The following is a 71,819-nucleotide window of genomic DNA, read 5'->3' as shown; positions in this document are numbered from 1 at the left end:
CAGTATTGCGGGTTTCATTTCCACGTCCACGCCAGTATCGCACTAGGCGTGAACTGGAGGATCACAGCGAGTTCGAGGTGATACAAAATTATCGCTTATCGACTCGCGACATATATTCGCTGTACGCTCTGTTGGAGGCCGACTTGGAACCTCGGGCACGGTCAAATCGTGCAATCAGCGGTTTTCAGAAACTGCTGGGGACGTTACATTTTTTGGCGTCAGGCACATTCCAGCCTACACTGTCTCAAACATGCGGTTTTTCTCAGTCGACTCTGTCGCGCTGTATAACCCAAGTCATTAGGGCTTTCCGCAAATTGACGATCCAGTACATCACATTTCCAGAGACGGACAGCGAATGTCGTGAGATCAAATTAGGCTTTTACAACAAATACAAATTTCCCAATGTGCTGGGCGCGATTGACTGTACCCACGTGCAGATCAGACCGCCACGTAATTCAGAGGAATGTTTTCGGAACCGAAAACAGTTCCATTCCCTGAACGTGCAGGCGGTCTGTGATGTAAATATGAGATTTTTGAATATTTTTGTGGGATTTCCTGGATCATCTCACGACTCCTTCATCCTAAGCCAGTCATCGCTGTTTGACAAGTTCGAAACAGGAAACATGCCTGGTGGCTGGCTGTTAGGTATGTATTTTCATTTTTTTATTATTTTATTATATTTTTTTTTATTATTTTTTACAAGTACCTAACATTTTTTTTATATTTTCTATAGGCGATGCGGGTTATCCAAACAAACCGTGGCTGTTGACCCCATTGTCTAATCCTGTTGGTAGAGCAGAAAAACGTTACCAAGAGAAACACATTGCATCGAGGGGAATAATTGAGCGTGCCTTCGGTGTACTTAAAAGCCGGTTTCGATGTTTAGACACTTCCGGCGGTGCTCTTTTGTACTCACCGTCGAAGGTTTGCGGCATGGTAAATGCATGTTGTATTTTACACAACATATGTGTCGCAAACCGTTTGCCGGTGACTCTTCGTCGTAGTGCTTTCCTACGCGGGAACCGGTCTTCTGCTCTACCGGTGGGTATGGACGAAGGAGAGGATTCCCGGCGGACAGTGATACAAAATTTTTTTGCAGTTACCTGTGAGTATACTGACAACATTTGTATTATCGTGTAAACTGACATTGGTTTTTTTTTAAAAAAACCTCTTCATTTATCTATTACAGAGTTTTACATCCTGTTGATGTGTATCCCCAGGCCGTGTTTATACAGTTTGTTCCCCCCTGTTTTATCCTGTTTGGTTACCGCAAATATTTGACCCTTTTATCCAACTCTACCATGGGCGACCTAATGGTGATGTGGACCTGACCCTCTGCCATGTAGCAGACAACCCCCTCAGGTGAGATGGATTGCCCAGAACTCCCTTTGTCCAAAATCACCCCGGCATGTCCAAAGTGCAGCACTCCGGCATTTGCAAGACTGCACATCCAAACATTCCCTCCTGATGCACCAATGCTGGTCAGGGAATGTTTGGATGTGTAGTGATGCAAGTGCCGGAGGGTTGCATTTGGGCCGCTGTAACCCGCTTGTGTTGTGTGGACTGTTGTATGTACCTCTTTTTTCAGCCCCAGGGTGACACTATCACCCATACCTGGAAGCTTAAACTGTTCTCTTCCACCGGTCCTGCGGTGTATCTTCCCAAGTGGCGTGGATGTGAGGAGACACGACATTTCACCTGATGTTCCATGGGTGACCCTACTGGTGATGTGGACCTGACCCTCCGCCATGTAGCAGACAACCCCCTCAGGTGAGATGCAATTGACCAACAAAACTCCCTTGTCCAAAATCACCCTGGCATGTCCAAAGTGCAGCCCTCCGGCATTTGCAAGACTGCACATCCAAACATTCCCTGAAACAGCAATGCTGGAGCGGGGAATGTTTGGATGTGTAGTGATGCAAGTGCAGGAGGGTTGCATTTGGACCCACTGTTCCCCGCTTGTGTTGTGTGGACTGTTGTATGTACCTCTTTTTTCAGCCCCAGGGTGACACTATTACCCACATCTGGTAGCTCATACTGTTCTCTTCCACAGGTCCTGCGGTGTATCTTCCCAAGTGGCGTGGATGTGAGGAGACACGACATTTCACCTGATGTTCCATGGGTGACCCTACTGGTGATGTGGACCTGACCCTCCGCCATGTAGCAGACAACCCCCTCAGGTGAGATGCAATTGACCAGCAAAACTCCCTTGTCCAAAATCACCCTGGCATGTCCAAAGTGCAGCCCTCCGGCATTTGCAAGACTGCACATCCAAACATTCCCTGAAACAGCAATGCTGGAGCGGGGAATGTTTGGATGTGTAGTGATGCAAGTGCAGGAGGGTTGCATTTGGACCCACTGTTCCCCGCTTGTGTTGTGTGGACTGTTGTATGTACCTCTTTTTTCAGCCCCAGGGTGACACTATCACCCATACCTGGAAGCTCAAACTGTTCTCTTCCACAGGTCCTGCGGTGTATCTTCCCAAGTGGCGTGGATGTGAGGAGACACGACATTTCACCTGATGTTCCATGGGTGACCCTACTGGTGATGTGGACCTGACCCTCCGCCATGTAGCAGACAACCCCCTCAGGTGAGATGCAATTGACCAACAAAACTCCCTTGTCCAAAATCACCCTGGCATGTCCAAAGTGCAGCCCTCCGGCATTTGCAAGACTGCACATCCAAACATTCCCTGAAACAGCAATGCTGGAGCGGGGAATGTTTGGATGTGTAGTGATGCAAGTGCAGGAGGGTTGCATTTGGACCCACTGTTCCCCGCTTGTGTTGTGTGGACTGTTGTATGTACCTCTTTTTTCAGCCCCAGGGTGACACTATTACCCACATCTGGTAGCTCATACTGTTCTCTTCCACAGGTCCTGCGGTGTATCTTCCCAAGTGGCGTGGATGTGAGGAGACACGACATTTCACCTGATGTTCCATGGGTGACCCTACTGGTGATGTGGACCTGACCCTCCGCCATGTAGCAGACAACCCCCTCAGGTGAGATGCAATTGACCAACAAAACTCCCTTGTCCAAAATCACCCTGGCATGTCCAAAGTGCAGCCCTCCGGCATTTGCAAGACTGCACATCCAAACATTCCCTGAAACAGCAATGCTGGAGCGGGGAATGTTTGGATGTGTAGTGATGCAAGTGCAGGAGGGTTGCATTTGGACCCACTGTTCCCCGCTTGTGTTGTGTGGACTGTTGTATGTACCTCTTTTTTCAGCCCCAGGGTGACACTATTACCCACATCTGGTAGCTCATACTGTTCTCTTCCACAGGTCCTGCGGTGTATCTTCCCAAGTGGCGTGGATGTGAGGAGACACGACATTTCACCTGATGTTCCATGGGTGACCCTACTGGTGATGTGGACCTGACCCTCCGCCATGTAGCAGACAACCCCCTCAGGTGAGATGCAATTGACCAACAAAACTCCCTTGTCCAAAATCACCCTGGCATGTCCAAAGTGCAGCCCTCCGGCATTTGCAAGACTGCACATCCAAACATTCCCTGAAACAGCAATGCTGGAGCGGGGAATGTTTGGATGTGTAGTGATGCAAGTGCAGGAGGGTTGCATTTGGACCCACTGTTCCCCGCTTGTGTTGTGTGGACTGTTGTATGTACCTCTTTTTTCAGCCCCAGGGTGACACTATTACCCACATCTGGTAGCTCATACTGTTCTCTTCCACAGGTCTTCCGGTGTATCCTTCCTAAGTGGCGTGGATGTGAAGAGACAGTTCCCCTGATGTTCCCTGGGCAATCTACTTACGTACAATTCAACTGCATTACAAATTTTAATAAAAACCACAGGAAACTTCTATTTTTAAAAGTTTATTGAAGAAAAATTTTTTTTAATAAAGTTTGAAAGTTAATTAAAACAAAAAAGTAGTTTGTTCTTCTTTACATTCTTTTCTTGTGTATATAGATATCTGTGGGGAAAAGAAAAAAAAAGTATATTAAAGTAAAGACACACTAAATTCATGTTCATTTTTTTTCAATGAAAATTTGTGGAACAACACAGCCCAGCATGACCCATTGCTGGGCGGTGTTGTTCTACAAAGGCATGCGGTTCAAAGTGAAAGAGTGGCGTCAGTGGTCAGCACTTTGACACGCTAACATTTGTGGAACAACACAGCCCAGCATGACCCATTGCTGGGCGGTGTTGTTCTACAAAGGCATGCGGTTCAAAGTGAAAGAGTGGCGTCAGTGGTCAGCACTTTGACACGCTAACATTTGTGGAACAACACAGCCCAGCATGACCCATTGCTGGGCGGTGTTGTTCTACAAAGGCATGCGGTTCAAAGTGAAAGAGTGGCGTCAGTGGTCAGCACTTTGACACGCTAACATTTGTGGAACAACACAGCCCAGCATGACCCATTGCTGGGCGGTGTTGTTCTACAAAGGCATGCGGTTCAAAGTGAAAGAGTGGCGTCAGTGGTCAGCACTTTGACACGCTAACATTTGTGGAACAACACAGCCCAGCATGACCCATTGCTGGGCGGTGTTGTTCTACAAAGGCATGCGGTTCAAAGTTTCTTGAATTAAACATGGTTCTACTCACCTTGGTACGCTCAACACAAACTTATGCCGTCCACTTCATTTTTCCTCATCAATCCTATGAATACGTAAAAAACACAGACTAGTGAATAGTAAATTCACACAATGAAAGTCTACTGTACATCATTACAAAAAGGATTTTTGGAAGAAAAAGGGGGTATCAGAATAGCTCTTTGGCCCATCATACATGTAGCCGCAAGGAGCTTTCATCCGTTACCACACGCGCCCGCATACATGCCCGCGCATGTATGCCTACACAAAGCTCCTTGGTAGTACCCGGTCACGGGTGGGGAAGGCCAACAAAGAAAAAACAATAGTAAGAAAAACAACAAACTAATGGGAGGGGAAGACAGGGATACATGAAAAACATTTTAAATAAAATAAAATAATACGACCGGGTTTATGGTGGAAGTCTGTCCGGATCCTCTTCTTCCCCCTGATAGGGCGTGGATGTCCTGGGAGGCTGGGGAGTATGTTGACTGGCCCTCGGTGCCCATGCTGCTGAAGATTGTGCGGCCGGTGGTGGAGGCATCTGGGGGGTGGGGTACATCCCTGTATATCCCTGGTACATCTGTGACTGACTGTACTGGGATGGGACTCGAGGAAGGGTACGATGCGTCCTTGTGGCTTGCGACGGCGGATATGGTGGATCACCAGCGTGTTGATGAGCTGGTACTGGGAGCTTTTCATAGATCATCTGCAGTGTGGTTGCCATGACCTGTTGGCTGGAAGCGGAGTGTCGATGACTATCCGACATGTTCTTATTACTTTCTGCCAAACATGTGGTGTTTTCTACAAGCTTGACCAAGGAATCGGACATAATGTTAAGTACGTTCCTATTCTCCCTATGATCTTCAAGTATGATCTGTAGTATTGTGGCCGTGCTGTCGGAAAGAGTCTTCTGCAGTTCATGTAGACTGTTGGACATTTTCTCCATTGTCCTCTCAATGTTGTCCAGTCTGCTTCCCACAACATTTGTGTATGTATCCTGGCGTGTCCCAATCTCTGATGCCAGGGTGTGAACCCTCTGAACATTTGAGGGATTCTGCCCTTCCTGGATGTCTGCCACCACATGCATTTGGGCAGCTGAAAAGAAAATTAGACAATATTATACACATTCATCATACATTTTTTTGAAGGCTCACAATTCAATTTACTCACGCAGGGATGTAGCAACTGGAGCGTCCTGCACTTCCACCTCGCCATCCTCTGACGACTCCTGTAGGAGGAGATCCGGCCTGAAGTACGAACCAATCCCCGAAGCTAGTCCGCTGCTGGTTCGTGGCACCACTGTTTGCAAAATAATTTTTTTGGAAAAGTTAATAAACTTTACACAACTGCTGCCCCCCCCCCACAAAAAAAAACAAAAAAACAAACCTTCTCCATCCTGTGATGCCGCTGCTCCAGGAGCTCCACTTGTCCTCGTTTCGGAAGACTTTTCAAGGGTCTGGCTGGATACATCTGCACGGCTGTCCTCAAACCCAAGAAAAGTTTCGTCAGTTAACCCTGTAGACTCAAACAGATCGGGTGATGGGTCCACAAGGGTTGTGTCTTGAGGCTCTTCAGTCACAGTCCCAGAGCTCCTGGAGAGAAGACGATCTGGTGATGGCCTGCGCGCAGGAGCTGTAGTTTGGCGCCCATCTTGTGGTGTGGTCGCCGACGGTGTCTGGCGCACAGGTGATAGTCTGTGCGCTGACGTCGTCTGGTGCACAGGTGACCAACTGCGCGATGACGAACTGTGGCGCACAGGTGACGATCTGTGTGCTCGCGATGCTTGCGGCGCAGTTGATGGTCCGCGCGCTGCTGCCGATGCCTGCTGCACAGGTGACGGTCCGTGCGCTGGCGATGTCCTGTGCGCAGGTGATGTCCTCTGGGCAGGTCTGTCTGAAAAAAAAAAAAGCACATTAGCACATACAAAAATTTTAAAGGGAACTACAGCTCATGTGAAAGTATTCTTACCATCAGACCTCCTTTTGGACGGCTGGTCTCCCGCCTTCCTCCGTCTTCTGGGCGGTTCTTCCTCCTCGGGAAAGCCAGCAGGACGGCTGGAGTCCACACCTCCGCGAACTCCTTCGACCATGGCAGGGTTCATGCGCCTTCTAATAACGTCCTCCCAGGGTAGCCACTTCAGATTGAGAGCCGGGCCACCTCCCGTAGCTGTCTCATGTCGGCGCTGAATCCCCATCTTCTTCTTGGTCTGTCTGCGGCAATCACTGTACCGCTTCAAGCAATTTCTGGTGCTCCGGCGGTTTCCAGAAATTGCAGTTACTTGACTGGCGATGGATTCCCAGATGTTCCGCTTTACCTTAAATGCTGTTTTCTGTGCCCTTGGTCCATACAAAACGTCGTAGGACCTGTCGACGCAATCCACTAGGACACAGTTTTCCGCCTCAGTGTATCTGGGTCCACGCGGCTTTTTCTGTCCTGCATCTTCACCAGAGGCTTCCTCCTCCGACTGCTCCTCTGGCTGGCTTCTTGCCTTTAGGGATTAAAAAAAAAAAAAAATTATTTTTAAATAAGATCGGTATGTACCTGTGAGTGTCAGTATCCCTGGCATTGCACACCTATTACAGTAGGTGTGCATGGCATTGCACAAACTACAGTGGGTAAAGTTTGATGCTATTTGTGTCTGCAGGTGTGGTTAAGTACCTTTTTACTAGGCTTTTTCTTGGACTTCTCATGGGCCCTTGACGACCGCGGCTGGTCACTAGATGCCTGGTCGGTCGCATCCGCCTCCTGGGTTGGCTCCCACTCCTCATTGCTATGCAGGGATAGATCCGAGGGGGTGGGGGAAGGGGCGGATCGGGTCTGATTGTCCCTTGACATCTCTGTTATAAAAAAAAAATACATACATGTATAAATGGCTGCCCCTCACAAAATGGCTGCCCCTCACAAAATGTTGACCAGGCTGTCGACTCAACTTGCTCCAAATCACCCCAAAATGGCCAGAAAGCATCCCAGCACACTCAGGAGGCACCCCACAGCAAAATTAGGCGGGAAAACACATGTTTGAAAAACAATCAGCAGCACATGTCAACCTGGCTGTCGACTCAACTTGCTCCAAATCACCCCAAAATGGCCAGAAAGCATCCCAGCACACTCAGGAGGCACCCCACAGCAAAATTAGGCGGGAAAACACATGTTTGAAAAACAATCAGCAGCACATGTCAACCTGGCTGTCGACTCAACTTGCTCCAAATCACCCCAAAATGGCCAGAAAGCATCCCAGCACACTCAGGAGGCACCCCACAGCAAAATTAGGCGGGAAAACACATGTTTGAAAAACAATCAGCAGCACATGTCAACCTGGCTGTCGACTCAACTTGCTCCAAATCACCCCAAAATGGCCAGAAAGCATCCCAGCACACTCAGGAGGCACCCCACAGCAAAATTAGGCGGGAAAACACATGTTTGAAAAACAATCAGCAGCACATGTCAACCTGGCTGTCGACTCAACTTGCTCCAAATCACCCCAAAATGGCCAGAAAGCATCCCAGCACACTCAGGAGGCACCCCACAGCAAAATTAGGCGGGAAAACACATGTTTGAAAAACAATCAGCAGCACATGTCAACCTGACTGTCGACTCAACTTGCTCCAAATCACCCCAAAATGGCCAGAAAGCATCCCAGCACACTCAGGAGGCACCCCACAGCAAAATTAGGTGGGAAAACACATGTTTGAAAAACAATCAGCAGCACATGTCAACCTGGCTGTCGACTCAACTTGCTCCAAATCACCCCAAAATGGCCAGAAAGCATCCCAGCACACTCAGGAGGCACCCCACAGCAAAATTAGGCAGGAAAACACATGTTTGAAAAACAATCAGCAGCACATGTCAACCAGGCTGTCGACTAAACTTGCTCCAAACCACCCCAAAATGGCCAGAAAGCATCCCAGCACCCTCAGGAGGTACACCAATGCTAATAGAAGACCCAAAAAAGTAATTTAAAGAATAAAAAAAAAACGTGAAAAACTACCCCAAAACACAAGTCTCCCCCAAAAAATGCAGCAACACAAGCAAGGGGCTATACACATACCTGCACACATGCACACATGCACAAACACCCCATGTACACCTCATGGCAACCCCCACTACACAAACACATACATGCAACACCAGACACACATGTGGTACTTACCTACAAATGTAGTAAAAGCTCCTAAAATGGCTCTGCTCCGGGGTAACAGGAATCCTCCTGACTGTCCTGGAATAAAGCCTGCTGGGGTGTCCAAACGATATCCACAGCAAACAACCAAATTGCTAGCTCTGCTCCTCCTCACACCTCTCTGCAGGTTCACAAAATGGCTGCAGAGCACATGCAGCAAACAAGCCCTAATAAAGGGCTGCTTTAGGCGGGAAGGCGAATTCAGTACGCCCACTACTCGCCGATTGGCCGTAATCCGCCTGCGGGAGGGGCGAATCAGTTTTTCATTGAATATTGAGAATTCAGGGTCCCGGCGACAGGGCTGCGGCTGGCGATAGCGGGCGAATTATACAGAGGCGGATCTAATGACGCGATTCGCCCGCTATTGCATATACCTATATGTGTACATTGTGCACTATTTGGATTAAATATGTAATGTGTTCTGATGGCCCTCCATGCGTACACAAACTCTGCCGTAAATACCCATACCACGCGCCGATGCGCAGGACCGCGGCAGCGACCATACGCAAATTGCGGATATGTGCACGCGCGGCAGAACAAGTGCACGCGCAGTGGGCATGTGTGTGCAGTTTATACGTGCTGTGTGTTCTTCAATATTTTTCTACTTTGACAGTCCACCCTTTGGCAGTCACCAATAACTGCCACTATCTAATCACTAAACAGAAAAATATCAATACAATATCTACAGACGATTGGATGGTCGGAGGAGAGTTGTAGGCGGGAAATGTATGACCTAGTGGGATAGTAAAAAGCATGTATGTATGAATCCATGTCTGAGGGGCATGTATCATTGTGCCGTATATGTTTTAGATAAGCTTCGAGGTATTGCGAAGTATACATTAAATCCTTCTTATCCCATATTAAGGGTCTGTAAGTGGGCCGACAAACACTACCGAGCTCTTTTCGGCTTCTTGTTCCAACAAATGGGGTGCACATTTAGTTGATGATACATGGAGGGGGAACATATGTGAGTGCTAGTATATGTGGGTATCACCTGTCGACTATGTGTGTCATTAACTGAAGGTTGTAGAGATGAAGATAAGACACATATCTAAAATACATTCACATAACATTTACATAAACATTCTTGGGTAGGGCTGATGCCTTTTCCGGATGGGTGTATCTGGGCAGAGGGGGAGACAAAGGAAAAACGGGTGAAAGAAACAGGCCATGGAATTCATTTGCAATCCTTATCATAACACTGTCTCTATGGATGTGTCGTAAATTAAATCTGCTGCTATGACAATGCCCTCGCTCCTTAAACTCATCAAATTTGTGCCGTGCTTGATCCGCGTCAGAATTCGAACACACCTAAATATCAAGCCAATAATTATGACGACTCCCAGGATACAAAGGAGAAACTTCCCTACACTCATAATAACATTTTGAGCCCACTCTCCTAATCCTGAGAACCAATTTTGTGAGTTCAACCATGAGACCCAGCCGGTCAGCTCATTACCCACAGCGGTCAGGGTAAGGTTGTGTCTCCTCCGGAACTCCCACTTCAACTGCAATATATCATCCATCTTTTGATCGATAATCTCTGTGGGGTCGTCAGTGCTGTTTGTAATATACATACAGCACTTCACACCATACTGAGTTGCCAAAGTGACACAGTACCCACCCGTCACGGCTGTGATATAATTAAGGGCCATCCTGTGCTGGATCAGTTCCGTCTTGTAAGCTTGTAACTCCCTTCCCGTATACCTGAAGGTGTCGTCATACATCTCAGTGATATTATCTATCAAGTTCGCTAGCGCATGGATATACCTATAATTTATAATTCCTCTGGCAGTACGGGTGATGTCTAATGCGAGAAGGAATTGAATCCCGGTGGATTCGTGGATCAAATCAGAGGCTACGTGCTCTGTCCTCTCTATGAGGTGTCTCTTGACGATGTGTTCATAGTGAGTATGAGTGTAAGGAGCCTGAGCACTGCGGTGAACATCTTTCATCTTATCATGGGTTATGGTCATGACCTCTGGCAACACTCTTCCAACATAACACAATCCCTCTGAGCTCTGGGCAAGCCACTTGTACGCCTTCCTCCCACATATGAAATAGGCATCATCGGGGAGAACATAGTGGACAGAATATGACATTACCATATTACAAACCTTCCAAGTGAAAAACCCAAACCCTAGTTCTCCCATCTGCTCAGTACAAGTATCAGGCTGGATGATATGAGCACAGTACCCTGGTGTTACTTCTCCAACCCACATGGTCTTGCTTCCTCGAGTATACCTATACCGGAAATACCTCCCACTGTTGGCTATTTGGCATACAAGTTCAGAGTCTATGGGTATCCTATCAGCTCTGTGAGAAAATGCCATTGTCTGGTTATTCCACGTCACTTCCCAATTTCCCGGTTTTCGGTAATTGGAAATATTGAAACATAATAAGGATCTATCTACATGATACTGGTGGAGCTTCAATCTAGGGGGCCTAGAAATATTGAATTTCTTGTCCACCGGTCTCCCACCCCGTAATTAGAGTACCTCGTCTATTGCTAAAGGGTACGGTACTAATCCTGAGTTGCTCTGACCTTTAGGTACTTGTGAGCACACCCAGCATTCTGTCTGGTTTAAGACCTTACCCACTAGTGAGTGGTAATCACTCAATGGATGACGGTGCATGTCGATATTAAGGCTGGACTGACATCTCTGGATGCACCCATCCTCGACTATGTTCTCACAATTCCTACAAATGCAATTTTCCTCAGACAATAACCCTTCACAGTGCCTCAGAGCTCCCTGACTACCAGAGCGCTTTCTGATACTCGCCTTTGCTCGAGTGATGTGTTGCTCTTGAGATTCTACAAATCCATCCTCGCCATCAGAACCCATTCCATATCCCTTCTCGACCCCTCTGGGACCCTCACCGAAACAGACTGTCCTGGTCAACATCAGGATTAACAGGAAAACCCGGAACGCAGTCTCTTGGGGTAAGTCCATCTTTTTAAGGGAAGAGAAGGGAAACAAGAAGGGGGAGAAAGAGAAGGAGAGTAGTGGGAGATGGAGAAAATAAAAAAATAAAAACTGGTGCGACAACCGCCTCTGGTCTTGTTGTTCTCTGCGCTCAGGTGCCGTCTCAACAGTCCTGCCTCTCAGCTTTCCCGGAACAGACACTCCAGTGATACGATGTTCTCTACACTCTGCTCTTTGTCACGAGTTCTCTCCGGGTCAGCGACCTTTCTGTTGGGAACATAAATCTTGCATTTCAATGTGTTTAACTGTTGTGTATTATCAGTTGTGTGAAGTAAACCATCTGTGGAAAGTGAAAAGAGAGGGGAAATAATAAAAAGAAAATTTGTCAGATTCGCGTTCACCATCAGGCTGTCACACCATCATGTTTCATAAAGAAGACTACAAAGAAGACAAGATAACCCTGGTAGGGAGCACTCTTATCTGAGGTAACAAAATTAATTACTGTGTATTAATTAAATAATCTTAAAATTACAAATTTTATTAGATATGCCCTAAAAAATTATGTCTACACAGTCCATGTGAATTCACTAATAAGTGTGTGATCATTTGCGAAAATATGTTGAGATATGGTCTTATCTAGATGACCTCAGTCAGAACAATTCTATATGTTCAAGTCCGTCTACGTAATAATACCCTTACCACTGGTGTGTGGCTAAGTAAGAATATGTGAAAATTATACAATGTGACCATCATCTTTATCAATTGTATAGCCCATATATAAATTCTCAGGGCAATAAGTTTGAATCATGGGTCACTGATAGATTATTTTTAGTTGGGTCACCTATACACCAGTATGAGGCCCAATTAACAAAGAGAAGTGTCTGTGAAGCCGTTTCTCAGAAATATAGGGAACAGTCAGCCATGTAATGGTGCCACCTGTGTGAAAAAATGATAATTAATTTATGTTAAATCACACGCATATACAAAATGAAGGGATGTGAGGCACCAGTACTTGAAAAACCCTATTTGTTCTATGTCAAATAGTCCGATATTAATCACCGAGAAGGAAATCAATTTACCTTTAATATGGATCGCAGTCGCTGCTATGTAGAGGTATGAAGTACATATGCCTCCATTTTCAGCAGTTGTCAACCATTCCGCTTACTGGGTTAAGGAAGGGGTGTGAGGTATCAGTGCTTGAAGACAGTTATCTGGATAGTCAGTTGCTTCGTATCAAACAGTCATGTTGTAATCGCACCAAGAAAGTTATGCCTCAGTTATCAACAGCTAGATACACCCATGTCCTGAAAGACAATTATTTTCTGAAAAAAACTCACGCCGTATCACTCCAAATCTCTTTGCCATAGTTTCTTCCACATACATCCCAGCAGTTTGAGCAGGAGAACTACAATTGATGTCAGTGCTTGATGACAGCTATCTGGAGAAACAGTTGTTTGATGTCAAATGGTCATGTGATGATTGCACCAGAGAGATTGTACCTCAATAATCAACAACTGGATCCACCCATATCTGAGAGGTAATCAACTTCTAAGGAACTCACAGCATACTCACTAAGAGACCTTTTTTAGAGTTGTTAATTACAATCGTGCTTTAACAGAGGTATGAGGCACATATATCTCAATTTTTCAGCAGTTACCAAGCAATTTCAGAATGCTGAATTCAAAAACAGGTGTTAATTACAATCATGTCTTGACAGAGGTATGAGGCACAAATACCTCAATTTTTCAGCAGCTACCAAGCGGTTTCAAAATGCTGAATTCTTCTAAGGAACTCACAGCTTACTCACTAAGAGACCTTTTTTAGAGTTGTTAATTACAATCGTGCTTTAACAGAGGTATGAGGCACATATACCTCAATTTTTCAGCAGTTACCAAGCAATTTCAGAATGCTGAATTCAAAAAATAAGAATTTACTTACCGATAATTCTATTTCTCGGAGTCCGTAGTGGATGCTGGGGTTCCTGAAAGGACCATGGGGAATAGCGGCTCCGCAGGAGACAGGGCACAAAAAGTAAAGCTTTAGGATCAGGTGGTGTGCACTGGCTCCTCCCCCTATGACCCTCCTCCAAGCCAGTTAGGTACTGTGCCCGGACGAGCGTACACAATAAGGGAGGAATTATGAATCCCGGGTAAGACTCATACCAGCCACACCAATCACACCGTACAACTTGTGATCTAAACCCAGTTAACAGTATGATAACAGCGGAGCCTCTGAAAAGATGGCTCACAACAATAATAACCCGATTTTTGTAACTATGTACAAGTATTGCAGATAATCCGCACTTGGGATGGGCGCCCAGCATCCACTACGGACTCCGAGAAATAGAATTATCGGTAAGTAAATTCTTATTTTCTCTATCGTCCTAGTGGATGCTGGGGTTCCTGAAAGGACCATGGGGATTATACCAAAGCTCCCAAACGGGCGGGAGAGTGCGGATGACTCTGCAGCACCGAATGAGAGAACTCCAGGTCCTCTTTTGCCAGGATATCAAATTTGTAGAATTTTACAAACGTGTTCTCCCCTGACCACGTAGCTGCTCGGCAGAGTTGTAATGCCGAGACCTCTCGGGCAGCCGCCCAAGATGAGCCCACCTTCCTTGTGGAATGGGCCTTAACCGATTTAGACTGTGGCAGGCCTGCCTCAGAATGTGCAAGTTGAATTGTGTTACAAATCCAACGAGCAATCGCCTGCTTAGAAGCAGGCGCACCCAACTTGTTGGGTGCATACAGTATAAACAGCGAGTCAGATTTTCTGACTCCAGCTGTCCTGGAACATATTTTCAGGGCCCTGACAACTCCTAGCAACTTGGAGTCCTCCAAGTCCCTAGTAGGTGCAAGGCACCACAATAAGCTGGTTCAGGTGAAACACTGACACCACCTTAGGGAGAGAACTGGGGACGAGTCCGCAGCTCTGCCCTGTCCGAATGGACAAACAGATATGGGCTTTTTTGAGAAAAAACCACCAATTTGACACTCGCCTGGTCCAGGCCAGGGCCAAGAGCATGGTCACTTTTTATGTGAGATGCTTCAAATCCACATATTTGACTGGTTTTAAACCAATGTGATTTGAGGAATCCCAGAACTACGTTGAGATCCCACAGTGCCACTGGAGGCACAAAAAAGGGGTTTGTATATGCAACACTCCCTTGACAAACTTCTGGACTTCAGGAACTGAAGCCAATTCTTTCTGGAAGAAAATTTACAGGGCCGAATTTGAACCTTAATGGACCCCAATTTGAGGCCCATAGACACTCCTGTTTGCAGGAAATGCAGGAAACGACCGAGTTGAAATTTCTTTGTGGGGCCTTCCTGGCCTCACACCACGCAACATATTTTCGCCACACGTGGTGATAATGTTGTGCGGTCACCTCCTTTCTGGCTTTGACCAGGGTAGGAATGACCTCTTCCGGAATGCCTTTTTTCCCTTAGGATCCGGCTTTCCATCGCCATGCCGACAAACGCAGCTGCGGTAAGTCTTGGAACAGACATGGTACTTGCTGAAGCAAGTCCCTTCTTAGCGGCAGAGGCCATAAGACCTCTGTAAGCATCTCTTGAAGTTCCGGGTACCAAGTCCTTCTTGGCCAATCCGGAGCCATGAGTATAGTTCTTACTCCTCTACGTCTTATAATTCTCAGCACCTTAGGTATGAGAAGCAGAGGAGGGAACACATACACCGACTGGTACACCCACGGTGTTACCAGAACGTCCACATCTATTGCCTGAGGGTCTCTTGACCTGGCGCAATACCTGTCCCGTTTTTTGTTCAGACGGGACGCCATCATGTCCACCTTTGGTATTTCCCAACGGTTTACAATCATGTGGAAAAAACTTCTCAATGAAGTTTCCACTCTCCCGGGTGGAGGTCGTGCTGAGGAAGTCTGCTTCCCAGTTTCCATTCCCGGGATGAAAAACTGCTGACAGTGTTATCACATGATTTTCCGCCCAGCGAAAAGTCCTTGCAGTTTCTGCCATTGCCCTCCTGCTTCTTGTGTCGCCCTGTCTGTTTACGTGGGCGACTGCCGTGATGTTTTTCCCACTGGATCAATACCGGCTGACCTTGAAGCAGAGGTCTTGCTAAGCTTAGAGCATTATAAATTTACCCTTAGCTCCAGTATATTTATGTGGAGAAAAGTCTCCATACTTGATCACACTCCCTGGAAATTTTTTCCTTGTGTGACTGCTCCCCAGCCTCTCAGGCTGGGCTCCGTGGTTACCAGCATCCAATCCTGAATGCCGAATCTGCTGCCCTCTAGAAGATGAGCACTCTATAACCACCACAGGAGAGACACCCTTGTCCTTGGATATTGGGTTATCCGCTGATGCATCTGAAGATGCGATCCGGACCATTTGTCCAGCAGATCCCACTGAAAAGTTCTTACGTGAAATCTGCCGAATGGAATTGCTTCGTAGGAAGCCACCATTTTTACCAGGACCCTTGTGCAATGATGCACTGTTTTTAGGAGGTTCCTGACTTGCTCGGATAACTCCCTGGCTTTCTCTTCCGGGAGAAACACCTTTTTCTGGACTGTGTCCAGAATCATCCCTAGGCACAGCAGACGTGTCGTCGGGATCAGCTGCGATTTTGGAATATTTAGAATCCACCCGTGCTGATTGTAGCAGTATCCGAGATAGTGCTACTCCGACCTCCAACTGTTCCCTGGACTATGCCCCTATCAGGAGATCGTCCAAGTAAGGGATAATTAAGACGCCTTTTCTTCGAAGAAGAATCATCAATTCGGCCATTACCTTGGTAAAGACCCCAGGGTGCCGTGGACAATCCAAACGGCAGCGTCTGAAACTGATAGTGACAGTTCTGCACCACGAACCTGAGGTACCCTTAGTGAGAAGGGCAAATTTTGGGACATAGAGGTAAGCATCCCTGATGTCCCGGGACACTATATAGTCCCCTTATTCCTGGTTCGTTATCACTGCTCTGAGTGACTTCATCTTAATTTGAACCTTTGTAAGTGTTCAAAAAAATTTTTTTTTTTTTTTTTTTTAGAATAAGTCTCACCTAGCCTTCTGGCTTCAGTACCACAATATAGTGTGGAATAATACCCCTTTTCTGTAGTAGGAGGGGTAATTTAATTATCACCTGCTGGGAATACAGCTTGTGAATTTTTTTCCCATACTACCTCCTTGTCGGAGGGAGACTTGGTAAAGCAGACTTCAGGAGCCTGCGAAGGGGAAACGTCTCGACATTCCCATCTGTACCCCCGGGATACTACTTGTAGGATCCAGGGGTCCTGTACGGTCTCAGCGCCATGCTGAGAACTTGTCAGACGCGGTGGAACGCTTCTGTTCCTGGGAATGGGCTGCCTGCTGCAGTCTTCTTCCCTTTCCTCTATCCCTGGGCAGATATGATCTTATAGGGACGAGAGGACTGAGGCTGAAAAGACGGTGTCTTTTTCTGCAGAGATGTGACTTAGGGTAAAAAACGGTGGATTTTCCAGCAGTTGCCGTGACCACCAGGTCCGATGGACCGACCCCAAACAAGTCCTCTTCCTGTATACGGCCATACTGTGCCGTTTGGAATCTGCATCACCTGACCACTGTCGTGTCCATAACATCTTCTGGCAGTTATGGACATCGCGTTTATTCATGATGCCAGAGTGCAAATATCCCTCTGTGCATCTCGCATATATAGAAATGCTCTATAGTCAATAAAATACTGTCCCTGTCAAGGGTATCAATATTTTTAGTCAGGGAATCCGACCAAGCCACCCTAGCTCTGCACATCCAGGCTGAGGCGATCGCTGGCCGCAGTATAACACCAGTATGTGTGTATATACTTTTTATTATATTTTCCAGCCTTGTCAGCTGGTCCTTGAGGACGGCCCTATCTATAGACGGTACCGCCACTTGTTTTGATAAGCGTGTGAGCGCCTTATCCACCTTAAAGGGTGTTTCCCAACGCGCCCTAACTTCTGGCGGGAAAGGGTATACCGCCCATAATTTTCTATCGGGGGGAACCCACGCATCATCACACACTTTATTTAATTTATCTGATTCAGGAAAAACTATGGTAGTTTTTTCACATCCCACATAATACCCTCTTTTGTGGTACTTGTAGTATCAGAAATACGTAACACCTCCTTCATTGCCTTTAACGTGTGGCCCTAATAAGGAATACGTTTGTTTATTCACCGTCGACACTGGATTCAGTGTCCCTGTCTGTGTCTGTGTCGACCGACTAAAGTAAACGGGCGTTTTAAAACCCTTGACGGTGTTTTTGAGACGTCTGGACCGTACTAATTGTTTGTCGGCCGTCTCATGTCGTCAACCGACCTTGCAGCGTGTTGACATTATCACGTAATTTCCTAAATAAGCCATCCATTCCGGTGTCGACTCCCTAGAGAGTGACATCACCATTACAGGCAATTGCTCCGCCTCCTCACCAACATCGTCCTCCTACCTGTCGACACACACGTACCGACACACAGCACACACACAGGGAATGCTCTGATAGAGGACAGGACCCACTAGCCCTTTGGAGAGACAGAGGGAGAGTTTGCCAGCACACACCAAAAACGCTATAATTATATAGGGACAACCTTATATAAGTGTTTTCCCTTATAGCATCTTAATATATATATAAGCATATCGCCAAATTAGTGCCCCCCCTCTCTGTTTTAACCCTGTTTCTGTAGTGCAGTGCAGGGGAGAGCCTGGGAGCCTTCCCTCCAGCCTTTCTGTGAGGGAAAATGGCGCTGTGTGCTGAGGAGATAGGCCCCGCCCCTTTTTCGGCGGCCTCGTCTCCCGCTCTTAACGGATTCTGGCAGGGGTTAAATATCTCCATATAGCCTCCGGAGGCTATATGTGAGGTATTTTTAGCCAAAATAGGTATTCATTTGCCTCCCAGGGCGCCCCCCTCCCAGCGCCCTGCACCCTCAGTGACTGCCGTGTGAAGTGTGCTGAGAGGAAAATGGCGCACAGCTGCAGTGCTGTGCGCTACCTTTAGAAGACTGAGGAGTCTTCTGCCGCCGATTCTGGACCTCTTCTTACTTCAGCATCTGCAAGGGGGCCGGCGGCAAGGCTCCGGTGACCATCCAGGCTGTACCTGTGATCGTCCCTCTGGAGCTGATGTCCAGTAGCCAAGAAGCCAATCCATCCTGCACGCAGGTGAGTTCACTTCTTCTCCCCTAAGTCCCTCGTTGCAGTGATCCTGTTGCCAGCAGGACTCACTGTAAAATAAAAAACCTAAGCTAAACTTTCCTAAGCAGCTCTTTAGGAGAGCCACCTAGATTGCACCCTTCTCGGCCGGGCACAAAAATCTAACTGGCTTGGAGGAGGGTCATAGGGGGAGGAGCCAGTGCACACCACCTGATCCTAAAGCTTTACTTTTTGTGCCCTGTCTCCTGCGGAGCCGCTATTCCCCATGGTCCTTTCAGGAACCCCAGCATCCACTAGGACGATAGAGAAACAGGTGTTAATTGCAATCATGTCTTGACAGAGGTATGAGGCACAAATACCTCAATTTTTCAGCAGCTACCAAGTGGTTTCAAAATGCTGAATTCATGTAATAGTGAAAATTGATTACAATCATACTTTGACAGAGGTGTAAGGCATATATATCTCAATTTCTCAACAACTGCCAGCCAGTTTAGAAATGCTGAATTCATAACATGGTAATTTGTTCTTTAAACACATAGAGGTGTGTGAAGTGGCCAAGATACAGATAGACCCCCCTTCTGCTGTTCTCCCGTCATGCCAGCAGGTATAGGACGAGGAATGAGAGAGGGTAGGTGCACCCAACTTGGCCAGAAGGAAGGAAGAGGAGGTATCAAGCAAGGAGACTATAGCAGGTACTCTCTGGTGCTTTGTAACAGGTAGTGCAGAAGTTTGAACCTGCACATAAGCCTCTAATGCGGTACACTCCCGAATGGTTACATTTTTAAGAGAGATAAGGGAGAAATGACCACTAATGGCTATTGCCAGTAATAAAACAAATTAATTTGTATTGTATATTACTCCATCTCTCTTTACCAAAATATCTTCCTACATACACCCCAATAGTTTAAACAAAAAAGAGATAGTAGAGATAATCACAGCCACTATTAGAGCTCACTGAATATCCTAATCAGCTATTCCCTCCTATGCAAATTATTACAGCCACTATTAGAGCTCACTGAATATAACAATCAGCTGTTCCCTACTATGTATTTTCAGCTACTGCCAGCAACCTAGTAACAAATTGTAATTGAATGTTGATCCTATATCAAAAAAATGATACATTGTCGACATGTTGCTGTTCTGAGGTTGCCCACTGAATCAATCTGCCACAATGCTGTGCCGCTGACGGAGCAGCGGCACAGCATTGTGGCATTAGGAACAGAGGGAGCGTTTGGTTGCCGCTGATCAGAGCGGCCACAGGCAGACGAGACCCCGTGCGGCTGATGAGCGGCGGGGATCATCCTTAACTAAAGACGCTTACATGTGGGACTCTGGGGCGGCATTCCCCTCTTCTCTCTGCAATCTATTTCAAGAGTGGTAACTATACAGACAAGGTGTTGGCCGGTAAATCCGTTAACGGCTCCATAGATTTCTTCCACAACGCTGAAAATACCCTGTTTCATTCCATTATATCAGGGTTATAGCCATGAGGACATAAATTGCTTATAAAAATTGATTCAGTGGGCAACCGCAGAACAGCAACATGTCTTTTGACAATGTATCATTTTTTTGAGATAGGATCAACATTCAATTACAATTTGTTACTAGGTTGCTGGCAGTAGCTGAAAATACATAGGGAACAGCTGATTGTTATATTCAGTGAGCTCTAATAGTGGCTGTAATAATCTGCATAGGAGGGAATAGCTGATTAGGATATTCAGTGAGCTCTAATAGTGGCTGTGATTATCTCTACTATCTCTTTTTTGTTTAAACTATTGGGGTGTATGTAGGAAGATATTTTGGTAAAGAGAGATGGAGTAATATACAATACAAATTAATTTGTTTTATTACTGGCAATAGCCATTAGTGGTCGTTTCTCCCTTATCTCTCTTAAAAATGTAACCATTCGGGAGTGTACCGCATTAGAGGCTTATGTGCAGGTTCAAACCTCTGCACTACCTGTTACAAGGCACCAGAGAGTACCTGCTATAGTCTCCTTGCTTGATACCTCCTCTTCCTTCCTTCTGGCCAAGTTGGGTGCACCTACCCTCTCATTCCTCGTCCTATACCTGCTGGCAAGACGGGAGAACAGCAGAAGGGGGGGTCTATCTGTATCTTGCCACTTCACACACCTCTACGTGTTTAAAGAACAAATTACCATGTTATGAATTCAGCATTTCTAAACTGGCTGGCAGTTGTTGAGAAATTGAGATATATATGCCTTACACCTCTGTCAAAGTATGATTGTAATCAATTTTCACTATTACATGAATTCAGTATTTTGAAACCACTTGGTAGCTGCTGAAAAATTGAGGTATTTGTGCCTCATACCTCTGTCAAGACATGATTGTAATTAACACCTGTTTTTGAATTCAGCATTCTGAAATTGCTTGGTAACTGCTGAAAAATTGAGGTATATGTGCCTCATACCTCTGTTAAAGCACGATTGTAATTAACAACTCTAAAAAAGGTCTCTTAGTGAGTTTGCTGTGAGTTCCTTAGAAGAATTCAGCATTTTGAAACCGCTTGGTAGCTGCTGAAAAAATTGAGCTATTTGTGCCTCATACCTCTGTCAAGACATGATTGTAATTAACACCTGTTTTTGAATTCAGCATTCTGAAATTGCTTGGTAACTGCTGAAAAATTGAGGTATATGTGCCTCATACCTCTGTTAAAGCACGATTGTAATTAACAACTCTAAAAAAGGTCTCTTAGTGAGTATGCTGTGAGTTCCTTAGAAGAATTCAGCATTTTGAAACCGCTTGGTAGCTGCTGAAAAATTGAGGTATTTGTGCCTCATACCTCTGTCAAGACATGATTGTAATTAACACCTGTTTTTGAATTCAGCATTCTGAAATTGCTTGGTAACTGCTGAAAAATTGAGATATATGTGCCTCATACCTCTGTTAAAGCACGATTGTAATTAACAACTCTAAAAAAGGTCTCTTAGTGAGTATGCTGTGAGTTCCTTAGAAGTGGATTACCTCTCAGATATGGGTGGATCCAGTTGTTGATTATTGAGGTACAATCTCTCTGGTGCAATCATCACATGACCATTTGACATCAAACAACTGTTTCTCCAGATAGCTGTCATCAAGCACTGACATCAATTGTAGTTCTCCTGCTCAAACTGCTGGGATGTATGTGGAAGAAACTATGGCAAAGAGATTTGGAGTGATACGGCGTGAGCTTTTTTCAGAAAATAATTGTCTTTCAGGACATGGGTGTATCTAGCTGTTGATAACTGAGGCATAACTTTCTTGGTGCGATTACTACATGACTGTTTGATACGAAGCAACTGACTATCCAGATAACTGTCTTCAACACTGATACCTCACACCCCTTCCTTAACCCAGTAAGCGGAATGGTTGACAACTGCTGAAAATGGAGGCATATGTACTTCATACCTCTACATAGCAGCGACTGCGATCCATATTAAAGGTAAATTGATTTCCTTCTGGGTGATTAATATCGGACTATTTGACATAGAACAAATAGGGTTTTTCAAGTACTGGTGCCTCACATCCCTTCATTTTGTATATGCGTGTGATTTAACATAAATTAATTATCATTTTTTCACACAGGTGGCACCATTACATGGCTGACTGTTCCCTATATTTCTGAGAAACGGCTTCACAGACACTTCTCTTTGTTAATTGGGCCTCATACTGGTGTATAGGTGACCCAACTAAAAATAATCTATCAGTGACCCATGATTCAAACTTATTGCCCTGAGAATTTATATATGGGCTATACAATTGATAAAGATGATGGTCACATTGTATAATTTTCACATATTCTTACTTAGCCACACACCAGTGGTAAGGGTATTATTACGTAGACGGACTTGAACATATAGAATTGTTCTGACTGAGGTCATCTAGATAAGACCATATCTCTCAACATATTTTCGCAAATGATCACATACTTATTAGTGAATTCACATGGACTGTGTAGACCTAAATTTTTAGGGCATATCTAATAAAATTTGTAATTTTAAGATTATTTCATTAATACACAGTAATTAATTTTGTTACCTCAGATAAGAGTGCTCCCTACCAGGGTTATCTTGTCTTCTTTGTAGTCTTCTTTATGATTTGTGCTTCTATACCCTTGGGAGCACCACTGACCGTCAAAATTCGTTGTTACCAACAATACCATTTTGGTTATAGGTATACAATTGATCAATTAAAGGGAAAAATATCCCAAGAGTGTCAGTTAATTCTGAGGTAGTTATATTTTGTCCAATTAGTAATCCTGTGCGGCCTTCCCCAAACCTCCCCCTCACTTCCCCTTTTTTGTAACACCATCATGTATATCGGTATCTATGCACAGTCTCCCTTCACCAGTATTCCCATTCTCCACCCTTTGTGCATGACCAGGCACACTGATACTGGTGTCCCTATGCTGGTGAGATATACTGGGTTTGGGCAGAGCTCTGGAAGATCGAGTAGGCATGTGGCGTTTGAACTATAATCCTGTCAGTGAACGTAAGAAATGAAGGGGGAGCTTTGATACCAAATCACATAGAGTTTAGTAACAGGTAAGTTTGTAAAGGCAAAGAAGATTTTACAAAGTTTGACATCTGGATTGGGCACTATGGGGAATGATTCCCTAATCGGTCTGTTCCCCTTAAAAAAAAAAATTCTTATGTGTGTTATATCTCTACTGGGACTATCCCAGCCATCAATCCAGCGTCCTGTCCATTCTAAGTTCATAGGGAACCCGGTATCTTTGAGATAATTTCCTCTACCTGTGATGGACATGCATCTAAAACAATGAAATACAACATTAGTCTTCGTGGGTATCTAACATATTTTGTGCTTCCTGGGTGGGAGCACTCTATATGTATACCATCTCTAACAAAACTCCTGTTAAGTTACTTAGAGGTCACTTCTGCTAGAGAGAGAAGCAGAAGTTTAGAGGCCTCCTCCTAACCCCAGTAAGTTCTGTCAAAAGGGTAAAGTTGCATTTATTCTGTTCTTCCCATTAACCGAATCTGTGTTTTTTATATGGCTCGTGATTCCTTACTATATGTCCCTTGATCTCGTCTATGTGTTTAATAACGTGGCTTGTTTTTTTCTGTCTAGGGGTCTATATTGACTATGTGTTCTACCAATCCTACAGTCTTTGGCAAAATGCCCTTCCTTCCTACAAATGTAGCATGTTCTAGGTCTTTTCCAAACAGCAGAGGTCTGGGGTTTAGGCTGATGAGACTTTGGTGTAAGAGCCTGTATACTTTCAATCCTCAGCCTCTCCTCTTGTTGTTTTCTACGCCTAACAATATTCTTGTGGTGTACAATTGAGCACTCTCTAAGGCAAGCTACTGTGACTCCTCTCCAATTAGGCAAAGATGTTTGTACTCTGTCCCTTACTGTCTTATCGAGTCCGTCCATTAGCAGAGACAGCCACCTCCCTGTAATTCGTATCGTTCCCTGTATCCGATACCCCCATGTATCTATCCATTATTTGCAGGGCCCGATGGAAATATTCAGATGTCATTTCATTTTCCCTCTGCTTTATGGAGAAAATTCTTCTCCACTTAACAGTTGTGGGGAAATACAACTCTAGTTGCCTGTTAATTTGCTCTAAGTTCTCCTGATTGTGTTTGTCAGTCATAAGACTATCCGACTCTAATCTACAATCAGCGATACATTTTTGGGTGTCAATATTAGGGGATAGGCACGCTTTCAAAAGTATCCGCCAGTGTTTGTTTGTCGGTTCATACGCATTACCCAGATCTCTGATAAATTTCTGACATCTAGCTAAATCCTTCCGAGGGTCGGGGAATTCTGAAATGATTGATCGCAGCTCATCTCTGGGCCACGGGCAATACATTGCATTATTCCTCGTGAGGACTACTCCCTGACTATCGGTTCCCCCCATTGGGAGTTACTGTTCCCAAGACAGGGTGTAATTCTACCATTCCGTTCCTGATTTGTTTACTGTGAGGTGTTGTTGTCTCTGTGCAATGAGCTGTCTCACACTTACCGGTAGCTGTGACCTCACCAGTTCTTTCATTGGGGAATATTGTTACTGCACTACCTGGTTGGACAGACCCCACATGATTGTCCTGCAAAGTGACTGCTTGGAGGAGAGCTGCGATTTGGCTGGATCCTTCATCTTCCTGTGACCTATAACCTGGAAAAGACTTCAAAACAGGATACATCTTGCAAAAATTGGGGTTAATACATTGTTTTTGCATACTACTATCGTTTACGGATATATCATTGACTGTAGCCATCTCTTCCCCTTCGACCTGTGTCGACACTGGTGTGTTTGTGTTCTCATTCCCGCTAGGTTTTGAACCTGTTTTGCAAATTTGTTCTCTTTGCATATCCCCCTCCTGTTGCCATAATTTTAAACAATCATTATGTCTAATCCTTTGTTTTCTGGATTTTTGAAGACATATTTTACTGCTTACATTCTGCAGTACCTCTGGTTCAAAGCTGCCCACCTTAGGGAATGGTTCCCTATCTTTGTCAGTCACACGTTCCCATTCAGACAAAAAGTCTTCAATACTTTTTCCTTTAAACTCCGCTGACCCCATGGGCCGCTCTACAACCTGAACCCTGGTTAAACGTCCCTTACTTGAGCAACTGGCTCCCATAATTGTGGGCCTTTTCCCACAAACACCAAAATACTCAATATAAGGTAACGGTGAAAGTTCTCCGAGCGCTCTTCACCCGCTCAGCGCCCACGTTGGCCAGTACTACCATACACTGTCGATAGCGAATGCAATGTACCCAACTTAGGGCGCTATGTGACCTATATTTACTGGAAGTTTTTAGGAATAACTTACCCTTTCCAGTAAAGTATCGGCCGTTGGAGATTTTCCTGAGAGAGACCAGCGAAAACTCCCTATGCACTTTATTATATACAAATCACGCTTGCGTATGCTCTATACAGCGCTGATGATACCGCAATTTTACGCAAAAGCTCGTAAAAAGGATATCACGTTGCGCTATATATCGCACCCACAAACGCGCGGTCCAATCGCACAGCGTATAGGTACTTGTTACTTATCTGCCGTATGACCACTGGAATCGATTTTCAGGCTGCGAAACCTCAGCCGGAGCGTATAAAAAAAAACTATATGGGTCACAACACTTCACAATTCCCTACCACGCTCCTGTAAGTCTCCTCACGACTTACGTATTAAACCTTATATTAGCGTGAGTCAGCCGCCTCACGCCACCAAGTCTCCACTCACTTGATGTACCACACACCGAGATTCCAAATTCCGGGGTTCAAATTTCCACTCGCTCCTACGTTCGCTCACTCAATTACACTTTGTTTTTTTTCTGTACAGAAAATTATCATTCATTCAGACAAGCAGCTTTACTCCCAGAGGCAATACAGTAAACAAGGGTTTTATACTAAACTTTGGAAAACTGGGCAATCTTGTGTTATTGCAGCGTGGCTACTGTCCCACCTTTAAACTAAACGAACTATCGTGTGGTTTTATTATGCACACACAACGCTACGCAAGCTTGCGTAATTACGCAACCGTGCGTACCTCTCTGCCACGTGTGCAGCCTTGCGCTACGTGCACGTTTTGTGTACGCTGTCCTCACGTTCCGTACCACGTGTACCAATGTGCGTATGCAATAAAAAAGATCACACAACTTCTATAAATGTGAGCAATATTAACTATAATCGCTCACTTAACACGCCACACAGTTTCTTTCTGTATAAACCTTTATGCAGAACTGCGTTTGTGTCTTTACGCTTACTTACTCTAGCAATAATCAATAATTTAAATGATATGATTCAGATTGGATAGCTATCTTGCAGAACATACACTGATATAAATATACACATAATTATAATATTATATATATGTATCATTCACTGGTCTCCTATGAAACTCATTTATCCATTTAGTGCTTCTAATTTGCATATCAATGCTGTGTGCTTTTGGCTGCCTGTAAACGTGGTGTTCACTGCTAAGAAAAAGCAGTTACACAGGTTAATTTGCATTTCAATGGCTATCTTATAGCAAGCAGAGTTAACTGAATCCTAGAGGTAGAAGGGAAAAAAAACTTTGTTTTTATCTGTGTGTAATTCTTACATCAAGTATTCATCTTACTATTAACTTTTACTAGGCCCCATTGAAACCATTTGTAATTGACTATGGCATGGGTTAAATAATGCATTGGTATCTCATAAATCGTGTTTCATGTGACCAAGGAAAGCGGATTATTCTTGAGCAGACTGAAAATCAGCCATTTAGAAAAATGACCTTCCCAAAATGGCCGCTGCTCCTCCCCCTTCCACATCCATGAGGGTTACACAAAATGGTGGACAGGCCATGTGGTTAGTCCAAAATGGAGAACAGACCATGCGGCTTCCTTTGTCACAAAGAAATCACACACCATGCAAGCACCTGAAGTTATTTTAGGCCTGAGTTAAACATAAAAACTATATCAATGCTATGCAGCAACTTTTAAATGTACTTTTGACCCTACTTAACAGATAAGCAATCCAGTCTGAATCAAACACAATATGACTTATTTGAACCTTGTTTTGTAACAATGTGAGAGAGTATGCAAAGAGTATGGGTGCTGTGTACGCTTTTTGGTGCCAAAAAAAAATTCACTGATTTTAAATAGCTTTTTTCCTGCTTACCGTACGAGTTCTACCAGCATCTCTACAAACCATACAGAGCAGACTCCATCTAATCAGCAATTAAGTAGGGTTTTCAGTGTCTCCACTGACCAAGAAAAGGATACGTAGGATCCCTGTCCACCCTTATGCTGATAGATTAAGTCTGCTTGTGACCTATTAAGCAGTAAAAAATGTGGAAAACCGGATGATGCCCCGAATTGATAAAGCTGATTATCTTTACAGGAATGAAAGCTATACCTTAAAAACACCTTAAATACACTTTAAACCTTTAGCCGCTGTTGCCGCTATACTTAATTTACACTACGCACCTTTTACGCTATTAGCGTAAAAGGGTTCCGTAGTGTACGGACTTTGCGTACACACGCCGCGCTGATGGTATAAAAAGTACTCGCAGCGCATACACACCCAGAGATACACTTTAAACCTTCTACAGCAATGCTATGCAATAATAGTACACTTTAAACATTAGCAGGGCAATGAGCACACGACACCAATTGTGAGTTTACCGCTGGGTTCCGACACCACAGTGGATTATTTCTGAAAGGGGGTTTACAATACAAATTATATGCTACAATACAAGACAATATATATAACAGAATAATGGCTACAGTCAATGTACATATGTGAGTATATTCGCGTGCGCTTCCCGGTCCGGTCCTCCGTCATCAAATAGATAACGTTGTGAGTCTTGTGTCAGGCCGGGCTGCAGCAGGCTTTATTTATACAAGTCTTCCAAAAGCAATACAATGGATACTGTTATCCCTTTGTCCATTGGACACAGGAATGCACTTTTACAGTACAGGAGAGGTCATAGGTTGATTTGAAAAGGTAGGCGATGTCTTTCTCAACTGCTCTTGTGGGTGGTCTCCTCTGGATTCCCGCCGCATACATAATATACAGTTTATATCTATATTCTGCTTCTGCACATAACTATCCGCAGGAACATGCGATCTTCCGCAGACCAACACCGAAATGTTACCCTGAAAATACCCTACAGCTGGATACCAAATACCACCTTATAACCTTAGGCTGTCCCCTCTTATCCTGTAAAGGTGAATCCCTTTGTTCTGCAACCATTTAAACAGCTATAACTTTCTGATGTGGTGCAAGGAGACTATGTGTACATTGTGCACTATTTGGAATAAATATGTAATGTGTTCTGATGGCCTTCCATGCGTACACAAACTCTGCCGTAAATACCCATACCACGCGCCGATGCGCAGGACCGCGGCAGCGACTATACGCAAATTGCGGATATGTGCACGCGCGGCAGAACAAGTGCACGCGCAGTGGGCATGTGTGTGCAGTTTATACGTGCTGTGTGTTCTTCAATATTTTTCGACTTTGACAACCCACACTCACTACAGATTACACACACAGTCCTGTACCCACACTCACTACAGATTACACACAGTCCTGTACCCACACTCACTACAGATTATATATACACACACACACACACACACACACAGAGTCCTGTCCCCACACTCACTACAAATATTACACACACACGCACTCACAGAGAGTCTAGGTACTGGCAGCTACTCACCCCAGTCACTGTGCATGGATGGCTGCTGCTGGCACTGCGGGTGCCCATTTCCCTCCTCCCCTGCCAAGAAGCTCAGCTCCTGTGTCTGCCTTTCTTCTCTTCCTGGATTGGTCACATGACCAATCCGAGCTGTCTATCAGAGCTCACACACGCCCCCACTGTAAGGCATGCCTCACATTTCTCTGTTCTATGCGGTCTGATTGGCCTCGGTGTAACCCCGCCCATCTGTACAGGCAGTGTCCAACAGTGTGAGAGATAAGGCTGAGCTGCCACTGCCTCATCTCTGTCTCTCCCTGCAGTTCCAGGAGCTCTGCAATTCTGGTAAGTTTTATCTATAATGATGATTGTATTAATACAAAGAAGATGCTTATACTGTAAGTTATAAATATCTTCTTTCTGTTCTTCCAATCATTTTTATAATGAGAACTCTGAGTATGATAGGGAGCATGACAGGGGAGGCTCTGCCTCCCCTGACTGCACGTCTCTGCTGCAAAGGATTTTCCACAAAGTATTAAAAATAATCATTTTATTTATGATTATGATAACTTACATTTGAGTCCCTGAACAAAAGGGACTGCATATAAAAATGGTTGCACTTCCTAAACATTTCATACGGTGCATCCAGAAAGTAGTCACAGCACTTCACTTTTTCCATATTGTGTTATGTTACAGCATACTTGCCTACCCTCCCGGAATGGCCGGGAGGCTCCCGAAAAACGGGTGATCCTCCCGGCCACCCGGAAGAGCAGGCAAGTCTCACGATATCCGCGGGTCACATCCCTGCCCGCTGCACGAGTAAAGTGGGCGGTCCGGTCAGGCGATGATGCGATTCTTGTTGAATCGCGTCATCGTAACCACGCCCCCTGCTGTATAATGCCGGTAATCGCGGCATTACACAGCGGGGGCGTGGCTTAAATGATGCGGTCCAGAAGCCACGCCCCGTTCCGCCTCTGGCCCGCCTCCGTTACGCCTCTGGCCCGCCCCCCTGTCACGTCACCTCACTGCCCGCCCCCCCTGCTGAGCCGACGGGCTGCTTTCTCCCGGAGAGAGCAGCCCAGAAGTCGGCAACTATGTGTTACAGCCTTATTCCAAACTGGAATAAATTTATTTTTTCCCTCAAAATTCTACACACAATACCCCATAATGACAACATGAAAAAATAAGAATTTACTCACCGGTAATTCTATTTCTCGTAGTCCGTAGTGGATGCTGGGTACTCCGTAAGGACCATGGGGAATAGACGGGCTCCGCAGGAGACTGGGCACTCTAAAAGAAAGATTAGGTACTATCTGTTGTGCACTGGCTCCTCCCTCTATGCCCCTCCTCCAGACCTCAGTTAGGGAAACTGTGCCCGGAAGAGCTGACACTACAAGGAAAGGATTTGAAATCCAGGGAAAGACTCATACCAGCAACACCAATCACACCGTACAACTCGTGATAACTATACCCAGTTAACAGTATGAATAAGAACTGAGCCTCACTGAACAGATGGCTCATAGCAATAACCCTTTAGTTAAGCAATAACTATATACAAGTATTGCAGACAATCCGCACTTGGGACGGGCTCCCAGCATCCACTACGGACTACGAGAAATAGAATTACCGGTGAGTAAATTCTTATTTTCTCTGACGTCCTTGTGGATGCTGGGTACTCCGTAAGGACCATGGGGATTATACCAAAGCTCCCAAACGGGCGGGAGAGTGCGGATGACTCTGCAGCACCGAATGAGCAAACTCAAGGTCCTCCTCAGCCAGGGTATCAAACTTGTAGAATTTTGCAAACGTGTTTGATCCCGACCAGGTAGCAGCTCGGTAAAGTTGTAAAGCCGAGACCCCTCGGGCAGCCGCCCAAGAAGAGCCCACCTTCCTCGTGGAATGGGCTTTGACTGATTTAGGATGCGGCAGTCCAGCCGCAGAATGTGCAAGTTGAATCGTGCAACAGATCCAGCGAGCAATAGTCTGCTTAGAAGCAGGAGCACCCAGCTTGTTGGGTGCATGCAAGATAAACAGCGAGTCAGTTTTTCTGACTCTAGCCGTCCTGGAAACATAGATTTTCAGGGCCCGGACTACGTCCAGCAACTTGGAAGCCTCCAAGTCCCGAGTAGCCGCAGGAACCACAATAGGTTGGTTCAAATGAAACGCTGATACCACCTTTGGGAGAAATTGGGGACTACTCCTCAATTCTGCCCTGTCCATATGGAAGATCAGATAGGGGCTTTTACATGACAAAGCCGCCAATTCTGACACACGCCTAGCCGAAGCCAAGGCCAAAAGCATGACCACTTTCCACGTGAGATACTTTAGCTCGACGGTCTTAAGTGGCTCAAACCAGTGAGATTTCAGGAAACTCAACACCACGTTAAGATCCCAAGGTGCCACTGGTGGCACAAAAGGGGGCTGAATATGCAGCACTCCCTTTACAAACATCTGAACTTCAGGAAGCGAAGCCAGTTCCTTTTGAAAGAAAATGGATAGGGCCGAAATCTGGACCTTTATGGATCCTAATTTTAAGCCCATAGTCACTCCTGACTGTAGGAAGTGCAGGAATCGGCCCAGCTGGAATTCCTCTGTAGGAGTCTTCCTGGCCTCACACCAAGCAACATATTTTCGCCATATACGGTGATAATGCTTTGCTGTCACGTCCTTCCTAGCCTTTATCAGCGTAGGAATTACTTCATCCGGAATGCCTTTTTCCGCTAGGATCCGGCGTTCATGCGTCAAACGCAGCCGCGGTAAGTCTTGGAACAGACAGGGCCCTTGTTGCAACAGATCCTGTCTGAGAGGCAGAGGCCATGGGTCCTCTGTGAGCATTTCTTGCAATTCCGGGTACCAAGTCCTTCTTGGCCAATCCGGAACAATGAGTATTGTTCTCACTCCTCTTTTTCTCACAATTCTCAGCACCTTTGGTATGAGAGGAAGAGGAGGAACACATAGACCGACTGGAACACCCACGGTGTTACAAGTGCGTCCACAGCTATCGCCTGAGGGTCTCTTGACCTGGCGCAATACCTTTTTAGCTTTTTGTTGAGACGGGACGCCATCATGTCCACCTGTGGTAGTTCCCATCAATTTGCAATCTGCGTGAAGACTTCTTGATGAAGTCCCCACTCTCCCGGGTGGAGGTCGTGCCTGCTGAGGAAGTCTGCTTCCCAGTTGTCCACTCCCGGAATGAACACTGCTGACAGTGCTAGTACGTGATTCTCCGCCCAACGAAGAATCCTGGTGGCTTCTGCCATTGCCACCCTGCTTCTTGTGCCGCCCTGGCGGTTTACATGGGCCACTGCCGTGATGTTGTCTGACTAAATCAGCACTGGTTGGTTTCGAAGCAGAGGCTCCGCTTGACTCAGGGCGTTGTAAACGGCCCTTAGATCCAGGATATTGATGTGCAGACAAGTCTCCTGACTTGACCACAGCCCCTGGAAGTTTCTTCCCTGATTGACTGCCCCCCATCCTCGGAGGCTTGCACCCGTGGTCACCAGGACCCAGTCCTGTATGCCGAACCTGCGGCCCTCGAGGAGGTGAGCACTTTGCAGCCACTACAGAAGAGACACCCTGGCCCTGGGGGACAGGGTGATCAGCCGATGCATCTGAAGATGCGATCCGGACCACTCGTCCAACAGATCCCACTGAAAGATCCTCGCATGGAACCTGCCGAAGGGAATGGCTTCGTATGACGCTACCATCTTTCCCAGGACTCGCGTGCAGTGATGCACCGATACCTGTTTTGGTTTTAGGAGGTCTCTGACCAGAGTCACGAGCTCCTGAGCCTTTTCCTCCGGGAGAAACACCTTTTTCTGGCTTGTGTCCAGAATCATGCCCAGGAAGGGCAGACGCGTCGTAGGAATCAGCTGCGACTTTGGAATATTCAGAATCCAGCCGTGCTGTTGCAACACTTCCTGAGAGTGTGCTACACTGATCAGCAACCGCTCCCTGGACCTCGCCTTTATGAGGAGATCGTCCAAGTATGGGATAATTGAAACCCCTTGCTTCCGAAGGAGCACCATCATTTCCGCCATCACCTTGGTAAATATTCTCGGTGCCGTGGACAGGCCAAACGGCAACGTCTGGAATTGGTAATGACAGTCCTGTACCACAAACCTGAGGTACTCCTGATGAGGTGGATAAATGGGGACATGCAAGTACGCATCCTTGATGTCCAGAGACACCATAAAATCCCCTTCCTCCAGGCTTGCAATGACCGCTCTGAGCGATTCCATCTTGAACTTGAATTTCTTCAGATAAATGTTCAGGGATTTTAAATTCAAAATGGGTCTGACCGAACCGACCGGTTTCGGTACCACAAACATAGTGGAATAGTAACCCCTTCCCTGTTGAAGGAGGGGAACCTTCACTACCACCGGCTGGAGATATAGCTTGTGAATTGCTGCCAACACTACCTCCCTTTCCATGGGGGAAGCTGGCAAGGCCGATTTTAGGTAACGGTGAGGGGGCGTTACCTCGAATTGCAGCTTGTATCCCTGAGACACAATTTGTATAGCCCAAGGATCCACCCGTGAGCGAACCCACTGGTGGCTGAAATTTCGGAGACGCGCCCCCACCGCTCCTGGCTCCGGCTGTGGAGCCCCAGCGTCATGCGGTGGATTTAGTGGAAGCCGGGGAGGACTTTTGTTCCTGGGAACTAGCTGCATGGTGCAGCTTTTTTCCTCTACCCCTGCCTCTGGCAAGAAAGGATGCACCTCTGACTTTCTTGCTTTTTTTGTGAACGAAAGGACTGCATTTGGTAATATGGTGCTTTCTTTGGCTGTGAGGGAATATATGGCAAGAAATTTGACTTCCCAGCCGTAGCTGTGGAAACTAGGTTCGAGAGACCGTCCCCAAACAATTCCTCACCCTTCTAAGGTAACACCTCCATGTGTTTTTTAGAGTTGGCATCACCTGTCCATTGCCTAGTCCATAGGACCCTTCTGGCAGAAATCGACATTGCGTTTATTCTAGAGCCCAGCAGGCAAATGTCCCTCTGGGCATCCCGCATATATAGGACAGCGTCTTTGATATGCCCTAGGGTCAGTAAAATAGTCTCCCTGTCCAGGGTATCTATCTCCTCAGACAGAGTATCTGTCCATGCTGCTACAGCACTACACATCCAGGCCGACGCAATTGCTGGCCTCAGTAGAGTACCAGAATGTGTATAAACAGACTTCAGGATACCTCCTTCCTGCTTCCTATCCGCAGTATCCTTTAGGGCGGCCGTATCCTGTGACGGCAGGGCCACCTTCTTAGATAAGCGTGTCAACGCTTTGTCTACCCTAGGGGAGGATTCCCAGCGTAACCTATCCGTTGGCGGGAAAGGATACGCCATAAGTAATCTTTTGGAAACCAGTACTTTCCTATCAGGGGAATCCCACGCTTTTTCACATAACTCATTTAATTCATGTGAAGGGGGAAAAGTCACTTCTTGCTTTTTCTCCCCAAACATATAAACCCTCTTGTCAGGGACAGGGTTTTCCTCCGATATGTGTAATACATCCTTCATTGCTATAATCATGTATCGGATGGCTTTAGTCATTTTAGGCTGCAACTTTGCATCATCGTCATCGACACTGGAGTCAGAATCTGTGTCGACATCTGTGTCAACCAACTGGGATAGTGGGCGCTTTTGAGACCCTGACGGCCCCTGAGCTGTAGAATCAGACATGGGTTGAGACCCTGACTGATTATCCAACCTTTTATGCAAGGAGCTTACGTTATCATTTAACACCTTCCACATATCCATCCAATCAGGTGTCGGCGCCGACACCACATTCACTTGCACTTGTTCTGCCTCCACGTAACCGTCCTCATCAAACATCCTCATCAAACATGTCGACACAAACGTACCGACACACCGCACACACACAGGGAATGCTCTAATTGAGGACAGGACCCCACAAGGCCTTTTGGGGAGACAGAGAGAGAGTATGCCAGCACACACCCCAGCGCTATATAACCCAGGGATTACACAGTAACTTAGTGTTTACCCAGTAGCTGCTGTTTATGATAATTTGCGCCTAAATTTATGTGCCCCTACTCTCTTTTTACCCTTTTTCTACCTTGATACTGCAGGGGAGAGCCTGGGGGAGCTTCCTCTCAGCGGAGCTGTGGAGAGAAAATGGCGCCGGTTAGTGATGAGGAAGAAGGCCCCGCCCCCTCAGCGGCGGGCTTCTGTCCCGGGTCTGTGTAAATAAAATGGCGGGGGCTCGTACATATATACAGTGCCCAGCTGTATATATGTGTCTTTTTGCCAAGAGGTATCCTAATTGCTGCCCAGGGCGCCCCCCCCCTGCGCCCTGCACCCTACAGTGACCGGAGTGTGTGGGTAGTGTGGGCGCAATGGCGCACAGCTGCAGTGCTGTGCGCTACCTCATGTGAAGACAGGAGTCTTCTGCCGCCGATTTCGATGTCTTCTTGCTTCCGCCGGCTTCTGTCTTCTGGCTCTGTGAGGGGGACGGCGGCGCGGCTCCGGGAACGGACGACCAAGGTTAAGATCCTGTGTTCGAACCCTCTGGAGCTAATGGTGTCCAGTAGCCTAAGAAGCGCAACCTAGCCGCAGTTAGTAGGTTTGCTTCTCTCCCCTCAGTCGCTCGTAGCAGAGAGTCTGTTGCCAGCAGAAGCTCTCTGAAAATAAAAGACCTAACTAAAATACTTTCTTATTAGCAAGTTTAGGAGAGCTCACTAAAAGCACCCAGCTCTGGCCGGGCACAGATTCTAACTGAGGTCTGGAGGAGGGGCATAGAGGGAGGAGCCAGTGCACACCAGGTAGTACTAAATCTTTCTTTAGAGTGCCCAGTCTCCTGCGGAGCCCGTCTATTCCCCATGGTCCTTACGGAGTCCCCAGCATCCACTAGGACGTTAGAGAAATATCTTCTGATTTGAAGGTCCCGATGAGCACAGTGGCCTCCATCATCCGTAATTGGAAGAAGTTTGGAACCACCAGGACTCTTCCTAGAGCTTGCCGGCTATCTAAACTGAGCGATCAGAGAAGAAGGGCCCTAATCAGGGAGGTGACCAAGAACCCGATGGTCACTCTGTCAGAACTACAGCATTCCTCTGTGGAAGGACAACCATCTCTGCAGCAATCCACCAATCAGGCCTGTATGGTAGAGTGGCCAGACAGAAGACACTCCTTAGTAAAAAGCACATGGCAGCCCACCTGGAGTTTGCCAAAATGCACCTGAAGGATTCAGACCATGAGAAACAAAATTCTCTGGTCTGATGAGACAAAGATTGAACTCTTTGGCGTGAATGCCAGGCGTCATGTTTGGAGGAAACGAGGCACCGCTCATCACCAGGCCAATACCAACCCTACAGTGAAGCATGGTGGTGGCAGCATCATGCTGTGGGGATGTTTTTCAGCAGCAGGAACTGGGAGACTAGTCAGGATAGAGGGAAAGATGAATGCAGCAATGTACAGAGACATCCTGGATGAAAACCTGCTCCAGAGTGCTCTTGACCTCAGACTGGGGTGACGGTTCATCTTTCAGCAGGACAACGACCCTAAGCACACAGCCAAAATATCGAAGGAGTGGCTTCAGGACAACTCTGTGAATGTCCTTGAGTGGCCCAGCCAGAGCCAAGACTTGAATCCGATTGAACATCCCTGGAGAGATCTGAAAATGGCTGTGCACAGACGCTTCCCATCCAACCTGATGGAGCTTGAGAGGTGCTGCAAAGAGGAATGAGCGAAACTGCCCAAAGATAGGTGTGCCAAGCTTGTGGCATCATATTCAAAAAGACTTGAGGCTGTAATTGCTGCCAAATGTACATCAACAAAGTATTGAGCAAAGGCTGTTAATACTTATGTACATGTGATTGCTTAGTTTTTGATTTGTAATCAATTTGCATAAATCTCAAAAAAAATCCAGTTTGGAATAAGGTTGTAACATAACAAAATGTGGAAAAAGTGAAGCGCTGTGAATACTTTCCAGATGCACTGTATGATATTTTTGTTCAACCCCCAAATTAAAGCTGAAAGTCTGCACTTCAATTGCATCTCCATTGTTTAATTTCATATTAATTGTGGTGGTTTACAGAGCCAAAAATAGGAAAATTGTGCAAGTCTCCAAACATGCCACTCAACCGAGACAATGGGACGAATACTGAGTTGCAGGTAATGTAAATGAAACTCTGGATGCTCGCTGCAAATGGAATGCTAATGTGATTATACAGCATACAGGTGGATGTGTCTGCAAATGCAGTTCCCTGGTGCTTTGTTTGTTATCATTTCTTACATCTACCCTATGCTAGGTGCAGGAGATGCAACATGGGTTCACGTTGCTGCCACCCAAAATGCCCATTTAGTGTCCACAGAGAAATGGCTGATGGGTACATCTGGAGAATAGGTATGCAACGTGCAACAAATGTGTAGTATGCATGATATCGCTGAAACATTGACACTTGTGTGCTACTCAGAGTAAGGTCCGTTTTACATCTGCCCCATCTGCAGTGCAACATGGTTTTGCCCTGTTGCTTGCTTTTGTGGTTTGCTTCCATATCTGAACAACCCCCAGTGAGCAGAATAATGACCATCTGGGGGCTGAATGCAAGTCTGTCTACTGGTGCTAATAAATGTCCATTTTTTCCTTAGATATGTTCAGAAAGCAACTTATAAATAACTAGAAGGGCCTTTTCCATAGAAAATCTGTGGCTGGAAGTCTGCTAAAGAATAATCACACCCATCTCTCTTTCTCTCTATATATACTGTACATATGTGCACAAGGTGCAATATTTTACTTGCTGGGGTGCCCTTCTAGGACTTTTGAAGGTCCAATACAAATAATTATATATATATATATATATATATATATATATATACACACACACACACACACACACACACACACACACACAAGAGGATCCCCCCAGTTTTGACTCCACCATAGAAGGCCCTCTCTAATTGCACCATACATCTCCAACCTCATCTCCCTATATACTCCCGCCTGCCCACTCCGGTCGGCCAATGATCGTCACCTCTCATCTACCCTGGTAACTACATCCCATGCGCAAATCCAAGATTTTGCCCGAGCTACCCCTCTTCACTGGAACAAGCTCCCTTACTCTATTAGACTCTCCCCAACCATGCAAAGCTTCAAACGGGCATGGAAAACTCACCTGTTCATCAAAGCCTACCCTTCCGCAATAACCTAGTCTTCAGGCCGCTCTCCCATCCTCACGCCTTGGCCATCTCTGCCTCGCTTACTTCTTGACATCAGGCCACCTTCCGCTTGCTTGTACCGCATGTCACCTGTCTGTCTCCCTCTCCCCCTAGATTGTAAGCTCCTTAGAGCAGGGCCCTCTTCCCTCCTGTTCTCACAGCCCTCTTCTCTTGCAGTTCAGTTACAGCTCCCTCATACTCAGTGACTGTCGATACCTGCATCTCCTCCTGCTCGTGACTGTTCATCTCTTCCAACGGCTGCCCACCCCAGTACTATGCCAATTACTTCTTTGCTTCCTGACGCCGCAGCTGTTTTGTGTATGGAGAACTGTGGTGCTAATTGTTACCTGTGCTGTTTTACTTTTCTGTTATGTTACATTCTGTATACCATGTATTGTCCTAATGTGTGGTGTATGTACGGCACGGCGAAACACTTGTGGCACCTTATAAATAATCTGGTATGCCATTGATATCTATCCATCTACCTGAACATCTCTCTCTCCTATTTGTATCCCCAGGATTTGAGTGGTATGGGGAGTTTGCTCATGGTCCTCATCATAGGTGTGCGCAGGGGGGGTGCATGGTGCGCACAGGCACCCCCTAATGTCTGGCACCCCGATCTCACATGCCTGATGCAGCGATCGCCGAGCAGGCTGATTACTGTCCCCTCTGCGCTGCACCCTGTCAGGACTGCATTACTGACCAGACGCCTGGGTTAATCAAGGATGCCACCGCCCACCCATCACACCTGCCACATGCCCACCTCTCTCCTTCTATGCTATGCCAACGCCAGACACTGATGAGGATCAGTATGCAGCCAGCGTTCCTCTTAGGAAGACAAGTTCAATACTGGCAGGCGGCCGGCAGCAGCATTAACACGTCACTAGTTTTTCCAGCAGCAGCAGTACTAGTCTGCGACTGTCAGTGAGTGACTGATTTGTAAGTAAGCTGCTGCAGCTTGCAGGGGAAAGAGAGGGGCAGCCAGACCAGGCTGAGGACGAGCAGGGTAACTGCAGTGAGTGCCATCAGGGGTGTTTGTCTGACAATGTATCTGCTTTATTAGGATTGGCACAAGGGTGGATATTTTATATTGCATTGACGCCAATAGATGGTGCTAGACACGCCCAAAAGGCGGTGCTAGGCACACCCCTCCAATGGTGCTAATAAAATGTGCTGCGCACGCCTATGGTCCTCATGGTATAGATTGGAACAAACCATATGTATGGATTGCTTTTGTAATAAATGTTTTTAATGAAGAGTTTTTTTGCACATTTTTGTGCAAGTGTGTGTCAATAAATTCTATTAAAGCCTTCTCTGATTCTGCTTCTGCAAGAGGTTTTGGGCCTAAATTCAGAGTTGATCCCAGCAGCAAATTTGCTAGCAGATGGGCAAAACCATGGGGGTCATTGCTAGTTGATCGTAGCTGTACTAAATTTAGCACAGCTACGATCATTCACACTGACATGCGGGGGGATGCCCAGCACAGGGCTAGTCCGCCCCGCATGTCAGTGCCGCCCCCCCCCCCCCCCCCCGCAGAAGTGCAAAGGCATCGCACAGCGGCGATGCCTTTGCACTTCAAGAGTAGCTCCCGACCAGCGCAGCTTTAATGTGCTGGCCGGGAGCTACTCATCGCTCCACGGCCCGCATCGGCTGCGTGTGACGTCACGCAGCCGCCGCGGACCCCCCCCAACGGTCCGGCCACGCCAAGCCCCCTCTGCCTAGCAACCGCCTCTGTCTCAGAGGCGATCGCTAGGCAACGACGGCTGCCATGCGCAGTTCCGACCCGATCGCTGCGCTGCGACAAACCGCAGCGAGCGTTCGGGTCGGAATGATCCCCCATGTGCACTGCATGGGGAGGCAGATATAACATTTGCACACAGAGTTAGATTTGGGTGGGTTATTTTGTCTCTGTGCAGGGTAAATACTGGCTGCTTTATTTTTACACTGCAATTACGATTTCAGTTTGAACACGCCCCACACAAATCTAACTCTCTCTGCACATGTTATATCTGTCCCCCCTGCAGTAAACATGGTTTTGCCCAACTGCTAACAAACTTGCTGCTGTGATCAACCCTTTATCTGGACAGTGTACTACATGCTCTGGTATGGTATGGGAACTGCCTATACAGAGGGTCCACATTAAAAATACCTTTTGATGAACATAGCTGCTAAATACTAGGTGAGTTATTTTCCTGTGGGAGTGATGAAGTATGCATTATACCTTGGGGAAGATATAATAGTTGGGGGACTTTAAAGAGACCTTTTGATAAACGCATCTCATTAAGTTGAGGTGACTCCAAAGGTTCCCTCAACCCATATGAGGAATTGTCATTTATCTGTGCTTGATGAAGTCTCCTTGATATGTTTTTGATTTCCTGGAGAATATAGGGGGTGATTCAGACCTGATCGCTGCTGTGTGTTTTCGCACAGCGGGCGATCAGGTGCTAACTGCACATGCGTATGCACCACAATGCGAATGCGTGTTGGATAACAACAAAAGGTATCGGCGACGGGATGGTGCGCAAAATTCGATCGCACGGGCGTTTGTAAAGTGATTGACAGGAGGAGGCTGTTTGTGGGTGGTAACTGACCGTTTATTGGGAGTATCCGAAAAAACTCAGGCATTCCCAAGCGTTTTCAGGGAGGGTGTCTGATGTCAGCTCTGGCCCCGATCAGCCCCTTCTGATCGCACTGTAGGAGTAAGTCCTGGGCTGCGCAGAGACTGCACACAGTGGATTTTTGCAATTCGGCGTACACATGCGATCGATTACTTGCATGGCAAATTTACACTCCCCCATGGGGCGGCGACTATCTGAACGCATGACAGCAAAGTTTGTAGCCCAGCGACCAGATCTGAATCACCCCCCTAGAATGACTCTATAGAGCTTCCCAGAACAAGAGAAAGAACATCTTTTTGTGCCTAACAGTCACTTGTGGACCGCTCTTTTTTGTATATTGTATGCTATTTGAGGAGTAGTGACTGAGCTGCAGTTAGGGGGCGCAAGTTACTCCATCCTGTATATGCCACTCCATAGAACCTCGCCCAACATCAAAAAGAAGCACCGGCACACCAGAAATGTAGTGGTGCATTCACGACATGGCCCATAAGACATACTTTAAGCGCCAGTTTTTGTATGTGGTCTTGGACTCTCATGATCATACTTGACATTAAAAACAGAATGACCTGAAAGGTTGCAGAACAATTACTTTCCAAAAGTGATTTCACAAAACAGAAACAAACAAACAAATATATTCTCACCATAATGTGCTTTCATTTCGGTTCATGGATCAACTGTGTATAAAAAAATCTGGAGGCTTGAAACCGTGTATAAAACCAAACTCTGCAGCAGTGCTCCATGCCCCCACTTGTTCCAGGATTACCCCTGCAAGAAGGGACTTGTCTAGAATATGTGTAGATTATCTAGTTCACAGGTTCTCAAACTCGGTCCTCAGGACCCCACACAGTTCATGTTTTGCAGGTCTCCTCACAGAATCGCAAGTGAAATGATTAGCTCCACCTGTGGACTTTTTAAAATGTGTCAGTGAGTAATTAATACACCTGTGCACTTGCTGGGTTACCTGCAAAACATGCACTGTGTGGGGTCCTGAGGACCGAGTTTGAGAACCCCTGGTCTAGTTTATCTTATGTATTCTTCAAACACACTCAGGGTCCTCTAAATATTCCAGGTCTCATCTTGTTTTACTGAGAAAATGGCAGATATTGGGGCTAATTCAGGTTGGATCGCAAATCGCGATCCAAGCGGAATTTTTACGATTGCCCCGCAGGCGCATGTGCAGCTCCTGTCCTGTGCATGCGCCTGCACTTTCTGTGGGTGGACACGGAAAATGCGGTCGCGCGGGGACCGCTGTTTCCAGGGAGATGACATTGTGGGGGCGGTGTGGCGCAAACGGGGGCGTAGTCGGCCAAACGGGGGCGTGTCGTGGCCTTGATCACGGCGGCTGCGTGACATCACATGCAGCCGCCGTGATCAGGGAGAAGGCGGCAGGTCTCCTGTGGGCGCAACCAAGCTGCGCCGGCAGGAGGCTTCCAGTATTTCTGCTAACAAGCAGAAATTGCGATCAATCGCAATTTCTGCTTGTTGAAGGGGGAGGGAGGCTCCGGTCAGCATGCTGGGCAGCCTTGCCCAGCATGCTAGGAAAAGGATAGCAAATTCTGCTGATTAGCAGAATTTGCTATCCTTACTGAATTAGCCCAATTGTCATTTAATTCTAAAAAGCTACATTACACCCAAAGTAAACTGTACAATGAAAGTCTTATTACTCCGGTATCCGGACTCTGGGTCGACACCACTTAGATTGACACCCACTGGTCGACAGTGAATAGGTCGACACTAGAAATAGGTCGACATGACCATTAGGTTGACATGCAAAAAGGTCAACATGAGTTTTTTTCTTTTTATTTAAATCATACTTTACGATCCACGTGGACTACAATTGGGAACGGTAACCTTGCCCGAAGCATGGCGAGCGAAGCGGTGCACTAATTGGGGTTCCCGGTCACTCTACGAAGAAAACGACACCAAAAAAACATGAAAAACTTACGTTGACCTTTTTCCATGTCGACCTAATGGACGTGTCGACCCAATGGGCGTTGACCTACACACTGTCAACCCTGAGTCCCATACCCCTCAACCACACAGAACTGTTTTGGTCACTGTGCAGTCTAACTCTCATCATTCTGAATGAATGAAACATATATTATACAACATTAAAACAGGGTCAATATGTGGTATTATTATACGTAGAGCTTCGTTACAAGTTGAAAACAAACAGGCAAACCAGAACGGAAATTAAAAATAAATGAATTCCCTCTGTAGAACAGCTTTGCCTCTGTGGTAACGGTGCAGTCTGTTAGTGTCTAGTTGCTGAAGTTTAACATATTTGTGGTCCTTGTGATTTGTCTTTGTACTGATTGTCCTCCTTGTGTTCTTCTTCTACAACAGCCCTCAAGAGCACTCCATGGGTTTTTTGATGTATGACTAGAGCTGAATTGCAGGTAAAGCTGTCACCACACTCCATGCATGTGTACGGTTTTTCCCTTCTGTGGCTTCTCCGATGAACCAGGAGATGTGATCGTCGAATGAAGGTCTTGTCACACTTCGGGCAACCATGAGGCCTCTCAGTTTTATGTGTCTTCTTGTGAGCATTGAGGTGAGACCTGCGTATGTATCGTTTGCTACACAAGGTACATCCAAAGGGGCGCTCTCCAGTATGTTTAGCCTGATGCTTGACCAGAGAAGACCGCACCACAAACCGTTTCCCACAATCACAGACAAACGGCTTCTCTCCAGTGTGACTTCGCATATGAGTGGCCAAGTAGGATTTTTGAGTAAAAGTTTTCCCACATTCCTTACACATAAATGGCTTTTTGCCGGAGTGTGTTTTCTGGTGACTGGCAAGATTAGAGCTGCTGGTAAAAGATTTGTTACAGTGCGAGCAGGGGTATGGTCTCTCCCCTGTGTGAGTTCTCTGGTGTAAAATTAAGTGAGAATTCCTAGTGAAGCTCTTCCCACATACAGTGCAAGTGTAAGGTTTCTCCCCAGTGTGAATGATCTGGTGTCGCACATAGTTGGAACTATCTGTGAAGCTTCTACCGCACTGTATGCATGTATATGGTTTCACCTCATTGTGTGTTTTTTGGTGCTTGACTAAACTTACATTACTTGTAAAACTCTTCCCACATTCTCCACATGGAAATGGTTTCTCCCCTGTGTGGGTTCTTCTGTGTATTACAAGGTAAGAGTTCCGAGTAAAACCCTTTCCGCATTCTCTGCATTCATACATCCTCTCCCCGGTATGTGTTCTTTGGTGGACCACAAGATAGGACCGGTAGATGAAGCTTTTCCCACACTCGAAACAGATATAATTCTTCTGCTCTTTCTGAGTTAAGTGCTTATAGATATACTTTGGTTTATCCCAAAAGTGTTGACCACTCTCTCTGGTTTTTGAAGGAGTGGCTTCTTGAGGTTTGTCAACAGGTTTCCTGTTGGTAGCGGAACAATTCTCAGTAGATTTTGTGGTAGTTTGTGTTCCTACTGTTTCTTGACTCATCATGTCCTTGGCAGTGGTGGGATTGTCTGTATCAGGCAGTGCAGACTCTCTTAGGGGCATTTTTGCAATGTTAGCAGAAGCTGAGAAATTATTTTCGGTGGAGTAATATGGGGGAATGGTCTCTCCCACTGACCAACCTGCACAATAGATGTCAATCTCAGAATCCCCTATTTTATTCTGGCAAAGGGAGTTGCAGTCTGCAAAACAAACAAACGTCAGTAGCAAATTAAGTTAGAAAGTGGTCTGAGGAAAGGACTTGTCTCTAATTCTGGGCCTAATTCAGATCTGCAGCAAATTTGTTAGCTAATGGGCTAAACCATGATGGTCATTCCGAGTTGATCGCAGTTTTCTGCAGCCTGCATCTTTTTCTCATTATTTGCGGTTGGATCGCACACTGCACACTGCGATCCAACCTGAATTAAGCCGACTGTACGGTTGTGATTCAGGATTTCTCAGCACAATAGCATATGCTGTATATATAATGACAAGTGTGCATGTAAAATGTTCCATTATACACTCATTCTGGAATTTAAACATTTTATTATTGGGTCACCATCATTTTTAAATCTAGTTTCTCTTTATAGGGCCTCTTGTCTCAAAATGCTTTTCTCTTTATCTGCGATGAATGTAGGAAAGGAAATGTGAAAATGAAAGGTGTAAAGGTGGGTACATACTAGGCGATGGAGAAATGCCGGCGATGAACGACTATATCGTTGAACGATATAGCGTTCAACGATATAGCGCGTACACACTGAACGTTATTGTTCAATGACAACGATCAGTGATGTCACCGCCGGCATTCCTGAACATGCAGCTTGGAAAAGCCTGGAGAGGAGATGCTGCTTGCCACTTTGGGAGGTGGGGCCGGACTGTCAGTCACTAGGTCCCACCCACAAAATGTTGTGAGTTGTGGGTCCATGGGGAGGGAAGGGTCTAAATGATGCCCCCTCCCCACATACTGTGCTTCAATTCCCTGTATAATGTCCTCATCCTGCTCGCTTCACTAGGAAGCGGGCGGCATGTGGGAGTCCTGGCCATTCTTCCAGTAGTGCGGGTGGCTGCCGAAAAAACAGGAGTCTCCAGCAATTTGCGGAAAAGAAGGCAAGTATGGTAAACAAACAGAGCAAAACTTGGTAAATAAGGGACAGGTCATAATCCCCATTGATAATAATGAGGATATTATTACTCATCAAATATAATAGAGTTCATTATCAATATGATGTTTGAAGATATAAAAAAATATAATCACCATTCATGTGATAAATGGCTTTGTTTTTTATACATTTATTAGACTCGTAAAATGATTCCATAGTATTGTTTTTCATAACTTTTTCCTGTAATTACTTTTACCCACTTAGTGTAACCCTATACATTTAGGGCATAAGTGTGTCTCCTGTGTATAAGGTTGCCACACACCTATGTTTTGTAATCAGTGGCGTCGAGAGAGTGGGGGAGAGGGTACAAATTACCTGGGCCCAGGTCTGATAGAGGGGCCCAGTGGGAGGCCCAGGTCCCGGTCTCCTTTGATTAGGTCATGCCCACTAAAAAGTACCTGGGCCCAGCCATGCTCTGTACTGCCCTGGCTGGGAGGCATGCCATGCTCCTGTGAGTGGGTGCGTCTGATGTGCTAGACACGCCCCCAAAGAGGAGTGGCCATGCCCGCAGCATGCTGTGGTCACACCCCCTCCAGTGGGGGAAGGGGGTCCCAGGAGGTTGTTGTACCAGGGCCCAGGATTTCTCTTGGCTGCCCTGTTTGTAATGTGTCACGTTACCATAGAGTGTACTAATAATTATTTTTTTTTTACTGTTTTATGTATTTAATTTTATCCATGGACCCTGTGTAAGGTCTACCTAAAATCAGGTAATTTAAGTTTAACCTTTGTCCATCAACCATCATATCACCACAAGAGACAGGTGACACTGCAGCTATCCGTGCTGACAGAGAATTCCTTTGCATGTTTCCCCTGCACCCTATGTAACGCTCACTTTGTACAGTGGTCATACATTGATCTTTTTATTCCTTTTGATTATTGGGCACCTGCCACTGCTACTTGTTAGCCCGCGTGGATTAGGGGGGAGAGCAGGAAGGCACATTCTACCCCTCTTACATTGCTGATTGGCCACTGCACATCCTGGAACAGAAGGAAAGAATACTCTCCTCCCCTTGCTCTGCTGATTGGCCAGAGCGCATCCTACAGGACCTATGGGACGAGGTTTGCCCCTAGCTTCGCGAACCTATACATGGGACGGTTCGAGGAGGAATACTTGTGGGGCGGGGAGTTCAGGCGAACCTCGTCCTATACGGTAGATATATAGATGATTTTTTTTTTGTGTGGCTTGGGGATGCACATTCTATTGATTCTTTCTCTTACGTCCTAGAGGATGCTGGGGACTCCAAAAGGACCATGGGGTATAGACGGGATCCGCAGGAGACATGGGCACACTAAAAAGACTTTGATTGGGTGTGAACTGGCTCCTCCCTCTATGCCCCTCCTCCAGACCTCAGTTAGATTCTGTGCCCAGGAGTGACTGGACACACACTAGGGGAGCTCTACAGAGTTTCTCTGGAAAGACTTTTGTTAGGTTTTTTATTTTCAGGGAGACCTGCTGGCTACAGGCTCCCTGCATCGTGGGACTGAGGGGAGAGAAGTCAGACCTACTTCTTCTTAGTTCAGAGGCTCTGCTTCTTAGGCTACTGGACACCATTAGCTCCAGAGGGTTCGATCACTTGGTGCGCCTAGTTGCTTGTTCCCGGAGCCGCGCCGTCACCCCCCTCACAGAAGCCAGAAGAAAGAAAGAAGCCGGGTGAGTATTAGAAGAACAGAAGACTTCAGTGACGGAGGCACAGCGCAGCGGTAGCGCTGCGCTCCATGCTCCCACACACATACACACCAACGATACAGGGTGCAGTGCGCTGGGGGGGGGGGGGGGAGCGCCCTGGGCAGCAGTTACTGAAGGCTTTGTGTGCACTGGCAAAGGCAGATTCGGTGCCCGGGCACCGAATACATTACCCCCGCCAAATGTGAGCGGGACTACAGCGCGTCGTGAAGGGGCGGGGCTTAGCCGCACAGCTCACCAGCGCCATTTTCTCTCTCCACAGCCGCTGCAGAGACGCTAGCCCGGACCTCCAAGCTCCTTACAAGTAACAAGGGAGCAAAACAGCGCAAACCACATATATTATTTATTTGTAGTATATGGGCGCTGGGGTGTGAGCTGGCATACTCCCTCTGTGTTTCTCTGTTTACAGTCTTCCCTGTGGGTCTGTCTTCTTGATTTGGCCGGTGTGAGTGTAGGTGTGTCGGTACTACGTGTCGACATGTCTGAGGCTGAGTGTTCCTTCCTGGAGGAAGTTACTGGGGGCACAGAAAAGGATTTGGGAATGACTCTGTCGGCACAGCCGACTGCTGATTGGGTGAATATGTTGAGTACGCTGAATGCAAATGTGGCTTTATTGTCTAAGACGCTGGATAAATCTGATTCTCAGACACAAACATGGAGGAAATCCATGGAGGACGCTTTCTTTCAGGTACAGACCCCCTCAGGGTCACAAAAACGTTCATTTACCCAGATGGCAGATACAGATACCGACACAGACTCTGATTCCGATGTCGATTTCAATGAGGCTACTTTACATCCAAGGGTAGTTAGGAGTATTCAGTACATGATTGTGGCTATTAAAGATGTTTTACATATCTCTGGGGAACCTGCTGTTCCAGATACACGGGTTTGCTTATTTAAAAGGAAAAAGCCTGAGATTAAGTTTCCCCCCTCTCATGAACTGAACGCTCTTTGTGGAAAGGCTTGGGAGTTGCCTGACAAAAGGTGGCAGATTCCCAAGAAAATTTTTATGGCATATCCTTTCCCCTCTGACGACAGGGAGAAATGGGAGTCGTCTCCCAATGTGGACATGGCTCTATCCCGGTTGTCCAAGAAGGTGGCGCTTCCGTCTCCTGACACTGCTGCTCTCAAGGATCTGGCGGATCGCAAGCTGAAGACGACATTGAAGGCCATTTTCGTTAATACTGGTGCATTGCTCAGACCTGCTGTGGCGTCGGTATGGGTGAGTAGTGCTATTGCTAAGTGGGCTGATAATTTGGCTTCTGATATGGATACCCTTAATAAGGATAACATTCTTTTGACTCTTGGTTATATCAAGGACGCTGCAGATTACCTAAAGGATGCGGCGAGGGATGTTGGCCTCTTGGGATCAAGAGCCAATGCCATGGCGGTCTCGGCCAGGAGGGCGCTGTGGATTCATCAATGGAATGCTGATGCCGACTCCAAGAAAAATATGGAAGCTCTCCCTTTTAAAGGTAGTGTCTTGTTTGGTGACGGCCTTGCTGACCTGGTGTCTACCGCTTCTTTTCTTCGTTATGTTCCCACACAACAGAAAAAGGTGCCCCATCATCAGATGCAGTCCTTTCGGCCTAATAAATACAAAAAAGGAAAGGGCTCGTCCTTCCTCGCTTCAAAGGGTAGAGGAAGCGGAAAGAGGTCGCCTACCGTGTCAGGCACCCAGGACCAAAAGTCCTCCCCTGCCTCTACCAAGTCCACCGCATGACGCTGGGGCTCCCCTGAGGGAGTCCGTGCCGGTGGGGGGCCGTCTCTGATTCTTCAGTCAAGTCTGGTCTCAATCGGGCCTGGATCTTTGGGTCTTAGACATAGTGTCCCAAGGGTACAAACTGGAGTTTCAGGAGTTACCCCCCCCCCCCCCGCCGCTTTTTCAAGTCGGCCCTACCAGTTTCTCTTCCAGAGAGAGTAGTAGTAAATGCTGCAATACAAAAGCTGTGTCAACAGAGGGTCATTGTACCGGTTCCCCCGTCCCAACGGGGGGAAGGGTTCTATTCGAGCCTTTTTGTCGTGCCGAAGCCGGACGGCTCGGTCAGACCGATTCTGAACGTAAAATCCCTCAATCCATACTTGAAAACTTTCAAGTTCAAGATGGAATCTCTTCGAGCTGTGATCTCCAGCCTAGAAGGGGGGGATTTTATGGCGTCAGTCAACATAAAGGATGCCTACTTACACGTCCCGATATATCCTCCTCATCAGACCTTCCTGAGATTTGCGGTGCAGGATTGTCATTACCAATTTCAGATGTTGCCGTTTGGGCTTTCCACGGCCCCGAGGGTTTTCACCAAGGTAATGTCGGAAATTATGGTACTCCTTCGCAAGCAAGGGGTCACAATTATCCCGTACTTGGACGATCTCCTGATAACGGCGAGATCAAAGGAACAGTTGTTAAGAAATGTGGAACTCTCCCTGTCGGTTCTGCGACATCACGGTTGGATTCTAAATTTGCCAAAGTCTCAGTTGATCCCGACAACTCGGCTGCCCTTCCTGGGCATGATCCTCGACACGGAGCTTCAGAGAGTGTTTCTTCTGGCGGACAAAGCTCTGGAAATACAGACCATGGTCAAGGAGCTTCTGAGGCCGACAAGAGTGTCGATTCATCAATGCACTCGAATGCTAGGGAAGATGGTTGCGGCGTAGGAAGCCATTCCGTTTGGCAGGTTTCATGCCCGGGTGTTTCAGTGGGAACTGCTGAACAAATGGTCCGGGTCTCACCTGCACATGCACCGGAAAATAAGTCTATCTTCCAGGGCCAGGATTTCTCTCCTGTGGTGGCTGCAAGGTTCTCACCTTCCAGTGGGACGCCGATTTGGAATCCAGGACTGGGTCCTGCTGACCACAGATGCAAGTCTCCGAGGCTGGGGCGCTACAATTTGTTTTGTGTATTTGGGGCGCAGTCACGCAAAGAAGAAGTTTCCAGGGAAAATGGTCAAGCCAGGAATCTTGTCTCCACATAAATGTTCTCGAGTTAAGAGCCATTTGCAACGGCCTCCTGCAAGCGAAGAACCTTCTTCAGGGTCTCCCTGTCCTGATCCAGTCGGACAACATAACAGCGGTGGCGTACGTAAACCGCCAAGGCGGAACAAGGAGCAGGGCGGCAATAGCAGAGGCCACAAGACTTCTCCGCTGGGCGGAACAGCACGTGAGCGCTCTGTCAGCAGTCTTCCTCCCATGCGTGGACAACTGGGAAGCAGACTTCCTCAGCAGACACGATCTCCATCCAGGAGAGTGGGCTCTTCATCAAGAGGTATTTGCAGAAGTGACAAGGCGTTGGGGAATTCCTCAGATAGACATGATGGCGTCTCGCCGCAACAAGAAGCTTCCGCAGTATTGTTCCAGGTCAAGGGACCCCCAAGCCTGTGCAGTGGACGCCCTGGTAACTCAGTGGGTGTTTCAGTTGGTGTATGTGTTCCCTCCGCTTCCTCTCATTCCAAAGGTGTTGAGGATCATAAGACGAACAAGGGTTCAGGCAATACTCGTCGTTCCAGATTGGCCACGGAGGGCCTGGTATCCGGATCTTCAGGAATTACTAATAGAAGATCCTTGGCCGCTTCCTCTAAGAGAGGACCTGTTACTGCAGGGGCCCTGCGTGTTTCTGGACTTACAGCGGCTGCATTTGACGGCGTGGAAGTTGAACGCCAAATCCTAGCTCGGAAGGGTATTCCCGGGGAGGTCATCCCCACTCTCCTTAAGGCTGGGAAGGAGGTCACGGCAAAACATTATCACCGTATTTGGAGAAAGTATGTGTCGTGGTGTGAAACCAAAGCAGCTCCTGCGGAGGAGTTTCACTTGGGTCGTTTCCTCCACTTTTTGCAGGCAGGCGTGGATGCAGGCCTGAAATTGGGTTCCATCAAAGTGCAGATTTCGGCTTTATCTATTTTCTTTCAAAAGGAATTGAATTGGCCGTCCTTCCTGAGGTTCAGACTTTCGTGAAAGGAGTGCTGCATATCCATCCTCCATTTGTGCCACCCGTGGCACTGTGGGATCTTGAAGTGGTGTTGCAGTTTCTTATGTCTCACTGGTTTGAACCTTTGCGTAAGGTTGAGTTAAAGTTTCTCACTTGGAAAGTGGTCATGCTTTTGGCTTTGGCGTCTGCCAGACGAGTGTACGAATTGGCGGCTTTGTCTCACAAGAGCCCATATTTGATTTTTCATGTGGATAGAGCGGAATTGAGGACTCGTCAACAATTTCTGCCGAAGGTGGTTTCTTTGTTTCACATAAATCAACCTATTGTGGTACCCGTGGCTACGGATGCTGTGGCAGTCCCAAAATCTCTTGATGTCGTAAGAGCTTTGAAAATTTATGTCGCCAGAATGGATCTTACTAGGAAAACAGAGGCTCTGTTTGTCCTGTATGCTTCCAACAAGATTGGAAATCCTGCTTTCAAGCAGACTATTGCACGCTGGATTTGTAATACGATTCAACACGCTCATTCTTCGGCTGGGCTGCCGCTTGCCGAAGTCAGTAAAGGCCCATTCTACCAGGAAGGTGGGCTCTTCTTGGGCGGCTGCCCGAGGGGTCTCGGCACTTCAACTTTGCCGAGCAGCTACGTGGTCGGGTTCAAACACTTTTGCTAGGTTCTATAAGTTTGATACCCTAGCTGAGGAGGACCTCATGTTTGCTCAATCGGTGCTGCAGAGTCTCCCGCACTCTCCCGCCCGGTCTGAAGCTTTGGTATAGACCCCGTGGTCCTTTTGGAGTCCCCAGCATCCTCTAGGACGTAAGAGAAAATAGGATTTTAATAATCCTTTTCTCCTAGTCCGTAGAGGATGCTGGGTGCCCATCCCAGTGCGGACTGTTCCTTGCAGTTGTATTGATACTGGTTATTTTCGGTTACACAAGGTTTGTGTATCAGTTATATTCAGCTTGTTGCTGTTGTTAGTTCATACTGTTATCTGTTTTTCCTGCTGATCCAGTTGTCCGGTGTGTTTGTGGTGTGAGCTGGTATGTCTCTCGCCCTTAGTTTAACAAAAATCCTTTCCTCGAAATGTCCGTCTCCCCTGGGCACAGTTCCTATAACTGAGGTCTGGAGAAGGGGCATAGAGGGAGGAGCCAGTTCACACCCAGTCAAAGTCTTTTTAGTGTGCCCATGTTTCCTGCGGATCCCGTCTATACCCCATGGTCCTTTTGGAGTCCTCAGCATCCTCTACGGACTAGGAGAAAAGGATTTACCGGTAGGTATTAAAATCCTATTTTTATCACTAGGATTAATGATAATAAATATGGTCTTAAATTTACTTCCACAATAAGTAAAAACAAAATGAATTTTTTTTGACAGTAAAGGGAGGAGAATTGGTAACAGAAACCTATATAAAACAAGAGGATCAAAACAGGTATCTTGACTATAGGAGCTCTCATGCAAAAAGTTGGAAAGTTAATATTCCTAAAGGGAGGTTTAGTAGACTTAAGCGAAACTGCTCATCGGAAGAATCATTTGAGCGACAAGCAAGGAACATGTTCCAATCATTTTTAGGAACAAGGATACCCGAACGATATTATACAAATAGCTTTGAATGACATTAGAAAAATATATAGAAATAATCTTTTGGAGATGGAACAAAAAAGAAAAAGTGACAAAAAGGACGGGAAAGAGATAGATAGAAAGAAAATAGAGAAAGGGGAGAGATCAGCACTCTTTACGACTAAATTTAATAATTGTTCAAATGAGAATAGAAGAATCATTAAGAAAAATTCAGAATTGCTCAAATTAGATGGGGTGTTAAAAGAAGTAGTAGATTTGAATGAAAAAATAATTTTCAGAAAATCTGAAATCTTAAAATCCAAGATAGTGTCCAGTCATTTTAGACGTAAGATGGGAAAAAAAAACACGGTTGAAAATATGTGGCTTCCTATTAAACTCCCAGGGTTTCATAAGTGTGGGTGAACCACATGTAATACATGTAAACATAGAAATAAAAAGGAGATACATTTTTCATCCAATTATAGTGAAGTTTTCCAAATTAAGGAATTTATAAATTGTAGATCCACGTTTGTGATTTACATTGTGCAGTGTGGCTGTGGGAAACAATATGTGGGTCGTACTACACGTATGCTAAATACCAAATTCATGGAACATTGGCACAACATGAATAAAGGTATAAAAACCCATCCACTTTCCAGCCACTAATTGTACTAATTCCACAATTAAAGATATCAAATTTAAAGGTATAGAACATATTAAAATAACTAGTAGAGGGGGGGATAGGTATAGCCAATTATATCGTAGAGAAGCGTTCTGGATTTATCATTTAAATACCATGTTTCCACATGGGCTAAACGATATGGTAGAACTTAATAACATCTAGAGCACTATAGGTTAGATCTAGGGACACAAGAGGTCCATCTGGGTCACCTGTGTTATAAGGTAGTCCTGAAGAGATATTTCTGTATCTATTTCTGTTTCTATATATCTTTTTAAGAAGATTGCTTCTCTTGTTAGAATTGAAGGTGTAGTTGGGGTCATTAGAAGACTAGGTGACTTTATAGCTAGTACACAAAAAAATTACCAAAATATAGGGGGTTAAATTTAGAAATTGTAGCATAGATTCCTATCTAATTACGTAATCATTATAGGGCTATAGTAAATAGTTAATTGTTTTAAGTCCTAATAAGAATGAATAAATATATGCATAATGAAAATAAAGAATTAAAACTAAAACTACATAACACTGTACTGGATTAGAGTCTGTAACTTTGAATTGGCCATATATTATATACTTATATGTATGAAATGTAACAACAATGTGGTCTATAAAGAAAGCGCTGATGGAGCTATATCTTATACTATATTACCTGGGTATTAAAAAACTAAAAAAAAGAATGAAGAAATAAGATGTAATATGTAGGTAAAAATTTAAAAATGTAAGCCTCTATGAGGGACATGGTGATTGTTGAATGCAATCCTATAAAAATCCTTTATAATCCTTTAATACATATGAGTAATGGATAGTGGGGTTAATGAAATCAAGCCACTTGTTAGAAGAAATTGTGCTAAATACACACTCTTTCATTCTTGTGCTAAGTAAAATCGTAATGATCTATAAGTGACAGGTATGCAGTCTGAAAGTGGCTGAGCCCAGCGGCAAATGCGGTCAGGTTCTACACTTCATGAGCTGAAACCGAGGCTTGGGATATAAGCGGTCTGTGCATGCGCGCACCGCGAACATTTGAAATAAAAGGAGCTTAAGGACACTAACACCATTACTGATGAGGAAGCCGCCGAGATATTCTAAAGGCAGGGAAACGCGTTTTATCTGATACCAGGGAATTTATACACGCACCTTACCTCCTTTACGTTGTGGAACTGGATTTGGATCTCCGGATATGGCTCATTTAAAATAAGAATTTACTCACCGGTAATTCTATTTCTCGTAGTCCGTAGTGGATGCTGGGAACTCCGTAAGGACCATGGGGAATAGCGGGCTCCGAAGGAGGCTGGGCACTCTAGAAAGATCTTAGACTACCTGGTGTGCACTGGCCCCTCCCACTATGACCCTCCTCCAAGCCTCAGTTAGGTACTGTGCCCGGACGAGCGTACACAATAAGGAAGGATTTTGAATCCCGGGTAAGACTCATACCAGCCACACCAATCACACCGTACAACTCGTGATATGAAACACAGTTAACAGTATGAAACAATAGAGCCTCTCAACAGATGGCTCAACAATAACCCGATTTAGTTAACCATAACTATGTACAAGTATTGCAGATAAACCGCACTTGGGATGGGCGCCCAGCATCCACTACGGACTACGAGAAATAGAATTACCGGTGAGTAAATTCTTATTTTCTCTAACGTCCTAGTGGATGCTGGGAACTCCGTAAGGACCATGGGGATTATACCAAAGCTCCCAAACGGGCGGGAGAGTGCGGATGACTCTGCAGCACTGAATGAGAGAACTCCAGGTCCTCCTCAGCCAGGGTATCAAATTTGTAGAATTTTTGCAAACGTGTTTGCCCCTGACCAAGTAGCTGCTCGGCAAAATTGTAAAGCCGAGACCTCTCGGGCAGCCGCCCAAGATGAGCCCACCTTCCTTGTGGAATGGGCATTGACAGATTTTGGCTGTGGCAGGCCTGCCACAGTATGTGCAAGCTGAATTGTACTACAAATCCAACGAGCAATAGTCTGCTTAGAAGCAGGAGCACCCAGCTTGTTAGGTGCATATAGGATAAACAGCGAGTCAGATTTTCTGACTCTAGCCGTTCTGGAAACATATATTTTCAGTGCCCTGACAACGTCTAGCAACTTGGAGTCCTCCAAGTCCCTAGTAGCCTAGGCACCACAATAGGCTGGTTCAGGTGAAACGCTGACACCACCTTTGGGAGAAACTGGGGACGAGTCCTCAATTCTGCCCTATCCATATGGAAAATCAAATAAGGGCTTTTACAAGACAAAGCCGCCAACTTTGATACTCGCCTGGCAGAAGCCAAGGCCAATAACATAACCACCTTCCACGTGAGATATTTCAGATCCACGGTTTTTAGTGGTTCAAACCAATGTGATTTTAAGAAACTCAACACCACGTTGAGATCCCAAGGTGCCACAGGAGGCACAAACGGGGGCTGACTCTGCAGCACTCCTTTTATAAATGTCTGAACTTCAGGTACTGAAGCTAGTTCTTTTTGAAAGAAAATCGACAGAGCCGAGATCTGTACCTTAATGGAACCCAATTTAAGGCCCATAGTCACTCTTGCTTGCAGGAAAAGCAGAAATCGACCTAGTTGAAATTCCTCTGTTGGGGCCCTTTCGGCCTCACACCATGCAACATATTTTCGCCATATGCGGTGATAATGAGTTGCTGTAACCTCTTTCCTGGCTTTAGTAAGCGTAGGAATGACTTCCTCCGGAATGCCCTTTTCCTTCAGGATCCGGCGATCAACCGCCATGCCGACAAACGCAGCCGCGGTAAGTCTTGGAACAGACAGGGCCCCTGCTGCCGCAGGTCCTGTCTGAGTGGCAGAGGCCATGGGTCCTCTGATATAAATTCTTGAAGTTCTGGGTACCAAGCTCTTCTTGGCCATCCACGAGTATCGTTCTTACTCCTCGCCTTCTTATTATTCTCAGTACCTTTGGTATGAGAGGCAGAGGGGAGAACACATAAACCGACTGGTACACCCACGGTGTTACCAGAGCGTCCATAGCTATCGCCTGAGGGTCCCTTGACCCGGTGCAATATCTTTTATAGCTTTTTGTTGAGGCGGGACGCCATCATGTCCACCTGTGGCCTTTCCCAATGGTGTACAATCCTATTGGAAGACTTCTGGAGGAAGTCCCCATTCTCCCGGGTGGAGGTCGTGTCTGTTGAGAAGATCTGCTTCCCAGTTGTCCACTCCGGGAATGAACACTGCTGACAGTGCTAACACATGATTTTCCGCCTATCGGAGAATCCTTGTGGCTTCTGCCATCGCCATCCTGCTTCTTGTGCCGCCCTGTTGGTTTACATGGGCGACTGCTGTGATGTTGTCTGATTGGATCAGTACCGGCTGGTTTTGAAGCAGAGACCTTGCCGGCCTCAGGGCATTGTAAATGGCCCTCAGGTCCAGAATATTTATGTGTAGGGAAATAACCTGACTTGACCAAAGTCCCTGGAAATTTCTTCCCTGTGTGACTGCCTCCCAGCCTCAAAGGCTGGAATCCATGGTCACTAGGACCTAGTCCTGTATGCCGAACCTGCGGCCCTCTTGAAGATGGGCACTCTGCAGCCACCACAGTAGAGATACCATGGTCCTTGGAGACAGGGTTATCAGCCTATGCATCGGAAGATGCGATCCGGACCACTTGTCCAACAGGTCCCTCTGAAAAGTTCTTGTATGGAACCTGCCTAATGGGATTGCTTCGTAGGAAGCTACCATTTTTCCCAGGACTCGCGTGCAATGATGCACCGCTACCTATTTTGGCTTCAGGAGGTCTCTGACTAGAGATGACAACTCCTTGGCTTTCTCCTCCGGGAGAAACACTATTTCTGGTTTATGTCCAGAACCATCCCCAGGAACAGTAGACGTGTCATAGGAACCAGCTGTGACTTTGGACTGTTTAGAATCCAACCATGCTGTTGTAGCACTTTCCAAAATAGTGCTACCCCGACTACCAACTGCTCCTTGGACCTCACCCTTATAACGAGATTGTCCAAGTACGGGATAATTACAACTCCCTTTTTTTGAAGGAGTATCAACATTTCGGCCATTACCTTGATAAAACACCCTCGGTGCCATGTACAGTCCAAACGGCAGTGCCTGGACTTGGTAATGGTAATCCTGTACCACAAATCTGAGGTACTCCTGGCGAGGATGGTAAATGGGGACATGCAGGTAAGCATCCTTGATGTCCCAGGATACCATGTAATCCCCCTCGTCCAGGCTTGGAATAACCGCCCTGAGCGATTCCATCTTGAACTTGAATTTTTGTGTTCAAGGATTTTAAATATAAAATGGGTCACACCGAACCATGCGGTTTCGGTACCCCAACCCGTGTGGAATAGTAACCCCGTCCTTGTTGAAGTAGGGGCACCTTGAGTATTACCTGCTGGGAATACCGCTTATTAATTGCCTCTAGCACAGCCTCCCTGCCTGAGGGAGTTGTCAGCAAGGCATATTTTAGGAAACGGCTGGGGGGAGACATCTCGAATTCCAGCTTGTACCCCTGAAATACTACTTGAAAGAAACAGGGATCCACCTGTGAGCGAGCCCACTAATTGCTGAAATTTTTTGAGACGGCCCCCCACCGTACCTGGCTACACCTGTGGAGCACCCGCGTCATGGTGTGGCCTCACAGGAGGCGGGGGAAGAATCTTGATTCTGGGAACAGGCTGACTGGTGCAGCTTTTTTCCCTCTACCCATGTCTCTGTACAGAAAGGAAGCGCCATTTGACCCGCTTGCTTTTCTGAAGCCGAAAGGATTGTACCTTTGTCTGTGAGGAAACCTGAGGTAAAATTATTTCTTCCCAGCAGTTGCTGTGGATACGAGGTCCCAGAGACCATCCCCAAATAATTCCTCACCCTTATAAGGCTCTCTATGCGCTTTTTAAGTCAGCATCACCTGTCCAGTGACAGGTCTCTAATACCCTCCTGACAGAATGGACATTACATTTATTTTGGATGCCAGCCGGCAAAATATCCCTCTGTGCATCCCCCATATATAAGACGACGTCTTTAATATGTTATTATGTTTTCCAACTAGTATCCCTGTTTGACAGGGTCACCGACCACGCTGCAGCAGCACTATCTGCAGGTCTCAGTCTAGTACCTGAGTGTGTAAATACAGACTTCAGGATAGCCTCCTGTTTTTTATCAACAGGTACCTATTAAAGTGGCCGTATCCTAAGACGGCAGTGCCACCTTTTTTGACAAACGTGTGAGCGCCTTATCCACCCTAGGGGATATCTCCCAGCGTAACTTATCCACCTGGCGGGAAAGGGTACGCCATCAGTAACTTTTTATAAATTACCAGTTTCTTAACGGGGGAACCCACGCTTTCACACACTTCATTTATTCATCTGATGGGGGAACAAAACACTGCCTGTTTTTTCTCCCCAAACCTAAAACCCATTTTTAGAGGTGCTTGGGTTAAAGTCAGAAATGTATAACACATTTTTTATTGCCGGGATCACGTCACGGATGTTCCTAGTGGATTGTGTATATGTCTCCACCTTGTCGACACTGGAGTCAGACTCCGTGTCGACATCTGTGTCTGCCATCTGAGAGAGCGGGCGTTTTTGAGCCCCTGATGGCCTTTGAGACGCCTGGGTAAGCGCGGGCTGCGAAGCCGGCTGTCCCACAGCTGTTACGTCATCCACCCTTTTATGTAAGGAGTTGACACTGTCGGTTAATACCTTTCACCTATCCATCCACTCTGGTGTCGGCCCCACAGGGGGCGACATCACATATATCGGCCTCTGTTCTGTCACCATATAAGCCTCCTCATTCAACATGTCGACACAGCCGTACCGACACACCGCAGACACACAGGGAATGCTCTAAACGAGGACAGGACCCACAAAAGCCCTTTGGGGGGACAGAGTAAGAGTATGCCAGCACACACCAGAGCGCTATATATATACAGGGACTAACTGAGTTATGTCCCTAATAGCTTTTATATAATATACTGTATACAGTGCCAATTTTAATGTCCCCCCTCTCTTTTCCCTCTTACTGTACTGTAGAATTGCAGGGAAGAGCCAGGGAGCTTCCCTCCAGCCGAGCTGTGAGGGAAAAATGGCGCCAGTGTGCTGAGGAGATAGGCTCCGCCCCTTTTTCGCGGCCTATTCTCCCGTTTTTTATGGAATTCTGGCAGGGGTATTTACCTCATATATAGCCCCTGGGGCCATATATTGAGGTATTTTAGCCAGCCAAGGTGTTTTTATTGCTGCCTCAGGGCGCCCCCCCCAGCGCCCTGCACCCTCAGTGACCGGAGTGTGAAGTGTGTGAGAGGAGCAATGGCGCACAGCTGCAGTGTTGTGCGCTACCTTGGTGAAGACAGAGTCTTCATGCCGCCGATTTTCCGGACCATCTTCTTGCTTCTGGCTCTGTAAGGGGGACGGCGGCGCGGCTCCGGGACCGAACATCAAGGCTGGGCCTGCGGTCGATCCCTCTGGAGCTAATGGTGTCCAGTAGCCTAAGAAGCCCAATCCGGCTGCAAGCAGGCGAGTTCGCTTCTTCTCCCATTAGTCCCTCGCTGCAGTGAGCCTGTTGCCAGCAGGTCTCACTGAAAATAACAAATTCTAAGACTATAACTTTCTAAGAGCTCAGGAGAGCCCCTAGTGTGCATCCAACCTCGGCCGGGCACGAAATCTAACAGAGGCTTGGAGGAGGGTCATAGTGGGAGGGGCCAGTGCACACCAGGTAGTCTAAGATCTTTCTAGAGTGCCCAGCCTCCTTCGGAGCCCGCTATTCCCCATGGTCCTTACGGAGTTCCCAGCATCCACTAGGACGTTAGAGAAAAGGAAATAGCTACCAGGGCCGGGAGTAAGCAGACCAGTGACCCCTAAACCTACGGAGGACGGACGTGGTAATTTGTTTTTTAACTGTAATAGCATGGCCATGTTTTAAATGCACGCAACAGACAGATTAATTGCTGGGCAAAACTTTGCTATAACCAGCCATTATTTGAATAGACTGCTGATTGTTAATTAATTAAGAACATTACAGCACCGTGGATAAAAAAGAAGTCTCTTCAATTTCATCTAGTGAAAGCTATTCTTTGAAAGAACTGTGAATACAAATAGTATCCTCTCTACATAGCTGGGTTTAAAAGTATCTTTTATCAATGTGCCTGTCTGTCTTGCGATAGGTAACTCTGTTACAGATTTGTAACAATTGTATTTCCTCCTTTCCAGCTTGCGGAGACTAAATAAATACAGATAAGTTCTATAAAATCTAAAAGGGTCTCTGCAGACTGGAAAAATATATACATAAAAATGTGCATTTGGGGAAAGGTGTGATTTACATTATTCTTATTTGACTGATATATTCTAAAGTGGATCAATAAAGATTGTTATACATTTATGCAGCTTGCCAGCGCTTTCTATTTTGTTTGTTTTATTGTCCTACAGGACCCGCTCTTTTTTTTTTTTTTTTTGCCACCACACTATCATTGTGCATGAGACAACCCCAGAGACCAATTCATGACAAACTAATGTGTAGCAACACACAGCTTGAGCAGTGCTGCTCTAGTAGATAAACCAGCAGTAGGGTGGACATCGCCTATACATTAGAGATTTTATATATATATATATATATATATATATATATATATACTTCCACCTTAAAGCATTTATTGAAACAGATGCAGCTGGCATATTACTGACCAGCTATGAAAAATTAGAAACCCAGATTACAAACAGGTGCGGCTCTCACTCTGATCGTGAATTTAATTTTTGTAAACTACACATTGTCTTACCATAGGAATCTGAGGTCTTCTCAATCATTCTGTCCATGATGTGTGTTCCTCAGGATTTTCTTTCCTGCTATGAAAAGGTAATGTTAATGTATATGTTCTTATCTGCCATCGCATTCTGGGGTCTATTTATGAAGCAGTAAAAAGTGTGGAGAAGTGAGCCTGTGGAGAGGTTGGCCATGGCAACCAATCAGCTGCTCCGTACAATTGTATAGTATGCAAATTAGAAATGTTACTTCAATGCTGATTGGTTGCCATGGGCAACTTCTTCACACTTTTCACTGCTTCATGAATAGGCCCCATAATGTTTAAAAGTGCAGGTTTTTATACATAATACACTATGCACACCCTATGTTCTTTATGCTGCAAATGTGATTATGTACAGTTCAGTCATTTGAAGAGGTGCTTCTGTTCAACATCTGCAAAAATGATCTAAATAAATGGATATACCTGCAGTACTTTTGTACACTTTTGTATTATGGACTTAAGGTTCATACACACTGGGCGTTTTTGTGAACATCGCTGGCATGAAAATAGCTCAGTGCATACACACTGAGCGATTTTCACTGTGCCCAGCGAAGGTGAACCACTTTCCACAGTAGGAGACTGTGGAAAGTGGTTCACTCGGCTGGTAAAACAGCCCGACGGACGGCGGCGGCCAGCGATGATGCGGGAGCGCGCTCACCACCTGTCCATACACACTGGCCGAGTTTGAGCTCAAAGTAGCACAAAACGCCAAAAGTGAGCTACTTTGAGCTCAAAATCGCCCAGTGTGCATGGGCCTTTACATAGAGCCTAATGTATAATGTAAAGATACTAAATGTCACCTTTAATGATGGAGAGTTGAACGTTCACCTGTGTGTGCAACATATCTTGTGTGAGTCTGCACTGCGCATGCTCTGGAAATAGGTGCACACGACAACGAGTGAAGCAGAGCCACTTAGGCCACATCTACATTTACAAAGACACACAAATGGCTTGTCACAGGGCACTCTCATGCAGGTATAGATCACGGAGGCTGTATTCATGCAGATGCTGGCTATACACAGATGTAAGCAAAAATACACTTGTTTCAAAGTGTGCATTTTGTGCTCACTGACGATGATGACTAGTGATCTAGGTGTGCACGCAGAAGCCGCCACATCTTGACAGATGGATAACTCTGCATGTGAATATACACTTTTTTCCATGCATATTATTTTTGAGCAATGTATTAGACCCATTGTGGAATTTATCAGTGTATAGAGAAACTCAGCATCATTATACAATGCAGAGTGCTCATTATTAATGTATAGAGGTACTTAGCATCATTATACAGTGCAGTGTGATCATTATCAGTGTATTGAGATACTCAACATCACTATAGGGTGCAGTGTGATCATTATCAGTGTATAGAGATACTCAGCATCATTATACAGTGCAGTGTTTCCATTATCAGTATATGGAAATACTCAGCATCATTATACAGTGCAGTATGATCCTCATTAGTGTATAGAGATACTCAGCATCATTATACAGTGCAAGGTGATCATTATCAGTGTATAAGTATACTAAGCATCACTATAGGGTGCAGTGTGATCATTATCATTGTATATAGATACTCAGCGTTATTATACAGTGCAGCGTGATCATTACCAGTGTATATAAGTGATACTCAGTATCCTTATACAATACAGCATGATCATTATCAGTGTAATTAGGTACCCAGCATCATTATACAGTGCAGTGTGATCCTTATCAGTGTATTGAGATACTCAGCATCATTATACAGTGCAGTGTGATCATTATCAGCCTATGGAGTTACTCAGCATCATTATACAGTGCAGTGTGATCATTATCAGCCTATGGAGATACTCAGCATCATTATAAAGTGCAGTGTGATCATTATCAGCCTATGGAGATACTCAGCATCATTATACAGTGCAGTGTGATCATTATCAGCCTATGGAGATACTCAGCATCATTATAAAGTGCAGTGTGATCATTATCAGCCTATGGAGATACTCAGCATCATTATACAGCGCAGTGTGATCCTTATCAGCCTATGGAGATACTCAGCATCATTATACAGTGCAGTGTGATCCTTATCATTGTATTGAGATACTCAGCATCATTATACAGTGCACTGCGATCATGATCAGTGTATAGAGATACTTAGCATCAACAGTGCAGTGTGATCATTATCAGTGTATAGAGGTACTCAGCATCATTATACAGTGCACTGCGATCATTATCAGTGTACAGAGATACTCAGCATCATTATACAGTGCAGTGTGATCATTATCAGCGTATGGAGATACTCAGCATCATTATATAGTACAGCGTGATCATTATCAGTGTATAGAGATACTCAGCATCATTATATAGTGCAGTGTGATCATTATCAGCGTATAGAGATACTCAGCATCATTATACAGTGCAGTGTGATCATTATCAGCGTATAGAGATACTCAGCATCATTATACAGTGCAAGGTGATCATTATCAGTGTATAGAGATACTCAGCATCATTATATAGTGCAGCGTGATCATTATCAGCGTATAGAGATATTCGGCATCATTATACAGTGCAGCATGATCGTAATCAGCGTATGGAGATACTCAGCATCATTATACAGTGCACTGTGATCATAATCAGTGTATAGAGATACTCAGCATCATTATATAGTGCAGCGTGATCATTATCAGTGTATAGAGATACTCAGCATCATTATACAGTGCAGTGTGATCATTATCAGTGTATAGAGATACTCAGCATCATTATACAGTGCAGTGTGATCATTATCAGCGTACAGAGATACTCAGCATCATTATATAGTACAGCGTGATCATTATCAGTGTATGGAGATACTCAGCATCATTATACAGTGCAGTGTGATCATTATCAGCGTACAGAGATACTCAGCATCATTATACAGTGCAGCGTGATCATTATCAGTGTATGGAGATACTCAGCATCATTATACAGTGCAGTGTGATAATTATCAGTGCATAAGTATACTCAGCATCATTATACAGTGCAGTGTGATCATTATCAGCGTATAGAGATACTCAGCATCATTATATAGTGCAGCGTGATCATTATCAGTGTATAGAGATACTCAGCATCATTATACAGTGCAGTGTAATCATTATCAGTGTATAGAGATACTCAGCATCATTATACAGTGCAGCGTGATCATTATCAGTGTATAGAGATACTCAGTATCATTATATATTGCAGTGTGATCATTATCAGTGTATAGAGATACTCAGCATCATTATATAGTGCAGCGTGATCATTATCAGTGTATAGAGATACTCAGCATCATTATACAGTGCAGTGTGAACATTATCAGCGTATAGAGATACTCAGCATCATTATACAGTGCAGTGTGATCATTATCAGTGTATAGAGATACTCAGCATCATTATACAGTGCAGTGTGATCATTATCAGTGTATAGAGATACTCAGCATCATTATACAGTGCAGTGTGATCATTATCAGTGTATAGAGATACTCAGCATCATTATACAGTGCAGTGTGATCATTATAGTGCATAGATACTCAGCATCACTATAGGATGCAGTGTGACCATTATCAGTGTATAGAGATACTCAGCATCACTATACAGTGAATTGTAATCATCACCAGCGATTTATCAGTGTTTGCACTGCAACAACATGCAGGTATGAGCCTCATAATACAGGGGCACTCTTTACTCACAGTGCCATAGGACATGTAAGGGCTGGCAGGTTCTGCAAATAGCTGTGTAAATCTGGATTATTTGGCAACAGCAGTATATAAATAAAGCAATGACATGGGGTGTGATCAGCATTTTTAAATGATAGCTTGTAAAAGATAATTTAGTTCCTTCTACATGGGGTCATGTTGCCAGCGCCCTCTGTGCAGGAAAATGTGCACAATGAAAGCCATTACCTGCGGCCACTGAAGAACAGCCTTTGTGCAGGACATGTGGGATGAGCCAACCTGAGAGCGGAGGAGGCCGGCCGGGAGCAGCGCTCCTGTTCTCCAGCGGAGGGCTCGCCTCACACCCCACTGGCATGATGGGAACTATGGTCTAACGTGTTAGTGCTACAGGGAAAGCAGCATGGTTTAAACTACATTATCCGGCATGCACTGCCACGCTATGCTGCTTCATTAAGGATCTACACTATGGGTTAAAATGCGGGTGATCACCGTGAGGGATCACGGGACTTGTAGTTTTTATGGAAATATCAAACTATAGACACCTGGCCACTAAAGATGCATACTCTCTCTATCAATAGCAACCAGTGTAAACGGGGAACACTTAATGTCAATATTTTGATTTAGTAACCAGTGTTTTGGGGTGTTATATTAGGAAAGTATTGTATGAAAGAGATAAGATGCTAGTGTACAGAATATACAGTATAGAAACAGTAGCCAGAATTGTATTGTAGTGAAGTGTCAGCATGCTTTGGCTGGCAATTGCTGGGACTTCTAGTTCTATTACAATTTGGGCGAGCCATCGTTTTCTTGACTCGGGTATATTTACTAAAGGTTCATTTTAATTGATTTTTGTTGATAAAAATAGATCTAAACCGATGTGTTTCAAGGGCGCCGGGATACCGACAGCCGGCATATCAAGTGCCACCCGTTTCAAGGGCTATAACACACATTTACTAATAGACAATTTTTGTCAGTAATTGTGTGTTTTAGTACCAGAAACACAACATCGATTTATATTGATATATATACCCGTAACTGTTCTGCTTTTGCAATACTTACGATACATTCCTTGAAATTATCTTCCTTGGGCCCAGATTTATGAAACCTTGGAGAGTTATAAATTGCGCGGTGATAACATACCAGCCAATCAGCTCCTAACTGTCATGTTACAAGCTGTATTTGAAAAATCACAGTTAGGGGCTGGTTGGTTAGTACTTTATCACCGTGCAATTTATAACTCTCTAAGGCAGTGCACCCCCTAAAAAAATTTGCTGCGCACGCCTATGGTGCACACTATTGATTTCTGAAAGTGCCCAAGGCTCCTAGTGAACCCGTCTATACCCCATGGTATTAATGTGGACCCCAGTATCCTCTAGGACATAAGAGAAAACAATATTATGTTTAAATACTATTACCTTCATACCCACTGTTTTCAGGGGTACAGAAAAGAGCCCTAGTGCCATTGGTCTGACCCAGGAAAGGAGTCTCAAACTTTTTGGGGAGGTTTTGCGTGCCACACTTCAGTGAGAGAACCAGCCCTGGTGCCAACTGGCTAAGGCTGATGGAATGATGGTGGTCTCCCCTCAGTAGTTCTACTTGGCTGGTCAAGCTGAGTGCTGTTATTAAAAAGTTAGGGGGACTCCATGCGCCCCCCCTTCCCCACTCCCCTCAATTTAACAAGTGCTAGGTATGGTTAAGCCTAGAGGGGTGGATGTCACATTTTTTAGTTATGTAGTTTTCATTATTATTTTGTTATATATGTACACTGTATGGCGGTTAAGAAATGTACTGCATATAAGACAATTTCTGAAATGATGTGCATAATTTTCTGAAGCGATATGTGACAATTACTGAGAAGCACTGATTGTCATACTTCATAGAAATGAATGGGGCCTGCAGCACTTTTCAAAGCTATGTGCAATATTTTCTAAAGCGATGTATGACAATTTCTAGGATATGGAATATTCCGTGTGGACGCTCTCTATAAGAATGAATGGGGCCTGCGACCATTTCTGAATAATGGCCCTCATTCCGAGTTGTTCGCTCGGTAAATTTCATCGCATCGCACGATTTTCCGCTTAGTGCGCATGCGCAATGTCCGCACTGCGACTGCGCCAAGTAAATTTGCTATGAAGTTAGGATTTTTACTCACGGCTTTTTCTTCGCTCAGGCGATCGTAGTGTGATTGACAGGAAATGGGTGTTTCTGGGCGGAAACAGGCCGTTTTATGGGCGTGTGGGAAAAAACGGTACCGTTTCCGGAAAAAACGCAGGAGTGGCTGGAGAAACGGGGGAGTGTCTGGGCGAACGCTGGGTGTGTTTGTGACGTCAAACCAGGAACGACAAGCACTGAACTGATCGCAGATGCCGAGTAAGTCTGAAGCTACTCTGAAACTGCTAAGAAGTTTGTAATCGCAAAATTGCGAATACGTCGTTCGCAATTTTAAGGTGCTAAGATTCACTCCCAGTAGGCGGCGGCTTAGCGTGAGCAACTCTGCTAAAATCGCCTTGCGAGCGAACAACTCGGAATGACCTCCAATGTGCGACAATCTCTGTGTGATGGAGTATTCCCTGCGGAAACTCTCCATAGGAAAGAATGGGTCCTGTGACAATTTCCAACGAAATGTGTGACAATTTCTGGGGGAAGGGGTACTCCTTGCATACACTCTCCAAAGAAATGAATGAGGCAGCACTGATTGGTAAGTTCCCACACTCTGAGAAAGCATCCCTGAGCATCCTTGAGAAATTGCCCCCAGTAGCAGATACAGTGGAGGGAGGGGGCGATCAGGTCATTCGCCCACTGTAAAGGTGTGTACACACGGTAAGATATTTTCTTCCGATTCTGACTATATAGTCAGAATCGGAAGAAAATATAGTGCAGATCGCAAGGTGACAGTCACCTTGCGATCCCGATCCGATGCCGATGCGCGGCCCCGCGCGGTCGGCATCGGAAGAAAAAATAGGCTGTGCAGGCAAGTCAATCCTGACTATCTCTATAGAAGAGATAGTCAGGATTGAAATCGCACATAGCCAGCATCGCAAGCACAGTTATTATGTGCTTGCGATACTGGCTAAGTGCCGACCCGGCCCCCTGTCGCACGGTGAGAATCGGATAAGTCCGAATCTCACCGTGTGTATGCACCTTAACACACACCTCTCTATCTGTTTCACAAGGCAGAGTTCTCTACAGGCTCTGCCTCCTCACTCACAGAGTAACTCGCCAATACTGTTACGGAGGGGTCCTGAAAGGTACAAGTTGTGTTGTCTGTATTTTTTTTATTTAACAAGACCCTGTTGAACAGCTACTGGGACTGATGTATGGTGATCCTGTGTCAGCTACTAAATTTATTGAAAGGTCCCACAACCCACCATTCCTTTCACATAGAGGGGGTCACTTGTACCGGGTCCTGAGTTACCAGGGAGGCCCAGCCATCATGAATCTCTAGGGGCTGTTCATGTGTCTCCTAGACCAGTCAGGTTGCTGGGAGAATAAAGTCTGGTACAATACATTTTTTTGTTACCCTCGAAGAACAAGAGCGTTTTGGCAAGGAGGGCTTTGGAACATGGGGTGTGGGTTTGCAGATGCAATGAGACGGGGGCGGATGGTACCAAAGGCACAAGGCTATTGTCAAGGCAGGCTGTTTTTGTGAATCCGTTGGACTCAGACCAACCGAAGGAGTTGATGCTCCTGAATTTAGGAAACAAAGAGGACGAAAATAATTCCTTTTCATATATTTTATTAATGGCAACAGAACTAAATGTGGCTGAAAGAAAGTCTGAAATAAATGAGTGGAGGGTTTGAAGAACTGTAGGGAGTGGGGTCACTGGACTCCTGAAGAATGACGTTGGTGAACACAGAGAGGTGTTGTTTGTGGATGATGAGGAGGCGTGGCTGAGGAACTGTAAAGAATTGGTTACTGAATGGTATGGAAACGTGAATGAAGAACTGTTAAAGAATGTCCAGTGAATGATCCAAAGTCGTGACTGAAGAACTGTGAAGAATGTTCTCTGGAAGGTGGAAATGAAGAACAGCGAGAAATGTGCAATGGATGATAAAAAGTCATAAATGAAGAACTGTGAAGATTTGTTTGCTGGATGATGCGAAGACGTGACTGAAGAACTGTGAAGATTGTCCATTGGATGATATGAAGACGTGACTGAAGAACTGTGAAGACTGTCCACTGGATGATCGAAGACGTGACTGAAGAACTGTGAAGATTGTCCACTGGATGATACGAAGACGTGACTGAGAGTCACAGGCAGAGGCTGGCGAACCACTACAGGACTCCGGAGGATCCGCGGGAACCGGCGGTAGTGCGGTTAACTGCGACTGCACTTCTGGGGAGCAGACGGGTACAATGCAGTGAGAACCGTCTGACAAGTCGGAGATCAGAGATGGGACCAGAATACCTGGAGACGCACACAGCAAACTGTGGGAGCACAGAGCTAGGGTACAGAGTAACTACAACAAAGCACTGGCACAGAATGTAAAAATCCCAGCTGTCAGGAATCGGCGGTCAGCTGCGTCTCACCTGCCGGCGCGCTGGTGTGCAGGCCTCCGGAGGTCGTGGCCCCAGTCGCGGCTGTGTGGATGCGCTGGCCGCGAGCGTCATTTCCCGTGTCGCTGAGTGCCCCTGAGTCTGGTCTTACGTTTGTGTTCTGCTGTGTGCCGGCATCCGGTCCGTGTGGATGCTGCTGTGATTCCTGCTTCCAATCCAGCCCTGAGTTTCCAGCCAGAACACCGCGACCAATCACTGCAGAGCAAGGGGTATAAGTTCCTGTCCGGGGCTCACTCTCATCGCCTCGGACAACGAGTCACATACCCTGTGTCGAGTTCTCCCAGTTCCTGCGTTCCTGTTTCCAGCGATCCTTTGTGGATATCTCACTTGTTCCAGATTCCGTTTCCACAGCTCTCCTGTTACTCCGGACTTCAGCTACATCCAGCTTCAAAACCCATCAGCAGTAAGAGACTCTCCTCAGGTGTTTTTTCTTATTACTTACCTGTGCACTAATTGTCAGCATACCATCTGTGCAACTCAGCCGCATAACATCTACTGGCTTAGAGACTGTCTCCTGCTTTAGCCTAAGTGTGGCTATATGGACTTGTGCTTTAGCAGAGACTGTGAGTTACTCATATATTCCGGAGTTCTGCTTTCATTACCATTATCCGTTTATCCTGTGTTATTCAGAGACTGTGTATTTCCAAATACTACCGGAGTTCTGTTATCTCACCTGCATTTCATTATCAAGTTATTTACGTTCTGCTGCAAAAGACTTTTATGTTATTTGGATTCAGTTATCTGTCATAAGTTTTCTACATTACCGGTTTCCATCATATTCAGTATTGTACCATCTGCTTTACATTAATAAATATCAGCGCTTATGCGCAGGACTTTCATATTGCCTCCCCGCTTTATACATCGCACCAACACTGACCCACTAGCGCCCCCGCCGGGGACAGACAAATCCAGAGACCTGACACCAGCCTATTTATAGACAGCCGGGAAACAGGATTGGCTGACACTCGCCCATAACGCTCATTGGTGCTGCACTTGGTCTCCAATATGGCTGCCCCCTATGCTGCAGACACACAGGGATGCTGCAGGCCACTAGGTCCTCCCTCCAGACTTCCAGAAGCCGTCACTTCCGCCCCGACCGTGCCGCGTCCCCATGCGGTAAGCGCTCGCCTCATAACAGCTATGGAGATTAATTATTTTCTGAGGGAAGTAGCCAGGAGCTGAGAATGCACCATATATCTTACATTGTGAGATCGCTCCACACAGAAGGCTAACTGAGGCTGAGTAAGTTAGGCTTCTGAAATTATTCTCTTTTTGTTTATTGAGACTGCTAGTAGCCTGTATATCTTTTTGCTGGTGGCAGCGGAGATTCGCACGGCGCTGGCGCAACTCTCGGATTGGTGTATCCGGAGAGTGGGGCGGCCGGGGTCCGTGACAAAGTCAAAGTCACACCGTCACGGTCTTTGTCACGGACCCCGGCCGCCCCACTCTCCGGATACACCAATCCGAGAGTTGCGCCAGCGCCGTGCAAATCTCCGCTGCCACCAGCAAAGACTTTTCAATGTATTACGGACGCTGCAGGTGTCTTTAGCTTTACCTGTAATCACCAATCTCAATATCTCATGAAAACAATAGTTAACGTACTTCACTTGGCTTGACTTGGGTTCAAGAACACAGCAGTCAGTTCTAATTATATGTTTATTATAATTAAGAAACATCTTCGGGTTTACAAGGGTAAAAAGATATAAGGAGTTTAGAAAAGATATACAGGTTACTAGCAGTCTCAATAAACAAAAAGAGAATAATTTCAGAAGCCTAACTTACTCAGCCTCAGTTAGCCTTCTGTGTGGAGGGATCTCACAAGGTAAGATATATGGTGCATTCTCTTGGCTGTCCCCTCAGAAAATGAACAAAACAGTGTGTGTGTGAGGGGCAGTGTGTGTGAAGGGAAGATATGCCTTTTTGCAGATGATACAAAGATATGCAAAAGGGTAGACACACCGGGAGGGGTAAAAAAATGATTGAAGACCTAGGTAGGCTTGAGAAATGGTCAAGAACGTGGCAACTACAGTTTAATGCTAAAAAATGCAAAATCATACACTTGGGTCTCAAAAAGCCAAAGGCTAAATATAGTATCAAGGGTACTATAATGGAAACTACTGAGGAGGAAAGGGATTTAGGAGTCACTATTTCAAGTGACTTGAAGGCATGAAAGCAATGTAACAAAGCAATGAGAAAGGTAAGTCAGATCATACTTGCCTACCCTTCCGCATTTTGCGGGAGGCTCCCGTTTTTTAAGTGAGCCTCCCGCTGCCCCGCAAATTGTTCGGTCCTCCCGGTTTTCCATATGTACTTGGTGTAAATGTGGACTGCGCATGCGCCAGTCCGAAAGTGCCGGTGCCTGTACAGGGTGAAGAGCTGCGGAATTGCTACAGCTGAGATGACTCACCCAGCATGCTGTGGTCACGGTGGAAGGCGGGGCTGTGCTCCTTGATTGGCAGGACCGGCTCTGGTGGTGGTTTGTGGCGCAGGGGCAGCCGCCAGCGGCTTTTGCGTTGACCATCTGAGCTGAGCCTGCAGCGGGAGGGAGCAACGACGACGTAGCATGTGCAGGGCTGGCTAGCAATAACACAAACATGCCGCTCCGTTTGGGCGGCCGCTGGCAGAGCAGCTCATTAATC

At 46.0% G+C, this 71,819-nt stretch overlaps 3 protein-coding genes and 1 long non-coding RNA gene across 6 annotated transcripts in view; 2 read left to right on the top strand and 2 right to left on the bottom strand.

Annotated features, from left to right (window-relative positions):
• The window catches only part of LOC134936498 (putative nuclease HARBI1), a 1,574-nt gene extending 333 nt beyond the window's left edge, over positions 1-1,241 (top strand). Inside the window, exons 1-3 of the mRNA XM_063931559.1 lie at positions 1-645; positions 734-1,105; positions 1,190-1,241. The exon at positions 1-645 is cut by the window's left edge and continues 333 nt beyond it. Of these exons, the coding sequence (XP_063787629.1) occupies positions 1-645; positions 734-1,105; positions 1,190-1,191 (1,019 nt within the window). The 3' untranslated portion in view covers positions 1,192-1,241. The remainder of the gene's footprint in view (positions 646-733; positions 1,106-1,189) is intronic.
• A 133-nt stretch (positions 1,242-1,374) lies between these two features.
• Positions 1,375-3,863, top strand: LOC134936499 (uncharacterized). The gene is made up of 3 exons (XR_010180505.1): positions 1,375-2,180; positions 2,409-3,410; positions 3,694-3,863. It is a non-coding gene; the product is annotated as an uncharacterized LOC134936499 (long non-coding RNA).
• On the bottom strand, positions 3,847-8,846 carry LOC134936491 (serine/arginine repetitive matrix protein 1-like). Of its 2 annotated transcripts, none has more exons than XM_063931548.1 (7): positions 8,701-8,846; positions 7,209-7,387; positions 6,519-7,038; positions 5,937-6,443; positions 5,721-5,849; positions 4,564-5,645; positions 3,847-3,931 (listed from the first exon to the last, which is right to left on the bottom strand). In XM_063931548.1, the coding sequence occupies exons 2-6, from the start codon at positions 7,383-7,385 to the stop codon at positions 4,960-4,962; spliced, it is 2,019 nt and encodes a 672-aa protein (XP_063787618.1). In that variant the 5' UTR covers positions 7,386-7,387; positions 8,701-8,846; the 3' UTR covers positions 3,847-3,931; positions 4,564-4,959. The 2 variants fall into 2 exon arrangements, with proteins under 2 accessions (XP_063787618.1, XP_063787619.1); XM_063931549.1 differs by lacking the exon at positions 8,701-8,846 and adding an exon at positions 8,670-8,694.
• A 31,014-nt stretch (positions 8,847-39,860) lies between these two features.
• LOC134936497 (gastrula zinc finger protein XlCGF57.1-like) lies at positions 39,861-64,980 on the bottom strand. Of its 2 annotated transcripts, none has more exons than XM_063931558.1 (3): positions 64,851-64,980; positions 60,935-61,001; positions 39,861-44,387 (listed from the first exon to the last, which is right to left on the bottom strand). In XM_063931558.1, exons 2-3 carry the CDS (start codon positions 60,969-60,971, stop codon positions 43,012-43,014), a joined length of 1,413 nt encoding a protein of 470 aa, XP_063787628.1. In that variant the 5' UTR covers positions 60,972-61,001; positions 64,851-64,980; the 3' UTR covers positions 39,861-43,011. The 2 variants fall into 2 exon arrangements, with proteins under 2 accessions (XP_063787628.1, XP_063787627.1); XM_063931557.1 differs by having other exon boundaries at positions 60,935-60,998.
• Positions 64,981-71,819: the final 6,839 nt, after the last annotated feature.

This window comes from Pseudophryne corroboree, chromosome 6 (genome assembly GCF_028390025.1).
Source record: "Pseudophryne corroboree isolate aPseCor3 chromosome 6, aPseCor3.hap2, whole genome shotgun sequence".
In the NCBI taxonomy this organism is placed as follows: Eukaryota; Metazoa; Chordata; class Amphibia; order Anura; family Myobatrachidae; genus Pseudophryne; species Pseudophryne corroboree.
Note: the sequence above shows the minus strand (reverse complement) of the source record. Positions and strands in the feature narration are given on the sequence as shown.

Excerpts from the sequence above, each read along its gene's own strand:
- LOC134936491 (XM_063931548.1), bottom strand. The coding sequence starts at position 7,385 with ATGTCAAGGGACAATCAGACCCGATCCGCCCCTTCCCCCACCCCCTCG. Across the intron at positions 7,039-7,208 it reads AGAAAAAGCCTAGTAAAAAG|GCAAGAAGCCAGCCAGAGGA; the intron begins GTACTTAACCAC and ends TAATCCCTAAAG. Across the intron at positions 6,444-6,518 it reads GTCCAAAAGGAGGTCTGATG|ACAGACCTGCCCAGAGGACA; the intron begins GTAAGAATACTT and ends TTTTTTTTTCAG.
- LOC134936497 (XM_063931558.1), bottom strand. The coding sequence starts at position 60,971 with ATGGACAGAATGATTGAGAAGACCTCAGATTCCTATG. Across the intron at positions 44,388-60,934 it reads GAAGACCTCAGATTCCTATG|ACTGCAACTCCCTTTGCCAG; the intron begins GTAAGACAATGT and ends TTTGTTTTGCAG.